We start from the raw sequence: 72,089 nt of genomic DNA on the forward strand, positions 1-72,089 counted from the left end.
CCACTGCCACACCCATACACCGCAACCGCAAGCCTACACGACACCCGCACAACGCCACACCAACCGCCATCGCCACACCCACTGTCATACCCACCGCCACACCCCCCCCCCCCCCCCCCACACACACACACATACCACCAAGACAAACCCATTCTCGCTATATAGCAGCAACGCCATCACCGACACCACAACCAGTGCCACAAACGACCGCCACACCCACACGCACACACACACCACTAAGACGAACCCATTCTCGCTCAAGGTTAGACTCGCCCAAATACTTTACGACGGAGCAATTGTCGAAGTCACCAACTCTGACTAGGCCAAGATCGCCAAATCTGTCGCCACCACAACACCTTAACATCGCTAGATAGCACCACCGTCGCTCGATGCCATCAATTTCGGCGACTGGTTGAGTGAATCAGTCGAACGGTGTTGTGATAACCCAATTTTTTTAGATTTTAATTTATAATTTTATTTTTGAGTTTTTCAGTATGGAGGTGTAGTTGTTGTTGTTTTATATATAGTTTTTTATATATATTGGTGTGTTGTTTGATGAAAGGTGGAGAAGAAAGTTGAAGGATGTAGAAGTTGGGCTATCAACCGAAGTGGGTGAAAGAAGAAAGAAAGAAATGGTATTTGTGGGGTCCATCTAATGATGTTTATGGATTTAGTTTTTTTTTGTTCTATATATATATATATATATATATATATATATATATATATAATGTCAGTTGAGAAAAAGGGAGCAGTGCCAAAATTAAAGGGGAAAGAAAGAGATTTTGATGATGAAGTGGCGGGTCCCATTTCATTGATATTTAAGGAATTTATTTTTTATTATTTATTTATTTTTTAATTTTTTTTTTTTTGGTTTGGTTACAATTATATACTGTATATGACATATATATATATATATATATATATATATATATATATATATATAAGTATGTGCATCTGATGGAGATAAAGGAAGCAGCCGAAATGTTGAAAAATGAAGGGAATTTTAATGATAAGGTAGAACCCACGGCGAAGATTTGTTTGGCCAAAAATCCATTTGGGTTTGGCTGTTCATGTGGCCTTGCTTTTTATTTGTGGCTGATGTAGTTGTTAGGTGATAGGTATGGAAAGTAAAGATGAGATAGAGAAAAGAGAAAAATTAGAGAGAGGAAAGATACAGAGTGAGGAAGAACACACACACACAAAGGGCCGAGCGTTTGAGAAATAGAGAGAGGAGCTGAGTTTTCAGAGAATGGTTCGAGCGGTTGCAGAGGAGGTCGGGAGCTTGAGGCTTTGATGAACTAGTGAGGAAAATTCTTTTTCAGGGTAGGGGGTCTCTAGTCCATAATCTTCTTGTACTTTTGTGAATTATCTTGTATAAATTGTTACCTAGTATGTTTAAATTTGTATAAATTCTTACAAAAAATTGTTTAAATGTTGTGTATGGAATGTTTAATTATGTTTTTAATGATGTGTTGTGATCAAGCATGCTTGTATGGACTAAAATTCATGTGTTATAGCTTACCATTCTAGATTATTGTTAAATGAAAGCATGCATATTTTTTTATTTACTTGTTGTTAGAATGTTATATATATATATATATATATATATATATATATATATATATATATATATATATATATGTTGGGCCATTATGTAATTACATTATGTTAGTAGGGCCCTTATGTTATTAAGGTAAATTGTATCCCTTATATAAGCCTATATAGGCTTATTAGGTTTGTATATGTGTGAGTGTGATATAGAACAATTCCTTTTTCTCCTTCTCTCTGTCTCTTATGATAAATAACATAGTATCAGAGCGCTACGAATTCATGGGTGTGAGGGTCTATAATTGTGTGGTTTAAGATTGGAATCACGATCGGAATCGCGATTGTGGTGTTGGTGTTTCGTTCATCGTCGGCAGCTCCTTGTTCACTGTCATTGGATCTACATCGTCATTCGTCGTCGTCAGATCTACATTGTTCGTTGTCGTCGTTGCCGAAAGCTTCTTGTTTTGGTTATCAGTGAGCTCGTCATCAGATCTGGTATCAGATCTGCCATCTTGATTTACAGAGGAGAGATTCGTCGAATTTTTTGTTTTGGCCAGAAGTTGCAGAGGTAGCTGTCTCTTGATTTGGCGATTGCTTGTGCCTGAGTCGCCATTGTCTCCACTGTTTTGTTCACCGGCGTTTGTGAAGGTGTGAAGAAGAAGACCCTTATTTGGCTACACTGTTATGCTATTCCAATCCTGGTTTACTAAACCTGGAATAGCTATTCCAACCCTCGATAGCCCAGATCCGGCCCGATAGCCCAGATCCGGCCCGTTTGACCAGATCTGGCCCGTTTGACCAGATCCGGCCCGTTTGCCCAGATCCGGTCCGTTTGCCCAGATCCGGCCCAGGTTCGGCCAGAATACCGATTCTGTTTTTTTTTTTTTTTTTTTCTCTCTGTTTTGTTGAGTACAGCATGGCATCCAGTTCAGATTTGTTTTCTCCCACCTCTAGTCTTCACTCTCCTATGACTTCTGTTAAACTCAAAGGAAAGAATTACATACTGTGGGCTAAATCTGTTTAAATTTTTCTCAAATGTAGAGGTCTCGGTACTCATTTGACTAAAGAGAAACTCAAGGAAACTGATGCTTCTTTTTATACATGGGAAAAAGAAGATGCTCAGATCATCTCTGTGATGATAAATAGTATTGAACCCCAAATCAGTACAACTTTACTTTATTTGGATACTGCCAAGGAGATATGGGACAAATTGCAGCAACTGTATTCTGGAAGAGGTAATATCACTCGTGTTTATGAGCTTTGTAAGCAGTATTTCAATCTTGAACAAGGTAATCACAGTATAGAAGAGTATTATTCCACAGTTATGGGAGTTTGTGAGGAGCTAAATGTGTATCAGCCCATTACTGCTGATGTTCGAAGTATGCAACAACAACGTGATGACTTTAATGTTGTCCGTTTTCTTATTGGTTTGTCATCAGCTTATGAGTCTTTTCGTTTACAGATTTTGGGCAATCCCACACTTCCATCTCTTGCTGAAGTATTTTCTAGACTTCAGCGCGCTACACTTATCAGTGATACTTCAACTTTGAATACTGGGCAGAGTGGTGAGCGTTTAGCATTAATCGTTTCAAAGGGTGAAAATACTACTTTCCGTGGCAGTCGTGGGGGACGCTCCACACATAGCAGCCGTGATTCACGGGGAGGACGTGGCCGTGGCAGGGAATTACGAAAATGTACTTATTGTGGCCTTTCTAATCATACTGTGAATATTTGTTGGGATCTTCATGGCAAACCATCTAGTTATGCAAATCAAGTTTCCTCCTCTCTGAATGATGTTGCTTCTGGATCTCATAATGTAGCTGAATCAAATACGGTCCCTGTCCCACGTGATGAGTATACTCAGTTTTTATCTTATAAGCAAGCATCTAATTCATCTACCACAGCTACTTTGGCCCAGTTAGGTACTGCACCCACATGTCTAATGTCTTCCACTCGCAGTCCTTGGATCATAGACACTGGAGCATCTGATCATATGACTGGATGTTCTTTTCTTCTATCTAATTTTACTTCTGTACCTCCTTCTCAAAGAGTTACCCTTGCTAACAGTTCCTCCACTAAGGTTTCAGGTTTGGGGACAACTCAACTTAGTGATTCCTTGTCTTTCTCATCTGTTTTATATGTTCCTTAGTTTCCCTTTAATTTAATGTATGTCAGAAAGCTTACTAAATCTCTTCAGTGCTCTGTTACATTTTATCCTACTTTTTGTGTGTTTCAGGATTTCAAGACGAATAAGATGATTGGTACGGGGTATGAAGCTGGTGGCTTATATTACTTTGATATGGCACCTTATCCTGTGGCTCTTCAGTCTTCTCTGTCTCCATTCCAATGGCAGTGTCGTCTTGGTCACCCGTCATTTCAAGTTTTGCAGCGTCAAGTTCCTAGTCTTAGTAATTTGAAATTCTTGTCATGTGAAGTTTGTCAACTTAGTAAGCACCATCGTGTGTCTTTCAAGTCTAGGGTTAATAATCGTGTCTCTAGTCCATTTCATTTGGTTCATTCAGATGTATGGGGTCCAATAAAACATTTTTCAATCAATAAATTTCATTATTTTGTGACATTTATGGATGATTATTCTCGTCTGACTTGGTTGTTTCTGATGAAAGATCGTTCTGAGTTATTTTTAATTTTTCAAAAGTTTCGAAAAGAAATCAAAACTCAGTTTGGCTGTCGAATTCATAATTTACGTTCTGATAATGCTAAGGAATATTCTTCAACACCCTTTGATACATATCTTAGTGATAAAGGAATTCTTCATCAAAATTCATGTGTTTATACTCCTCAACAAAATGGAGTTGCAGAACGTAAGAATCGACATCTCTTAGAAGTAACCTGTGCTCTTTTGTTTCATATGCGCATACCTAAATGGTTTTGGGGTGATGCTATTCTTACTGCCTGTCATCTAATTAACCATATGCCGTCATCTATATTAGATGGCAAATCTCCACATTCTATTTTATTTCCTGATTCTCCTTTGTTTTCTCTTACTCTTAGAGTTTTTGGATGTGTATGTTATGTCCACAATCTTAGTCTGGGTTTTGATAAACTCAATCCACGTGCCACAAAGTGTGTATTTCTTGGATACTCTCGTTCCCATAAAGGTTATCGCTGCTACAGTCCTATTTCTCAACGGTACTTTATTAGCGCGGATGTGACCTTTTGTGAGTCCGTCCCATATTTTTCAGATAGTGATTCAATTCTTGATATTACTTCTGAGTCGCCTTTTCCTGCAATTCCACTTCCCTCACTTTCTCTTCAACCTAGATCTCCTTTGCCTGCCCCGTTATAGGTGTACACACGAAGACCAAAGCCATTTGCTGTCGTGCCTTCTCCATCGTCTTCAGAGTCTTTGGATCCAACATAGTACACTATGTTTGATTCATTGCCTATTCTACTTCGTAAAGGTACTCGTTCGTGTGTCACTAATCATCCCATTGCTCATTATGTCTCTTATAATTTCCTATCACCATCCTTCTTATGTTTTTCCTCTCAATTTTCTACTACATTTGTTCCTAAGACTGTACAGGATGCTTTGTCTGATTCGGGCTGGAGGAAAGCAATGCAAGATGAAATGGATGTTTTGCATCAAAATGGCACATGGAATCTTGTTCCATTACCTTCAGGTGTCAAACCGGTTGGTTGTCGCTGGGTATACACTATGAAGTATCTTCCAGATGGGTCCGTTGAGCATTTAAAAGCTCGTCTTGTTGCCAAAGGTTATACCCAGACTTATGGTATTGACTATGATGAGACGTTTGCCCCTATTGCTAAGATTTCTTCTATTCGTGTTTTGATTTCTCTTGCTGCTAATAGACATTGGCCTCTGTTTCAGTTAGATGTTAAAAATGCTTTTTTGCATGGTGACTTGGATGAAGAGGTTTATATGGAACAACCACCTGGGTTTGTTGCTCAGGGGGAGTCTCTTCACCCTGTTTGTCGCCTTAAAAAGGTTTATATAGATTGAAACAATCTCCACGGGCTTGGTTTGGAAAATTCTCTAAGGCAGCATTAAAATTTGGTCTTAACAGATGTCAGACTGACCATTCGGTATTTCACCAGCGTACTAAAGCTGGTTTCATCTTTCTTGTGGTATATATAGATGATATTGTGATCACAGGTGATGATTCGGAAGGGATTGCTAAGTTAAAATTGTTTCTGCAATATCGATTCCACACTAAAGACTTGGGTAAACTTAGGTATTTCTTGGATATTAAAGTTGCTAGATCCAAGAAAGGTATAATTTTATCCCAATGAAAATATGTATTGGATTTATTAGAAGAAACAGGTATGTTGGGTGGTCGCCCGGTTGATGCTCCTATGGATTCGAATACAAAACTTGTGTCTGATGAGGGTGCTCTATTTAATGATCCGGGCAAATTTCGTCGTCTTATTGGGAAATTAATTTATCTCACTACCACTCGACCTGATATTTCATATGCAGTTAATGTTGTAAGTCAGTTCATGGGAGCTCATAGAATGCCACAGTGGATAGCTGTTCTTCAGATTATCCGATATCTCAAGCAAGCTCCAAGTGTTGGGTTACTATATAAATCAAATGGTCATCTCAAAGTGGAAGGTTTTATAGATGCCGACTGGGCTAGTTCTCCTTCAGATAGGAGATCTACTACAGGCTACTGCACATTTGTAGGAGGAAATCTTGTTACATGGCGAAGTAAAAAGTAAACAGTGGTAGCTCGATCTAGTGCTGAAGCTGAGTATAGGGTAATGGCCCATACTACTTATGAGTTGACCTGGATACAACATTTTCTAAAAGAACTTGGGTTGACAGTTGAAGCTCCTACTCCATTGTTCTGTGATAATCAAGCAGCAGTTTACATTGCCTCAAATCTTGTGTTTCATGAGAGGACTAAACATATTGAAGTTGATTGTCACTTCATTCGAGAAAAGATATTGCGTGGGAGTATCTCTACTCCATTCGTAAAGTCTGAAGATCAATTAACTGATATGTTTACCAAAGCATTGGGTCATAACTGGTTAAGAACTATCTGTTCCAAGCTGGAATTATTTGATATATATTCTTCAGCTTGAGGGGGAGTGTTAGAATGTTATATATATATATATATATATATATATATATATATATATATATATATATATATGTTGGGCCATTATGTAATTACATTCTGTTAGTAGGGCCCTTGTGTTATTAAGGTAACTTGTAACCCTTATATAAGCCTATATAGGCTTATTAGGTTTGTATATGTGTGAGTGTGATATAGAACAATTCCTCTTTCTCCTTCTCTCTGTCTCTCATGATAAACAACACTTGTAAAGCATGTTATGTGGTTTAAGTTGAATTAATTGTATGAAAATGAGTATTGGCATGGTATGAAAAGACTTGATGCATTTCATGCATAAGCATTGGGTAAGGAAAATGGGAAAGTTATTTTGAAATGGAATAAAAAAAAAAAGGGATTTCTGGAACAGGATTTTGAAATTAAATGGTTTTGTGAAAAACCCGGACGCCAAGGGGGTACCGAGGGTCCGTAGCATTAATGTAGCCTAGAGCGAACTAGGGAGATCGCCTTAGCGTGGTTGAGCTATCTGGGCCCAAATGACGCCGCGGGGCTACCAAGGGTTAGGGATAGTAGCTAATCCTTCTCTCGCGTTGCTGAGGGGCTACCGAGGGACGGGTTACATTAATGGTTTGAAAAGTGGGGAAATGGATGAGATTTTGAAAATGGGGAGAGACGTTGCATGACATTACATCTCATTGCAAAGCATAGTTCATTGCGACTTTGATCCGTGGTTACTGATATCGTTGCTAATGATGAGTGTTTAAATGTGACGCATTTTAGCACCCAAGCTAAGGTATTTTAGTCTATTCATCTATCTTACTTTTATGTTTTAGATACTTATTTGTGTTATTGCCTAATTCAGGTGAATAGTGTTCAAACAGGCTAACAAAAGCCATTTAGACCATTTTTGGAGCTAATGAGCAAAGTTGGAAAGAAGCCAAGAATAATGCATCAGGGGAACTTCGATCGATCGAAGGGAAATCCCGATCGATCGAAGTGGTCTTCAATCGATCAAAAAAAGGCAGTGCCAGTTCAGTCAATTGGATCAAGCCTGGAAGATATTTTCAAGCCACGTCAGCTTCGATTGATTGAAGCCAAGTGTTTGATCGATTGAAAATGCTGCTGGCAGTGAGCTGTCTAATTCCCGAACGCGCCGATTTCTACCTGCCTTGCATAGCTGCGAATTTCCTCCAATCAGAGGCTATTATTCTGACATGGTCCTTACTCAAAAGAGTGTGTAATTGATTTATTGAACATCATTGTAGTAGATAGAAAAATTACCAAATATACAATAGAGAAATTTTTTCTCTAGAACTAGGGTTTTGGAGAAGAAAACAAGGATGAAGATGATATGCCAACCTCCAAGCTAGCCCTTGAGGGTTTCATGACCACTATAATGAGTGGGTAAATCCTTCTCTTGGGGCTAGAGATAGCCCCTAAGCTTGCTTCTCAAACCTAGCTTTTGTGTATTTTTGGGGATTTTAGTTGTAATAAATGTTTTGACATTGAATAAATATATATATTGTGGTTTCTACTTGATGTGTATGGATTAATGCTTTCAATTGATCATTTGGCTCTAGTCATATGTCTATGTATGTTAGAATTGATGTTCATATTTTTATCTCTAGATTTAATAAAGTTGATGCATGTCTATGTGTGTTGATGATGTTGATCTAGTGATGGTCAAGGCATGGTGCTTAATTGAACATTTTTGTGATTTATTTGATGGTTCACACTTGTTTCTTGATGAATTGTATCACATCTCTAGTTTAATTAGTTTAATTTCATGTCTCTAGCCTAGTTGTAGTGTAATTGCTTTAATTTCTCAGGTAGGTAAACAATCCATTCTTGTTTCTTGATGTTCCATACTTTTGAATGCAAATAGTGCATATCTCTAGATATTTGTTTATGCATTAATTGTGGTTTAATTGAATGGATATTGGTCTCATTTGATAGGTTGTGCTATTCATTAAAATTGGCTAGACAATTTATACTTATTTGCCTCTCATGCTTAGTTTCAATTGATGTCACACACATACACAAGTTACAATTTAAATTTCCCCATTAATATACAATTGATAGTATTTGATGAAGTGAAGCTTAGGGTGACTCTAAGCCCCGAGACCTCTCTCCTATATCTTTTCCCTACTTTCTAGATTGCTTTTTACTTGCATTAATCTTTAATTACATTGTAGTCTAATTAATCAATCACCAATCAATCTTTGATCACTCAACCTACTAATCCGACATTAGTTTCCATCACAGTTACGCTTCCAATCCATTGGGACGATCTTTACTCACTCTAGCTATATTTTTAGTTGGAAGTGGTAGTGCCATTTCATAATTTTAAACTTGGCCATACTCCACTTATCTTGTAATTTTCTTGCTTATTACCTCGACACACATCAAGTTTTGGCACCGTTGCCGGGGATTAGGCACCATCGTATTTGGGAATTAATTAGGAATTAGTACTCTATTGATCTTATCTTTATTTTTATTTTTATTTTAGCTTGGTTACTTATTGTGTTTGTTCTTGATTGGCTAAGTGAATTGAGCCAACAGAGTGAAGCAAAGGGAAATTGAAAAGCAAAAGAAGTAAGAAGCCAAGTGAAGCTAAGCAAGAGCATAAAAAGCTCAAAAATAAATAAAAATTGCAAAGCAAAACAAGGCAAAGAAAAAACTTGAAAAATCATTTGAAGTTGCTTAAGGACCTTTTGTGAGCTTTTCTAAACTCAGTCTTAAATCGTGAGCCTGCGTGGAGGCAAGTCTTTACTTTCATAGTTAAATCGTGAGCCCGCATGGAGGCAATTTAATTTTTCTTGCATATTGTTCAAAGCATGGGAGCATGGGACCATTGTATGTGGAGGATTGTTGGTTATTGATTTATTGCGGAGGAGAAGTGATTGCTACTTGCTTGTTGCTTGTTTGTGTTTTGTTTGCGCATGCATGGTCGTAGGTCGTTAAGTCCTACTCTTGTCCCACTTAATTTGAATCTTGAATCCATTGTTCGTAATTCTAAGGGAAGGGGTAATTCTAGTCATTCCATTTCATCAATGGAAGACATCAATGAGGACCGTGTGGAAGACCTTGGTCACATAGATCAACAAGGCATCCTTCACCCTAATGTGCATCATGACAACATTCAAGTATCATTAGGCATGCCAAGGCCTTTATTCCACCACAACAACAAGGCCAAGTTCCATTAGGAATGCCTTGACCAATTTTTGCTTCACAACCTCCCATTATTCAAGGCAATCAAGGTGCTTATGTAGCACCTCCAATTATGAATCCTCCTATTGCTTTGCGTGATCATTATGTGCCAAATGAATATAATGCACCTACATGCATTCAATTGCCCCCATTTAGAGCGCATCACTATAAAATTAAACCATAAACTATTCAAATGCTTCATAACTATCATGGACTTCCAAGTGAAGAACCTTATAAGCATTTGGATGAGTTTCTTGAAGTATGCTCTACCGTGAAATACATAGACATGCCGGAAAATGTTTTAAGATTAAAACTTTTTCCTTTCACCCTTAAAGATAAGGCAAAATATTGGTTCAACAATCTGAGGCCTTTTTCGATAACTTCTTGGGCGGAAATACAACAAGAATTCTTTAAAAAGTACTATCCAGTTTTAAAGACCAATGCTATGAGAACTACCATTATAGAATTTTCTCAAGGGGATGGGGAATTGTTTTATAAGACATGGGAAAGATTTAATGACTTGCTTAGGAAGTGTCCACATCATAACATGCCTAAGTGGCAATTAGTTTAATACTTCTTTGAAAGTTTGTCGGATAATCACAAGGGTATGGTTGATGCATCTATGGGTAGTTCTTATCTTGATAAGCATGAAAATGATGTTTGGCGTCTTTATGAAAGCATGAATGAGAATTCAATACATCGATCCTTGTCTTCCAAAAATGGTAGAAATTTAGGTGGAAGGAAGAATGTCAGCTTGTATCAAGTTGACAATTCCAATGACATAGCTGCCGAAGTCAAGTCTTTATCTCAAAGGTTTAATCAATTTTTGATCAACCAAAATTCATCAAGTGTCTTCCTCCCCTAATCAAGTTCATCATCTATCTAATGAAGCTTGCATGACTTGTTCTAGTGTCTTACATTATACTTCCAATTATCCCCATGGACATATGCAAAGTGAGTCAATACCACATTTGTTAACCAATGGAATAATCTCTATGGCACACATTACAATCCCAAGTGGAGGAACCATCCAAACTTCTCTTGGAAAAGTCAAGGGGAAGGCTCAAACCTTCCCCAAGGTGGTTTTCAAGGAAAGTATGTTCCGCTTCTAATGCAAAGCCAAGGTTCCCAAGGCTATATATCATCTTTTCAATCATCACATGGAAACCAATTCTCAAACTCTCATTTTCCTAATCAATCATCTTACTCTCAAGGAAATTCTAAGAGTCCCGCTTTTGAGGAAAAAGTGTTAACCGCTTTGAGTACTTTAGAGGCAAACACTCAATTACTTCATTCCCATTCCCAATCCATTGCTAAGCTAGAAACCCAAGTTGGGGAAATAATTAGTACTTTGAATGCTAGAGAAAAAGGGAAGATGCCTTTAAATACCCCACCAAAGCAACAATTTGTTGTGCAGACCAATTCCTCATCGGAAGGTCACACAATTGAACATGTTAATGGGGTGACAACCTTAAGAAGTGGAAAAATTGTTGAAAATTAAGTTGGTGTCCAAAATGAAGTGAGTGAACCGGTGCAACCAAAAGTTGACACTCATCCCGTTTCACATTTTATTCCTCCTTCATTGCATGTGCATGATCATCTTGTTTAGAAAATTGTGAAAAATGATTTGAAAAATTCTTCTGTTGAAAATGTTGTGAAACAAGATTTTGAAAAAGCTTTTGAGCCTAAGGCTCCATTTCTGGATGCCTTAAAATGATCAATTTCTCTTGAAAACCAAAAGACCAAAGTGAATGAAATCATTGAAGTGTTTAGGCAAGTGAAGATTAATCTTCTGCTCTTAAAAGTAATTAAACAAATTCTAGCTTATGCCAATTTTTTTAAAGATCTTTGCACCCAAAAGAGGAAGAACAAAAGCCAATCACCAAAGAAAGTGGTCTTAACCGAGCAAGTAAGCTCCATTTTGCAACACAACAATCTCCCAAAATTTAGGGACCCCGGTTCACCTACTTCTTGCATCATTGGTGACCATGTCATTAACCGGGCTCTTCTAGATTTAGGAGCAAGTGTTAACCTTCTTCCATATTCGGTGTATGTTCAATTGGGCTTAAAAGATTTAAAACTGACGTCGGTAGTTTTGCAACTAGCCGATTGATCCATCAAAAAGCCCCGGGGTATTATTGAGGATGTCTTGATTAAAATTGATAAGTTCTTCTTTACGGTTGATTTCGTTGTCACTAACACGGAACCGGTCCCAAATCCCAAAAATCAAATTCCTGTTATCCTTGGCCTTCCATTCTTGGCAACCGCTAATACCAACATAAATTGTAACACAGGGATAATGAAAATTTCATTTGGGCATATGAAGGTGAAGTTGAATATATTTAATCCAACTCCAAGTTCAATGGACAAGCATGAAGAAGTTAGTGTTATGGAAAAATGTCTTGACAATGAATTTGAAAAAGTTAAGTCTTTGCTTGAAAATGGAATTTCCAAAGGTTTATCTTCCAAAATAATTTCAAAGAATGTTGTTTTGAAACCAAATGTTGAAAGGGCATGGAAGCCCAAGAGTTGCATTGACAAAAGACCATCAATCTCCTTTGAATCAAATCCAACAAGTTCTTTAGAGAACCATTTGTTGGGTAGGATTCAAAAGTCCACTCACCCCGTCAAGGAGGGGATGCACAATAAGATTTTTGATCCGGGCTAAAATAGCCCAATGTCTTGCTAGAGACGTTAAAGACTAGTGCATTTCGTAAGGTTTGACAACCCTATTCCTCCCTCATTTCTATTTTTACATGTTTCTGCGTCGTCCAGATATGAGTTGAATTGAAAATCTAGCTTGAGAGCCATTTTCTGCATTTTGAGTACTGCCAGGGACATTTCGATCGATCGAACTCAAGTTCGATTGATCGAAGTCCCACTTCGATCGATCAAATCACCTATAACGAGGACTCTTTAGTTTCCATTTCGATCGATCAAGGTTAAGTTTAATCGATCGAAATCCATTTTAGATCAATCGAAGTTAAGGGTTTGATTGATCGAAGTTATTCGATCGATTGAAAATGCGTTATTTAAAATTTTTCAGAAATCCCTTTTGGCCGTTCAGTTTCCCAATTTTTATTTTTAATTTTATTTTTTTTCCTTTTCTTTTTGTTTTGTTTTTCTTTTTCTTCATTCTTCCTTATTTTTCTTTTATTTTCCTTTTTCCTTTTCTTTTTCCATTTTCTTTTTCCCCCATCCCTATTCATCTTCTCCCTCTCTCGCAAACCTTGTCCCCCATATCTCTCCCTCACCCAAACCACTCCTCCCTTCTCTCAATCTCTCACACTACCTCACTCTTATTCCACCACCACCTCATCTCTTCTCTTCAATCAGCGAGAACCCAAAAGGCCAAAGCCATGGCCGCCGAACCTCTATAGTCGCCGGCGAAGATTTTTAGCCCAAGGCCAAATCCCAGCATCTCTCGATCCATTCATCTCTATTTTTCCATCATACTCTTAATCTCCGGCCAATTTAGGCCAATGAGACGCTGAAACAAGCTCTGGCAAGCATCTACAATTTCCAGCGAACCTCCAGTCATCTTCTCCGACGCCGGCGAGGTTGAAAAACCTCCATTTTCGCTCCAAGTTTCTTCCTCTACTCTCTAAATTGTCGGATATAACATAGAAGAAAGACTCTTGCCAGGAAAAGAATTCCCAGTTCCACAACCTCCACCTCCAGTTGCAGAGTCTTCCTCTTCTTCATCTACGGCATCAGTACAATCTAAGCCTTCTGCCATGGATGCCGAGCGTGCTATTATTAGAAAGGTCCCCACTGAGTCTTATAGTAGTAAGACACGGGAGACTGAGTACAGATTTGATTGAGATCTATTCTCCACCTTGGACCAGACCAAGTGGTCATATGATGAGCTTGTGAGGCAGGGTATTGATGCCATCATGACTCCAGCAGATACAGTTGTCTACCCCCAGTTGGTTGCTCTATTCTATCAGCACCTCCGGATGGATGAGGATGATAGATTTCTATTGCACACTACCATTGATGGCCAGGAGATTGACATTTCTTTTCCAGCCATAGTTGCTGCCAGTCGATGCCCCCACACTTCTCCACTGGCTGATGATACTCAGGAGCTTCTGTACCTGCACATCCACCATTTTCTACTGAGCTGACCATGGTAGCCATATTATCTCCATAGGTGGCATATGAGGGGCACACATTTGCAGACCGAGTTGAGATTGATCCCCGGTACTGGTTCTTCGATTTTGTGTTACACCTCAATACTTTCCCTACCAGTCATGACACTCAGAGGCGAGAGGGGATCTTCCAGGCTTTATACTGCGTAAATCAGGGTTATTGGTTCTCCATTCCTGCACTTATCTGGGAGCTTACCTATAAGTTCTGGAGGAACTTACATCTTTTGCCAACCACCAGAGCAGAGACCAGGCCTTTACCTTTTGGCCATTTGATCACACAACTACTCTTAGACCAGGGGTATCAATTTGACCCCGAGGAGATTGCAGAGCCTAACGCTGATAAGGCAAAGAGAGCTTATGATTTGACCCAGTGGAACAAGACCTTCAATTCATGCCGCAAGAACAGAGCAAATAAGACTTCAAGAGACTGCAAGCACAGCTACAGAGAGATGCAGCACAGGCAGCCGTAATAGGCGATGCTCCAGAGGATGATATAGCTGATAGATCTCCTCCCAGACAAAGACATCGTATCACTACTTCCGGATCTACCTCCCAGCCAGATGTACCGCCTGCATCTCAATAGACTGGCCCGTCACATGCCCATCCTCCTGAGCCTACAGTACATACCAGCACTGTTTCTAGCTACAGATTAGAGATAACTCAGTCGCATACAGATTTCATATCTTTTAGAGCTGATATGACTGGACATGATGACCTGGTGAGGAGACACGACGATCTGGTGGGGGAGACATGATGACTTAGTTCGGAGATCCGATGAGTTGCGAGATGAGGTAGCTGAGGTGAGACATGAGCTTGGAGCTTTGAGGACCGACCTTACCATTTCGCTCACTCGCCAAAGCACCGAGATGTCTGCCATGTTGCAGCATATTACCGACATGCTTACTCCAGATCCTACCATCTGATCCCATTCTCTCTCTCTCATACTCATTATCTACATTGTTATGACTATGATATTTTTACACTATTTGGATATTTGCACTGGTTTCTGGATATTTATTTGGATATTTGTTTTTGGATATTTTGGGATATTTTCTGGATATTTGATCTCGCACTTATTTTCTATATATGGATTTTTGGATCTTTGATATTAGTTTTGGCCATCCTATGCTATATCTTGCTATATGCCATGATTTTTGCCCAGTTCTCAGTATCACTTCTCATTTATATCATTGATGCATATGCTTTGACCATTGTTAGTGTGACCCATTTTCAGACAGGTGTCCAGAATCTAAGTTTGGGGGTGCGCTTTCCAAAGCTAAGCTTCCGTTACTGGGTCCATTTTGCTTCACCTATTTGGTATACTCTTTCCATTATATGTTTCTTCTTTGTACATTGAGGACAATGCACAGATGAAGTTTGGGGGTGTATTAGCATATCTTACATGTCGCACTTGATTTCTATGCATGTTGTATAATTTAAGAGTCTTGGGCTATGATTTTGATCTTTTAAGGACTATGATACTTAGAATTTAAAATTTTCTAGACTTGAGAGTCCAATACTCCTTGTATGCCTTGTGGATGCCATTTAGGAGTAAATTTTTTGAAAGATTGATGTCATGCTTGCATTTGTGGTCCACATCATCCTGATCTTGTGATTGTTTTAAGATTCCCTCTAGGATTCTACACTAGCACAGGCGCACACTAGCATTCATTTGTGGGGTACATGCTTTGTAGATTATTGAATTAGTTATATCCCAATTAGGCTAGTAGTGCATTTAAAGCTTTCATCCTGATAAAAGTGGATAACAATCCTTTTTCATTGAGTAACCGGGATTCTAGCCTCATCAAGCACTGAATTTTTTGCGCTGAAAGGTGGAAGGCCTAAACTCTAGGTTAATAATTGAATGATGAAAAAAAAAAAAAAAAGTTGATGCAAAAGAAAATAAAAAAGTGAGGACTTCTCCCAAAAGGTGAGAAGTGGGAAATGATTAGATGGAAGTTGTCTTGATTTGTAGCCTACTTAATTTGAGCTTGTAAGTCCTTAGGGGTATTTAAACACCTAATGCCCTAAAGCCATCCGATTTGGGAGTCGTTGACCTAACGCTTGACCTCATAGATTGCTAGAAAGCTTAATAGATCAACACATTTAACCATGCTTCCATCTTTGATCCTTAGGATAGTAAAAAAAAAAATAAAAATAAGAATAAAAATAAAAAAATAAATCGAGTGAAAAGAATAAGCGCACCTAGTTGAATAAAGTTTTAATAAAAGGTCCACTCTTTGTTTTGAAAATTGGGACTAGATTTGTGTGCTAGTTTGAGGGTAAGGATGTGATCATTTCTTTAGTTGACTTAGATAGCAACCTATTTAATGCCGGTTTACTCAAAAAGAATTCTAGAGTTGTTTTGATTTGCATGATCATTTTCTTGATGTGTAGAGGACCACACTTGCTTGTTTGATATTGAGATTTTGGGAGATTGCTTGGAAAGGGTTGAAAAATTATATACTTGATGTAGTTTTCTTCCAATGCTTGTTTTGTATATTGGTGCCTCTCTTGTGAGAAAGAGCTCAATGTTTGTGGATATCATTTTTGGAAACCCTCACGAGACTTCACTCGTCCACTAGGGGTAACCTAGGGGTTTAAAAGGCTTGTTGCATACGCTAAATGCAATCATGTTCCCTACGAAAGTGGCGTTATCATTTTATTGATTTCCAGTTCATAGTTGTATAGTTATTTATTTCTTTCCTTTCATTTTAGTTCATTGCTAGGGACTAGCAATATCTAAGTTTGAGGGTGTGATGAGTGCTCAAATGTGATGCATTTTAGCAGCTAAGCTAGGGTATTTTAGTTCATTCATCTATCTTACTTTTATATTTTATATACTTATTTGTGTTATTGCCTATTTTAGGTGAATAATGTTCAAACAGGCTAACAAGAGCCTTTTAGACCATTTTTGGAGCTAAGGAGCAAAGTTGGAAAGAAGCCAAGAAGAATGCATCAGGGGAACTTCAATCAATCAAAGGGAAGTCCCGATCGATCGAAGTGGTCTTCAATCGATCAAAATAAGGTGGTGCTAGTTCAGTCAATTGGATCAAGCCTGGAAGATATTTTCAAGCCACGTCAGCTTCGATTGATTGAAGCCAAGTGTTTGATTGATCGAAAATGCTGCTGGCAGTGAGCTGTCTAATTCCCGAGCGCGCCGATTTCTACCTACCTTGCATAGCTGCGAATTTCCTCCAATCAGAGGCTATTATTCTGACTTGGTCCTTACTCAAAGGAGTGTGTAATTGATTTATTAAACATCATTGTAGTAGATAGAAAAATTAACAAATATACAATAGATAAATTTTCTCTCTAGAACTAGGGTTTTGGAGAAGAAGGCAAGGATGAAGATGATGATGCCAACCTCTAAGCTAGCTCTTGAGGGTTCCATGACCACTACAATGAGTGGCTAAATCCTTCTCTTGGGGCTAGAGATAGCCCCTAGGCTTGCTTCTCAAACCTAGCTTTTGTGTATTTTTGGGGATTTTAGTTGTAATAAATGTTTTGACCTTGAATAAATATATATATATATATATATATATATATTATAGTTTTTACTTGATGTGTATGGATTAATGCTTTCAATTGATCATTTGACTCTAGTCATATGTCTATGTATGCTAGAATTGATGTTAATGTTTTTATCTCTAGATTTAATGAAGCTGATGCGTGTCTATGTGTGCTGATGATGTTGATCTAGTGATGGTCAAGGCTTGGTGCTTAATTGAACACTTTTGTGATTTATTTGATGGTTCACACTTGTTTCTTGATGGATTGTATCACATCTCTAGTTTAATTAGTTTAATTTCATGTCTCTAGCCTAGTTATAGTGTAATTGCTTTAATTTCTTAGGTAGGTGAAGAATCCATTCTTGTTTCTTGATGTTCTATACTTATGAATGCAAAGAGTGCATATCTCTAGATATTTATGTGTGCATTAATTGTGGTTTAATTAAATGAATATTGGTGTCATTTGATAGGTTGTGTTATTCATTAAAATTAGCTAGAAAATTTATACTTATTTGCCTCCCATGCTTAGTTTCAATTGATGTCACACACACACACACAAGTTATAATTTAAATTTCCCTATTAATGTACAATTGCTAGTGCTTGATGAAGTGAAGCTTAGTGGTGACTCTAAACCCCAAGACCTCTCTCCTATATCTTTTCCCTACTTTCTAGATTGTTTTTTACTTGCATTAATCTTTAATTGCATTGTAGTTTAATTAATCAATCACCAATCAATCTTTAATCACTCGACCTACTAATCCGACATTAGTTTCCATCACATATATGCTTCCAATCCCTTGGGACAATCCCTACTGACTCTAGCTATATTTTTAGTTGGAAGTGGTAGTGGCATTTTATAAATTTAAACTTTGCCATACTACACACTTTTTTTTGCATGTGCTTCAACAACACACCAGCTAAGTTCTTCCCGGCATGGCATGACCCCATTTCCCTTGTTCTTATTCATTGTTTAGATTCACTGGGTCATTAGAAGTGTGTCTTAGACACTTCTTACTGAGCTTATACTCACCCCTTTATTATTAACATTTTTCAACATACGGAAGGGAAGTGGTGGACGACGCTCCTCCACAGGGTCCGATAGGTTAGTGGACTGTTTTGACATATTTTGTAGCTATGATCTCATTTTATTATTATTGCTATTACATTTTTTTTTAAAACCTTGGGATGAAACATATATTATGTATTAACGTAGGAAAGAATGGTAGTGTCCTTAGTTGACCTCGGATTCGGATAAGGACCCGGTTAGCGATTAGGATTCTCGGGTTTGAGTCGTTACAAATTTGGTATCGGAGCATCTTTCTTAGAATTTTTGAGATGTGACAAATTGGTATTAGAGCAATGGTTTGAAAACCATTAAGACGATAGGTAGAGACCTACCAAGGGTTGTGTGGCAAGTCATTTGCATTATTTATGTGACTATTTGCTAAAGTGTTTTGTTGGTTAAAAAACACGTTTAACTATCTATTTGTTTACATGCTTATGTGCTTACGGTTTTGAAAGACATGTTTCCTTGTTATGTGTTTGCACGTTTATATGTTTATATGCTAAAGTTTATGTTACATGGGCTTCTAGCTCGTAGATTGAGTTATTTAGCGTGTAGTCATCCTGATCTTCTTAGTTGCATTTTGTGCGGTGCTTAGAGCACGACTTTAAAATAGGTTCATATTTCATGGCAAGGTGTCCTTGTTGTGTGTGAGTTTCATATATTGGTGTATGGGTTCTGGTGACCGTGGAGGTCAAGTGTACGAGTGAGGGTTTCGGTATGACCTTAAGAGGTCAGTGTTTATGACTTAGGTCACGGTTTGGTATGGAGGTTCTTTTCGAACTAGTCATGGTAGGTGTGACATGGGTTGTTTGAGTCATGAATGTAGTTTATGGATTATAAATGTGTATTTCGAGCATTTTGGAATGGCTTAAGGAAGTGTGTTGGTTTTGACTGTCGTGGGAACTTATTGGATTCTGTAGGTCTATGGTGATTTAGGACCGGTTGCTGAATGTAGATCATTTTATAGTCTTGTAGGAATCTGTTTTAGAGACTAGTTTGTCGAAGAGTAATTCTTATTTCGGAGAGTTACAAGAGTGTGCTATGGGTAATCGACTCTCGGTGAGTCGGTTACATGGCTCGGTCGATAAGCAAGATTCTAGGTTAGCGCGGCTGTCTAGAAAGTCTTGAGGTGGTGTACAGTGGTTCATTTTAGCTGTGTAGTGTAGGATTGCACAATAAGGTAGGTAGTATGGGGTCATTGGAATGTTTGGTTGTTTGTGGATGAAGTGATAGCTGGTGAGTACTATGTTATCAAATGAATTGTGTTTTAGAATTTGAAAGCTACGGATTAGGGTTGTATTTCAGATTGCGTCTGGAGTATCAGGAGATAGTGCTTGTTGTGTAGGGATTCGAAGAGATAGACTAATGATTGGAGTGATTGGGATGAGGTTAATCTTGTAGGTTTATTTGGTAAGCCATTTGACTTTTATCGGGGCCAAAGGTATTCTGAGGAATAGTACAGAGGAAGAGGTAATGATGTTTAACCTAAGGTATGAAGTTTTTTTGTTTGGATGAGTAGATCGCTTAGAAAGAGTGGTTTGATGTTGTCAGTTAAGCGTTAATGATTAATGGCATCGTTGATGGTATTAAGGTGACAATTGGGTGTTGAGCATTTTAAGATTTGTGCTTATTTTGTTTTGAGGGTTTGTCGGCATAACATTGCCGTATGGAGGTTCTTTTCAAATGGTAAATAATGGTCGTTTTGAGAAGTATCGAAAGTAATGCTTATTTTTTTGTTACGATGGTGTTGTCCTAAGGATGTTTGAAGAAGAACCACTTGGTAATGGCTCGATGGTCTGGTGAGATGAGAGGTACGAGTTATCCTTCAGGAAGAATGGTAATAGAGGTGTTATAGTGAGATGTTTGATCGGTCTCGTCGACTATCTCAATAATAATCAACCCTTTTCAATAACACAAATCATTATAAAATAGGGCTATTAGACGGGTAAGTCGAACCACTGGGATTGCTAGTTTATGGCAACCAAGATTGTAAAATCACTTTGTTTGATGAAAGAGGTGTAAGGTTTTTGTTTGGTTTGTCACTTGGTACTTTGAATTAAAGATTGCATAAAACACTAAATTGAAGGAAATTAAGAGGAAGGAAATCTAGGTAGAGGGAACTAGGGAAATGAATCCACTACCAACCCTATAAACATGCTAGAAGATGATTTACTTGGGGAAACAACATATATAAGTGGCCATGATATGTAGCAACTCATGGTTGCTACATTATCTTCAAGAAATTCATTAAATCAAAAGGCAAGAATAACCTATCAAAGTTTCGCATGCTTAAAACTACCTAAACTAAAGTGTAGCCTTAGACATGCTCACTAAGCTAGAGATTATCAAGCCCTCAATCAAATGATAAAAGCACATGGAGTTAAAAACTAAGAATAATCCATCAAAGGAAGGCCCTAAGCTATGGACTATCAAACCTCTTAATCAATATGCCATTAAAACTATTTCACAATCTCATTTTCATTGTCACTATAAAAAATGCAAGCCATACAACCATGAGAACATACAATCTAAGATAAGATAATAGATTCAACATGATCATTTATATACATTAAGCTTCATTACATCAAGATGAATGCTCTAGATTATGAAACAACCACATATATACATCATTCCCCAAAATAAAACAAAACTAAGGAATGTTTACAAGGTAGGGCTTCATCACCTCCCTAGAAAGGGAGTTAGTTACCCATAGAAACAATGGAAGAAGGAGTTAAGGTGATCTTCCCTTCTATTTTCGCAGCTAAGAGCCAACACACACACAACCCTCAAGAACCAAAATATTTCCCTCTCTAGAATTATCCTACAATGTGAGATATATCATTCCAACCATACAAGCCTTCCATAAATCCAAGATAGCCTCCCAACCACCTTAATTTCGTGGCTCACCATCCCTAAAAGATTCCAGAACCACACATTGGGTCAAAGGGGACAACTTGAGCAAATTTATGGAGTGGGTGAGCAGCTCTGTGCAGATTGGCAGGCGCCCGCGCAACGTCAGGGGCTATGCTTGGTGGGGACTTGTAGTGCATTGTAAGCCCCTTCAAAATTTAAAGTTCTCTGGAGGATTTGGTGGGTGCCCGCAGCTCCTTGGTGGGCGCCCGTAAGGTGTCAAGGGTGGCCCTTGGCGGGGGCCTGCAGTGCATTGTAGGCCCTTGCATTTTCTAAATGCTACTGCCTCATTTGGACTGCGCCCGCAAGGGCTTGGCGGGGGCCCGTAATGTTGTAGCTTTGATTTTTCCTTTGCTTCTTGAAATGATCTCTGCTCGGCCTGATGGTGCTACCATCATTCTTAGCGTTTTTTGCAGGGATAACCATGAGTTCAATGGGTCACAGGCTTGGCCAAAATGAAGATTCCCGGCAACGGCATGCTTTGATTCTTTAAGAATTCATTAAAACGTCTCTTTTAACTCTCTTTGGGGAACTAACATGAAAACAAACAAAAGCATGCAAATGAAACTAATACATACAATATGATTAACTAATGGACTTAACTAATGCAAATAAGGGCACTTGAATATACAATATTTGGTGCTTATCAATGTTTAGTGTTGATGAGTAGGACGGTTTAAGGTATGACTTGAATGTGGTTTGGGGATTATGAATTGTTTGTTATATGTTGTTAGGTAGGGGATGGGGTTGTATGCCAGTTGAGGCGATTATGGTCGGCTTAGTCTTTAGAGTCAGTGAGGACGATGTTGCTATATAGACACATTTTTCTTGTGGCAAGTAATGGGTTGTTGTGACTAAGGTCACTAGTCTTATGTGCACGGTGTTCGAGGAAGTGTCGCCTTGGAATGTGAAAGTGGAATGGGTGGTAAAGTGTCATTTTACGGCTTAGAGGTTATCGGTTGGGAGTGATTGATTCTAGGTAGAACGGGACGCGGTGTCCAAAGTGCTGTGATTGTTTCTAGTGTGTTAGTGTGCCGTGGGTGTCGGTGTTCTTACCTGATTGGTTTTGGTTAGCAGAGGTATCGCGGTGTGTTGTATGCTAGGTTTCCATGTTGATAGAGTGTAACGGTCCGTTAGTGGCGAGGTAGCCTGGAATCGAGGTCATAGTCCCGTATGTGTTTCTAGTAGGTTCTTCTCCTTGTGTGTAAGGAGTTCATTTTATCTCCGGTGAGATTGGGTGTCCATGGTTGGACGATTAGTGTGTAACGCGTGAGGGGTGTCAGGTGCATTCAGGAACGAATCATCAGTCTCCTGTGGGAGCGGGGTTCGTTACCCTTTTCATTTGTTCTAATTCTGGCAAGGGCATCATTTGTTGTAAGCCTTGTTCTCCCTTTATGAATTGTACAGGTCCGCGGATGGGCTGAACCGTGTGTAATTTGTTATGTTGTTAGAGTTCACTGGTAAGGTTTGGTTGTATGGGTCGACTCACTCCCATGGAGGGAGGTGAAGTCTTTAGTTTTGTGATCTTTGTTTTGAGAGTGTTCTTGACAGGTGATGTGTGAGGCACGAGTAACCGATTAGGGATGGTATGTTTTCGGCATTTAGTACTAGTGGTGGTGGCTAGGGATTGTGTCGTGAATTGTACGTTAGGTGATGTGATGTGAGTCCTGTACTTAGGTGTTTTTATAAATGTTTGATTTGAGCAGTGTCTTGAGGATAAGTATTGGTATAGTTTGAGTGCTAAGCAGCTAGAGAGTGATTGTGTGATTCCATTGAGGAATAATAGGAGTGATTGACTTCAGTTTTAAGGTTTCAGGCATGAGACGGTCGTATTGTGTGTCTTGAAGAAGTAAGAATTGGATTGAATGATGTCATGGAGTTGTTTGCCTAGTGTGGGTGTTATGAGGAGATTGGAGATCTTTCATGCTGGTTGATGATTGTGACGTTTGGTGCCGTATTGTTTCTAGCTGGTTAGGGGTTGTGTGATTAAATTATGATTGAGATTCTTAAAGCTGGTTGTGACTGTATAGTTGTGGAGTTATATAGAATGATGAAGGAATAGTGAGTGGATCTCATGGTTGTTTTGTGGACTATATGAGGTTGTATTTGAGGTTTGGACCTGAGGACAGGAATAACGTCTGTGCAAAGATCTGATCAAGGATGAGGATGTCCTGGCCAACCATTTCTCTTGAATCAATCCATCTTTAGCACGATGTTGGGTCAAAGGTCAATGACCGTTTCAATTTGTCAGGGATAGTGAGAGCACGGTATTGCGCGTTGTGTCGGTGTGACACTGTGGATTTAGATGACTAGTCTCGGGTGACAAGGGGTCTTAGGTAGGACCAAGTGTCCAATAAAAGGTTGTGTTACGACCAATGATTATTGAAGATCATGTTTTGAGGATTTGTGTCCTAGGAATAGGACAGCTTGTTTTATTGTTCTGGTGACTCATGATTATGTAGTTGTTAGAAGATTTGTTGTTTAGTCATCTTGAGGTTATTAAGTGTAATGATAGCTAAATGGTGCAATTGGTGGTCGCTTGTACCGATATGTGATGGTGTAGTTATGCCTTAGATAGCTAGTGCCTTGTCTAACAGAGCTGTATAGCTCTGAGTTTGAGATTAATTGTGAGACGGGCGGGAATTCCTTGTCTGGGTTTTGGTGTATCCTTTAAGGGATAAAATGGGATTGGATGTTTTCGAGTATACGAAGACTGTTGAATTTGAATTTCGGGGACGAAATTCTTTTTAAGTGGTGGAGATTGTGATAACCCAATTTTTTTAGATTTTAATTTATAATTTTATTTTTGAGTTTGTCAGTGTGGAGGTGTAGTTGTTGTTATTATATATATAGTTTTTATATATATTGGTGTGTTGTTTGATGAAAGGTGGAGAAGAAAAGTTGAAGGATGTAGAAGTTGGGCTATCAGCCAAAGTGGGTGAAAGAAGGAAGAAAGAAATGGTATTTGGGGGGTCCACCTAATGATGTTTATGGATTTAGTTTAGTTTTGTTCTATATATATATATGTATAATGTCAGTTGAGAAAAAAGGGAGCAGTGCCAAAATTAAAGGGGAAAGAAAGAGATTTTGATGATGAAGTGGCGAGTCCTATTTCATTAATATTTAAGGAATTTATTTGGTTTTTTTTTTTTTTTTGGTTTGGCTACAATTATATACTGTATATATATATATATATATATATACACACACACACACACACATAAGTGTTAGACACTAATTAACTCTAGAGGGGGGGTGAATAGAGTCAATGGCCAATTTTTCAAGTTTACAAATTCAACTTTCAATCTACTAGTATGCAATAAACAATGATGGTAGATAAATCATACAAAGCATAAATATAAGAGAGATAGGGATAAGAGATTTTAGCGAGGTTCGGAAATTCCTACTCCTCGGCTCAAGATCCCTCTTGAGACTTCCCAATCCAATAAAGCTTCTCCTTAAGGGTGGAGAGCAAACCTTCACATGAAGTAAGTCCTTGCTTCTCTCTTTTGCTAGGAGAACACCCTTCCCCTAGGCTTCTTTGGGTCACACCAACCCTTACAAGTTTGTAAAAAAGTTTGTAGTTGAAATACAAGATTGAATCTCTCTCAAGATAGATATACAGATGTAAGCTCACAAGACTAGAGTAATAAATGAATCAGAATGAAGCTCAAGTCTTAATATGGTTGAATGAAAAGAATTGGAGTAAATGCTATTGAGTGGTTTTTCAAATTGTTCTCACAACCGCGCACCTACCTTCTTCAATGCTTGAGCTTATATAGAGTGAGGAGGAAGATGAAGTGCATTAATTGCTCAAATATGACTGTTGGAGTAGGTTAAGGAGCATTAAATGTGTAAGTAACCGTTAGAGCAATAAATACTCAGATTTCAAATCTGTCTTAGCTTCTTTCAAGAACTCGACTAAATGAGATTGGATCTCATCTAACCGGTTACAAGATTTTATCTAACCGGTTACATCAGCTAGGAGACTATTTAGTTTAAGATCAACTAATAGATTACAAAGGACTTCCTAACCAGTTACATGATTCCCCAATAAAAGTGACATTCTATTTTAGTTAATCTAACAGGTTACATATGTTCTCCTAACCGGTTACATCAATGGCCAAAAACTATTGTTTTGTTCAAGCGAAGATAACCGGTTATATATTTCTTTCTAACCGGTTACATCATTGGCCAAGAAAAAATACGTTTTGTTCGAGCTAAGGTAAACGGTTACATGGATTTTCCTAATCGGTTATGAAGGATTATAAAAAGAAGCATCATTTTGTGTGTGTTGATCTAAACATTTAGACCCAACTTTCTAACCGGTTACAAGATGCATTATGTCAGGTCGAGCTTTCTGCTTTGTTCATTTAACCGGTTACATGGTGTCTCCTAACCGGTTACAAGATCTAAGGAAATTTTGTTTTTTCTTTTAAATGCAAGATTTTGGAAAATGTTTTTGAAGAGAATGCATGAGCTTATAGATATGAGCTTCCAACTGATTCATGAATTACTTTAACAAAGATCCTAATCACTCACCAAACTATCTACCCCTTTTTCTTCAATTTAATCAATAATGCTTTGTGCTTGAGATGAATCTTGTTTTCTCTCGAAATGATATTTTCGTCTTTGTTTGCTTGGTTGTAATTCATTTTATTCCTTTTCTCTGCATGCTCAATGTAAACATTAGTCCGAGAACACTTATTAATGTTTTGTAATCATCAAAATCATTAGACAGTCTTTGAATGAACTTTAAGGTCAACAATCTCCCCCTTTTTGATGATGGCAAAACATTGATCTGTTCATACAAACAGAAAATATTCATATGACATAAATTAAATGCAATTTTTGAGATTTCTCCCCCTGTCATGGTGCATAGGATAAATGTAGCTTTAATGCGCATGATAGATATAATTTTGCAAAGATAAATCAAATTAATTTCATTTCAGTATTTGCAAGAATAAGCACATCATTCACTATGTTTTTGCAAAAATAGGTAACAACACTAACAACACATCATTCACTTTCATTATTCTCCCCCTTTGACATCTCAAAAAGGGGGGGGGGGGGGGGGGGGGGGTCCACAAAATAGCATAAACTAACCAAAAGTCAACCAAATCAATCAATGATCTCTACAGGAGGTTCACGACTCTTACGAGGTGGGGGTGGGGGTGGTGGTGTTGCATCTGTCCTATGGCACTGTTCTGGAAACACAAAGCCGAGAGGAATAATTTGAATACGCTCAGCCACCAATTTTAGGAAATCCTTCATAATTTCAGTATTAGCATTACGAACAGTCAGCCGGCGATCAATAAGATCATAGGTCTCCATAGCTCGCTGAATGACGATATTTAAGTCGAATAACTGATCATAGGAGCGAGAGATAAGTGACATCCCAACACTATCTGCTCGAGTCTTAAGAGCTATGACTCGGTCACCTAGAGCTCGGATAGCTACCATTGTTTCGGCGTGATGGTCATGAAGGAGCTGAGTGATATCGAGAGGAATAGGAGGCTGGTGTTGAGGCTCTATAGGGACCTTAGGAAAGAAGTCATCCAGATGAGCGAAGTCGAATGGATTGTGCTGAAAGGGATCGGCCTTTGGTGCAGGAGCAGTTGTCGGTGCAGGAGCCCTAGGAGCAGGTGCAGGAGCTTCAAGTCCAGGAGCTGTAAGAATTCGTTCCCAGACTCCATTGACTTTGTGACACTGTATATTTTTTAGGATTTTCAATGAAAGTTTGTCTTCCCTAGTTAGATCCTTTTTGTGGAATTCTGAGTCAAGGGGGACATTGAAGTGTCTGAAGACTTGAATGAAGAACATCCCGTAGGGCAAGGTGGCAACTTTAGTAGTTTTGCCAGGAGTGGAAGAGGTGTTGTCCGGGTCAGCAAGAAACTGCAGAATGTGCTGAAAAATAATGTACCCTAAGTTGAGCTTTATGCCCATCGTGATGCAGCATATCAAGAATAAATCAAGATGAGATACATGGGTTCTACCGCTGCCTCGAGGAATGACACAGTAGAAAATGGCATTATGAATGAGACGTGCTTTAACTGTGAAGTCAGTGCTGATGAGGGGAAATGCCTTTGTATGAAAGAAATTCTGAGTGAGATGCATTACTGCCATCATCTCACTGTACCAGTTAACCTCAATCTCAGACCTGTGGGAGTAGATTTTCTTTCCTTTGTTTTCAAGCCCCAAGATTAAATTTAGGGTTTTGTAGTTGAACGTTATGATCACTTCTTTGACATTGGATTGAAGATACCCATTTCGGAGAGTGAGGTAAGTATAGAAGACTTGAATGAGGGTAGGGTAGTAGGTTTCCTCAATCCCAATGAACGAATCCCAACCCATAGCTTGGAATTTCTCATAAAATGATAGGTTTTCTCGAATGCAAAATGCCGCTTCAAAGATTCTACCTTGAGCCACTCCTCTATTGCTAAAACAAGTATTGAATAGTAGTTCCATTTCTTGGGTGAGATAGGATGTGGCAAGGACTGGGGCATCATCCTGTGATGGGCCTTCCTAAGATTCAACCCTTTTTCATTTTCTTTGTTGGGTCGCTGAAGAGGAGGGATTGTATTCTTCTCTTGAAGAGGGTTCCTCAATGAAGAATGAAAAAGAGGATTGAGAAGCGCCTCTGCTGGAGCTACGACCACTGTGACCACCTCGGATTGGGGTGTTTTTAGAATGAAGACCACCACCTTGAATCCTAACCATGGTGATTAGATTGTGACTTGAGGGAAAAGATGATTAAGTGTTCGAGTAGACGAGAGGTTGTGTTCGATTAGAATACTTGAAAGTAACTGATGGTTTTATAGTGGAAAAACAACTAACCGGTTAGGAGGTGAGAAGTACTCGAGTACTTCAGATCCAGATCTAAAGTAACCGGTTAGAAACCTCAATGTAACCGTTTAGATGTGATAGGAGTTTTGATATTTGAAAACATGTAACCGGTTAGATGTTAGGATCTGATCGATTAGTTCAAATCTAGATCTGATGTAACCAGTTAGATTGCTTTATCTAAACGATTAGAAGGGGTTTTTAGGATCATGTAACCGGTTAGACATGGTTTAGTAACCGGTTAGAAGAGGGATGTTAAGCAAATGTACGCCACTGGACTACGTTTGTCTTACCGGTTAGAATGGGTTTTGGTGATCGGTTAGATGAATAGTGAGTTTGAGGGTAAGTTACTGGACTCAACTCATTTAACCGGTTAAGAGGAATTGTGTAACTGGTTAGATGACCTACCATAGAGAGGTCAAATTTTAGAACAATTTGTCATTCCCAGTTCTCTTCGAATTGCAAGAAAACTATCTTCTTGAAGTGGTTTGGTAAATATATCGGCCCATTGTTTGTCAGAACTGACAAAGACAAGTTCAATGTCTCCTTTTGTGACATGATCTCTAAGAAAATGATATCGGATTTCTATATGCTTGGTTCGTGAATGTTGAATGGGATTCTTGGAAATGCAAGTTGCGCTAGTATTGTCGCACTTAATTGGAATATGATCAAAGAAAATACCATAATCTTTAAGTTGCCGCTTGATAGAAAGGGCTTGAGCACAATTGCTTCCAGCAGTGATATATTCGGCTTCTGCCGTAGATAAAGCAACGGAGTTCTGCTTCTTGCAAGACCATAAGACAAGTGAATGACCAAGAAAATGGCAAGTGCCACTGGTGCTTTTGCTGTCAATTTTGCACCCGACAAAGTCGGTATCCGAATAACTAATGAGATCAAAGGAAGTATGACTAGGAAACCATAAACCTAAGTTGATAAAACCACATAAATAACGAAAAATTCGTTTAACGGCACATAGATGTGATTCTTTAGGACAAGATTGGAATCTAGCACATAAGCATACGCTAAATATTATATCCGGTCTACTTGCAGTTAAATATAAAAGGCTACCAATCATGCCTCTAAACTTTTTGATATCCACATTTTTACCTTTCTCATCTTTGTCAAGTTTCAAGGTAGAGCTCATAGGAGTTTTAGCGTGTTTGACTTCCTCCAAGCCAAATTTCTTTAGCAAATCCTTGACATACTTGGATTGACAAATGAAAATGCCATCAAGTGTTTGTTTGATTTGCAATCCTAAAAAGAATGTAAGTTCACCCATCATGCTCATTTCAAACTAATTTTGCATACTAGAGGCAAACTTTTCACAAAACTCTTTGTTGGATGATCCAAAAATAATGTCATCAACATAAATTTGAATAATTAAAAGATTTCCATCAATAGTCTTAGTGAAGAGGGTGTTATCAATTTTTCCCCTAATAAAATCATTTTCAAGTAAAAAGCCACTTAATCTTTCGTACCAAGCTCTTGGAGCTTGTTTTAAACCATATAAAGCTTTTGACAATTTGTAGACATGGTTGGGATGATCATAACTTTCAAAACCCGGTGGTTGTTCCACATACACTTCTTCCTCAATAAAACCATTTAAGAATGCACTTTTTACATCCATTTGATATAACTTGAAGTTTTTATGGGAGGCAAATGCAAAAAGCATTCTAATGGCTTCAAGCCTTGCTACGGGAGCAAAAGTTTCATCGTAGTCAATACCCTCTTCTTGATTATATCCTTAAGCAACAAGTCTAGCTTTGTTTCTGACGATTGTTCCCGATTCATCCTTTTTATTCCTAAATACCCATTTTATGCCACTGATAGTTTTTTTTTTGGGTCTAGGAACCAACTCCCAAACTTTATTTCTTTCAAATTGGTTAAGTTCTTCTTGCATAGCCATGATCAAAGATTCATCATTTTCGGCTTCAAGAATATTTTTTGGTTCAAGTTGGGAAACAAAAGCTATATAATTGCAAATGTTACTCATTTGAGACCTTGTGCTAACACCTTTGGATGGATCACCAATGATTTGATTTATTGGATGATTAGGTACTTACTTCCAATCCTTAGGAAAAGTGACTTTATGAGGATCACATTCTTTTGAATCATTTTTGGCGAGATCATCAAAAGATGGATTGTTTATATCAAGATTCTCAATGCTCTTTTCAATTTCCATTATGTCCTCATTATCATCCAATGAACATTTAGAAGGGGGCAAAGGAGATTCATCAAAAACAACATGTATCGACTCGACAACCACGAGTGTCCTTTTGTTGAACACTCTAAATGCTTTACTACGAGAGGAATATCCTAAAAAAATTCCTTCATCCGATTTAGGCTCAAATTTCCTAAGATTATCTTTATCATTAAGCACAAAGCATTTACACCCGAAAACTTTAAAATAGCCAATATTTGGCTTCTTTTTTGTTCCTAAGTTCGTAAGGAGTTTTGTCGAGAAGCTTTCTAATAACAACTCTATTAATGACATAACATGAGGTGCTAACGGCTTCTGCCCATAGGGATCTAGGAGATTTATGTTCATTTAGCATAGTTCTGGCCATTTCTTGAAGAGACCTATTCTTTCTTTCAACAACACCATTTTGTTGAGGAGTTCTAGGAGCCAAAAGGTTATGGTTGTAACCATTTTCATCATAAAATTTTTCAACATCATGGTTTTCAAATTCTCTACCTCTATCACTTCTAATGGTCTTAATTTTACATTCCTTTTTCATTTTCAACTTTTCTACAAAACTTTGAGAAAATTGTGTGAGTTTCATTTTTATGTGAGAGGAAAAATACCCAAGTAAATCTAGAGAAATCATCAACAATGACAAATACATAGAGTTTGCCACCGAAGCTAGCTATTCTCTCTGGTCCAAATACATATGAATTAGTTCAAGTGGTCTTAATGATGTTATATCCCTTTTTCTTTTGAATGATGACTTAACTTGCTTTCCAATTTGACAAGCAGTATAAGTTTTATCTTTGGCGAAATTAGTCTTTAGAAGGCCTTTGACTAACTCGTTTTTAGAAACTTTGAAATAAGATCCATGCTAGCGTGACCTAATCTTCTATGCCACAATCAACTATTTTCATTTGAAGATACAAGGCACTTAACATCTTGATCATGCAACTCACATAAAAGCAAAGTATAAACATTTCAATTTCTTAAAGCATGAAACACTTCACTTTTATTCTTTTTAACAATGCATTTATCCGACTTGAATAGCACATCATAACCTTTATCACATAGTTGACTAATACTAACCAAGTTATGTTTTAAACCTTTCACAAGTAACATATCATCAATAGATAAGGAAGAAGAAATACCGATGGATCCAATGCCAATAACCTTGCCTTTTGAGTTGTCTCCAAACGTGACGCTTCCTCCTTTGTGAGGCTTGATAGATAGAAATTTTGAACTATCTCCCGTCATGTGTCTTGAGCAACCACTATCAAGGAACCACTTGTCCTTAGATGATGAAGTTTTCAAGGAAACCTACAAAAGGAATTTAAGTAATCTTCTTTTGGTACCCACCTTTTCTTAGGTTCATGGGAGTTAGGAAGAAGCATATATGTTCTCTTAATAACCCAAATTTCTTTTGTCTTGCATGGTCTAGTGGGATAATAATTAATCTTATGTCCTAGCCTTTTACAATAATTGCATTTTGGATTTTGAGAGGAATTTTTGACAATATAGTTGTTCAAGGGTTTTCTCTCCTTTATTAAATAAGAATCTTTGTTGTAAGGATCATATCCTAGCCCATCATTAGCATAAGCATTTCTTTGCAGACCAAGCATAAGATTTAAATTCTCTTTACCTTTTGTAAACTTAGCTAAAGTCTCAATTTGATCCTCAATTATGATTTTCAAGGATTTATTTCGGAGACTAAATTACTAGATGCCAATTCTTTAGCTAACTCACATTCTTTTTCCTTTTTCAAAGCTTCATTTTTAAGAAGAGATTTTTCAAGTTTTTGAACAATAATGTATTTTTTCCTTTTAAGACTAGCACATTTTTGAACCATTTTGCCTAATTCATCATGTAGCTCTTTAAATGCATCAAGTAAGTAATTATGAGCATCAACTAATTCATCATAAGTAGTTTCTAAGTCAAATAAGTCATGGTTACAGTTTAACTCATCTTCATCAGCCATGAGATCAAAGATTGACTAATTCATTAAATTCATCATCACTTCCGGATCCATTTGAATCGTCATCCTCCCATGTAGCACGCATGGCTTGAGCTTTCTTTTTCTGTTCCTTTTCATTTTTGTAAGCAAAGCAATATGATTTGAAGTGTCCTAGTTTTCCATAATGAAAACATGTAGGTGCTTCTCTTTTTCCTTGCTCACTTGACGAGCCACTTCTTTTGAGATTGTTGCTCTTTTGAAATTTCTTCATTTGAAGAACTCTTCTCACAGTTTTGGTAATGAGTGCAATTTCTTCTTCTTCTTTATTGTCAAGAGCTTTCTCAACTTCAACCTCTTTTGTAGTGGCTTGAAGAGCTAGATCTTTCTTGTGAACTTCTTTGTTGTCATCTCCATCATTCATTTCTAGTTCATATGCCATCAAAGAACCAATGAGCTCATCAATAGGAAGTGTGTTGAGATTTTTGGCTTCTTGAATAGCGGTCTTCTTAGCTTCCCAATTCTTAGGCAAAGACCTGAGGATTTTTCTCACATTTTCAGAAGTTGTATATGTCTTCCCAAGAGCCTTCAAAGGATTGACAATGTTAGTAAAGTGAGAATACATTTCACTTATTGTTTCTTTGTTGTTCATGGTAAATAGTTCATATTTATGGACAAGCATGTTCATTTTAGACTCCTTAACATGACTAGTGCCAACATATGTAATTTCAAGTTTATCCCAAATTTCTTTGGCCGTTTCACAATCCGAAACTCTATTGAATTCGTCTTTGCTTAGAGCACAATAGAGATTTGTGATGGCCATGACATTACATTAAACAAGCATACGCTCATTTGGAGTCCACTCATCATCGGTTTTGGGAATTGTTTCACCTTCAACAACTTTGGTTGGAATATGATCACCTTGTTCAGTAGCCTTCCAAGTATCAATATCTAGGCCTCTTAGAAACGCTCTCATTTTAATTTTCCAATAGTTATAGTCATTACCATCAAACCAAAGAGGTCTATTATTAGATTGACCTTCTTGATAGAAGTTGGCCATGATCGTTCTCTAGGATGGTTAGATCTTTAACTAGCGATTAGGCTCTGATACCAATTGTTAGACACTAATTGACTCTAGAGGGGGGGTGAATAGAGTCAATGGCCAATTTTTCAAGTTTACAAATTCAACTTTCAATCTACTAGTATGCAATAAACAATGATGGTAGATAAATCATACAAAGCATAAAATATAAGAAAGATAGGGATAAGAGATTGCAAATAGTGACACGGATATTTTAGCGAGGTTCGGAAATTCCTACTCCTCGGCTCAAGATCCCTCTTGAGACTTCCCAATCTAAAAAAGTTTCTCCTTAAGGGTGGAGAGCAAACCATCACATGAATTAAGTCCTTGCTTCTCTCTTTTGCTAGGAGAACACCCTTCCCCTAGGCTTCTTTGGGTCACACCAACCCTTACAAGTTTGTAAAAAAGTTTGTAGTTGAAATACAAGATTGAATCTCTCTCAAGATAGATATACAGATGTAAGCTCACAAGACTAGAGTAATAAATGAATCAGAATGAAGCTCAAGTCTTAATGTGGTTGAATGAAAAGAATTGGAGTAAATGCTGTTGAGTGGTTTTTCAAATTGCTCTCACAACCGCGCACCTACCTTCTTCAATGCTTGAGCTTATATAGAGTGAGGAGGAAGATGAAGTGCATTAATTACTCAAATATGACTGTTGGAGTAGGTTGAGGAGCATTAAATGTGTAAGTAACCATTAGAGCAATAAATACTCATATTTCAGATCTGTCTTAGCTTCTTTCAAGAACTCGAGTAAATGAGATTGGGTCTCATCTAACCGGTTACAAGATTTTATCTAACCAGTTACATCAGCTAGGAGACTATTTAGTTTAAGATCAACTAATCGATTACAAGGGACTTCCTAACCGGTTACATGTTTCCCCAACAAAAGTGACATTCTATTTTAGTGAATCTAACCGGTTACATATGTTCTCCTAACCGGTTACATCAATGGCCAAAAAATGTTGTTTTGTTTAAGCGAAGATAACCGATTATATATTTCGTTCTAACTGGTTACATCATTGGCCAAGAAAAATTACGTTCTGTTTGAGCTAAGGTAAACGGTTACATGGATTTTCCTAACTGGTTATGAAGGATTATGAAAAGAAGCATCATTCTGTGTGTGTTGATCTAAACGTTTAGACCCATCTTTCTAACCGGTTACAAGATGCATTATGTTAGGTCGAGCTTTCTGCTTTGTTCATCTAACCGGTTACTTGGTGTCTCCTAACCGGTTACAAGATCTAGGGAAATTTTGATTTTTCTTTTAAATGCAAGATTTTGGAAAATGTTTTTGAAGAGAATGCATGAGCTTGTAGATATGAGCTTCCAACTGATTCATGAATTACTTTAACAAAGATCCTAATCACTCACCAAACTATCTACCCCTTTTTCTTCAATTTAATCAACAATGCTTTGTGCTTGAGATGAATCTTGTTTTCTCTCGAAATGATATTTTCGCCTTTGTTTACTTGGTTGTAATTTCTTTGCACATTTGATTCCTTTTCTCTGCATGCTTAATGTAAACGTTAGTCCGAGAATACTTATTAATGTTTTGCAATCATCAAAATCATTAGACGGTCTTTGAATGACCTTTAAGGTCAACAATAAGTATGTGCATCTGATGGAGATAAAGGAAGCAGCCGAAATGGTGGAAAATGAAGGGAATTTTGATGATAAAGTGGGACCCACGGCTAGGATTTGTTTGGCCAAAAATCCATTTGGGTTTAGTTGTTCATGTGGCCTTGCTTTTTATTTATGGCTGATGTAGTTGTTAGGTGATATGAATGGAAAGTAAAGATGAGATAGAAAAAAGAGAAAAATTAGAGAGAGGAAAGATACAGAGTGAGGAAGAGCGCACACACACAAAGGGCCGAGCGTTTGAGAAATAGAGAGAGGAGTTGAGTTTTCAGAGAATGGTCCGAGAGGTTGCAGAGGAGGTCGGGAGCTTGAGGCTTTGATGAGTTAGTGAGGAAAATTCTTTTTCAGGGTAGGGGGTCTCTAATCTATAATCTTCTTGTACTTTTGTGAATTATCTTGTATAAATTGTTACCTAGTATGTTTAAATTTGTATAAATACTTACAAAAAATTGTTTAAATGTTGTGTATGGAATGTTTAATTATGTTTTGAATGATGTGTTGTGATCGAGTATGCTTGTATGGACTAAAATTCATGTGTTATAGCTTACCATGCTAGATTATTGTTAAATGAAAGCATGCATATTTTTTTATTTACTTGTAAAGCATGTTATGTGGTTTAAGTTGAATTAATTATATAAAAATGAGTATTGGCATTGTATGAAAAGGCTTGATGCATTTCATGCAAAAGCATTGGGCAAGGAAAATGGGAAAGTTATTTAAAATGGAATAAAAAAAGGGATTTCTGAAAAAGGATTTTGAAATTAAATAGTTTTGTGAAAAATCCAGACACCAAGGGGGTACCGAGGGTCCGTGGCATTAATGTAGCCTAGAGGGAACTAGGGAGATCGCGCTAGCGTGGATGAGCTATCTGGGCCCCAAATGACGTCGCGGGGCTACCAAGGGTCAGGGACAGTAGCTAATCCTTCTCTCGCGTCGCTGAGGGGCTACCGAGGGACGGGTTACATTAACGGTTTGAAAAGTGAGGAAATGTATGAGATTTTGAAAATGGGGAGAGGCATTGCATGACATTGTATCTCATTGCATAGCATGGTTCATTACGACTTTGATCCGTGGTTGTTGATTTCGTTGCTAAGTTCTCCTCGACTTGGCATGACCCCGTTTCCCTTGTTCCTATTCATTGTTTGGATTCACGGGGTCATAAGAAGTGTGTCTTAGACACTTCCTACTAAGCTTATGCTCACCCCTTTATTATTAACATTTTTCAGGATACGGAAGGGAAGTGGCGGACGACGCTCCTCCACAGGGTCCGATAGGTTAGTGAACTGTTTTGACATATTTTGTAGCTATGATCTCATTTTATTATTATTGCTATTAATTTTTTTTTTAACTCTAGGATGAAATGTATGTTATGTATTGACGTAGGAAAGAACAGTAGCTTCCCTAGTTGACCTCGAGTTCGGATAAGGACCCGGTTAGCGATTCGGACTCTTGGGTCCTAGTCGTTACAAATTTGGTATCGGACCATCTTTCTTAGAATTTTCGAGACGTGACAGGTGTCTCATCCAAGGGTAATAACTTCTTCTCTTCAACGGCGGTGGCGATTGAGACGTCCTCAACGCGTTGACGCTTCAAATTGGGGAGCGAATTGGCAATTCCTTAATACGGCTCATCGTTAGGGATGTTGGCTAGTGCAATTCTTTACTGCAGCTCCATTCCAAAACCCTATTCCAAGAAAACCTCTTCTTCGATGCCGTCGCCTCTAAGCTCTCCTCTAACCTCGCCGTCCTCCACCTCTGCTTCTACGACCTTAACCCCCTCTGCGTCCTCTCCCTCAAGGCCAAACACCAAATCTCCGTTGGAATCAGCTGCATCGAGGAGGGCGAAGAGCAAGTCAACCCTATCCTCGGTTGCGCCTATGTTGCCGAACCTTGGAGGATAGAGGTATTGTGTAGGGTTAGAGAGAGAATGTAAAATGGAGGGTATTTTGGTCCTTCAAAATTTAGTTTACAGGGTTATATTAGTAATTTACACTTTTTATGTATTTGTTGACCAAATCAAAGGTTAAAATAGTCATTTTCTTAGGTAGAGGGGGTGTGCATGAACACTTTTGAAACCTCAGGGAGTGTTGATGTAAACTAGTGAGTTGACCGGCTGCTGAGTGGTGTTGATTCAAACCTCAGGGGGTGGTGTGAGTGCAAATTACCCTTTATTTTTTGATTAATTTCTATAATCTTTTGATAATGTCACACAATAATTTATTTATTTATTTATTTTTCAGAAATCCCTAATTGAAAAAAAAAAAAAAAGAAAAAGAAAAGAAAAGAATGATGTGTAATCATTCTTATTTGTGATTACTGAATCACATCAAACTTACATAACTCACTGAGGAATTTTTCTGCAACTTAAAGTCCCTTCAAATACTATGGTATTGAAAATGTATTAGTTCAAATGCTTCCAACAAAGTGTTGGTAGAACTCCATTGGATTGATCAGTTGCGTGTTTGTTTGCTTGCCCGGACAGCTGAGACATGCTGCATATTCTGACTGGGGATTGTTAATATAATTTGTATTCCATTTTAATCTGAGAACATGTGGGCTGAAATGGATGAGATGGATTTGACGACCTTCCTTTTCTCCTTTTTCTTCCCTTTTAAAACTTCTTGGGACCTGTATATGTGTTATGATAATGGTCTAATCGTAATAACAAAATAGACTTGCTAATTCCTAGTTTCCTTCTGCTTCTTTCAACAACTTGACTTTGTAACCCATGTTTGTAGGAAGAGAGGATTGCACTGTCTCAAATAGCTGCTTCCAAGGGTGATGGTTCAGTTAATGGAATAGCTATTTTCCGCTGGCATGCTTGGCAAGAAGGATGGATATAAACTTGAGTTGGGGTATGGTATGAAGCGCGCCCACACATATAATCATATCTCTAATGATGCCCAAGAGTAGGCTCGAAATGGTGAAAATATACCTTCAGAGGCATTACAAAGAATAAAGGATTTTAACGAAGAATAAGGGAGAAGGGATCAAGGAAGAACAGCCTTTACTCGGTTTCTCTAGCAGGAAGGGTGTATTGACAGCCTTGAGAAGCTTATACTAGGTTTTATTTTTATTTATTTATATATATATATATTTATTTTGTGTGTGTGTGTGTAGACAGCCTTTAAATTTTGGTATAGTTGGTTTACTGGGACCCTAACATCTGTTCTTCTTTTTTTTTCTTTTTTTTTTTTTAAACTGACATTGAGTTGTACATAGTTCAAATGCAATAGATTGTACCTTTATGAATGTTGTTGTAGTGTTTGGGGTATATCAAGAAGCTTAAAGCTAAAAATCATAGATTTGGATTATGTAATCATTACAATTTTTATAATGCTTTTAATTAAAAAATATTTTTTTTGCAACGAAAATTCTGTAACACCCTTAAATTTTAAATTAGGTCCTTTTCATATGTTAGTAACTTTAATTGCTTACGCTTTAATATATTTGTGCTCAACCTGGTTAAACATTATATTTTTGTCATTTAAATCCTTGATTACTTGATATTTAAAATTATATTCCTTGAATTTCATTTCAAGTGCTCGCTTTCTATAATTATTCTGTTATATAGTTTTTACTTGATTTATTTCAAAGAGGTGCTTCACATTTGGGACATTTGTGCTATTATTTAGTTATGTGGTGTTTTTTTCATTAATTGACATGGGTCATACACAAGAGGTTTTGGTGGGGCAAAAGGGAATTTTTTTTGCTACAGGTGGAGAGTTTTAAAATTTTCCAAAGTCCAGCTTTGTGAGACCATGTGGATTTCAGTAGACATTTGTCCCCAGCAAAATAACCCATAGAGACACGTATACCCAAGCCCCTACGCTTCTTGTTGTTTACCTTTTGATATCATACAGCAAAAAAAAAACGAGAGAGAGGAAGAAAGTTTAAAAAATAAAATAAAAAATAGGATAGGATCTTGACTTGTGATGTTGGGTATTTGGTCCCTTCAAGCCAAATACAGGATATATTCGACATATTTTATGATAAATGCTTGTACTGATTGACACTAGAGTTGAGTCACACTCGCTCGGCAAATATTAAATGATTTACATGCATTTACGATGTTTCATTTGACACGTGATAGACCATTGTATCTACAATGGTTCATTTGACACGTGGTTAACCAGTTTAATTCATACTAGCTGTTAAAATTTCTTTGTAATATATTAATACACTCTTGTGGACTAATTTTCTTAATCAGAAAATCTAAATTGAATTGGTTCATCAAGTTTCAATGGACCAGGACCATCTAATAATTTTTCGCGTAAAAAAGTTACACCGTTGATATACGGAAAACTTATTATGCGGTCTTGAAACTATTGATCTCGGCCAATCACGAAGCGACATAAAAAATAAATAAATAAAAAATAAATTAAAAAAAAGCTTATTCAAAGTGACATAAAATTGACACATTTACTTACGTAGTTTCGTGATTGACTTAAAACTGGTCCTCGAACCTATGATCCCGACCATCTAAGAACTTCTAAAGAATATGAGTTACTTTTTTATTTTTTTTTCACCGCCACGACAACCGGACTGATTGTGTGGGTGATCAGGTCATCACCATCTTCCATTCATCGCTAACTGCTATACTGACCAGTTATCAACGGCTGTTTCTAATTGGTAGGAGTAACCGTTCTAGTTGGGGTTTGGGTTCAATGTTTTGGGTTCATAGCCTTGGGCCTTCTAGTTGTTGCATAATCTTAAGGCTGCCTGTTTGACAATTTATTAAACATTTAAATTTCTTTTGAGGTAGATAGTATCATGAGATCCGCAGTCATTTTTAGAAAGAGTTGTCATCAAGAATCACAAGATGAAAGGCCTTGATTAGCAATCAAGTGTCTTAATTTAATAGTTCAGTCATTTCGTTTGAATCAAATCTATAAATGGTACTGTAATTAGTGTGTAGAAAGAAATGGGGACAGTGTATAATAAAAATTTGAAAACGAATAAAAGCATTTGGATACGGTCAATTTACATACTTCTTTTTTGAATGTATAATAACAAATTTTAATATGAATACTGAGGCTGCTTCCCCTATATGTTATTGTAATGATTGTCATTAATTATGGAGGGAGTGAAGTTGGTAAATTTTCGTGATGGAGGAGAAAAGAATGTTTTGATAAATTTACAACAGGGGGTACGAGTTCATAAAAAGACCTGCCTAAATAAGAAGGCTAAGAAGCACAATTTTAGAAAAGTTAACTATTCTATTAAATGTCAATTGTGGACTTTGTATTTCTCTGATAATAATTTTCACCATTGAAAATCATTTACTTTTTGCAGCATAAAATTCAGAATAAAATCATTGATGATTCAGTTTTGATTTGAATCTGAGATGTGGTATATGGCTATCGAAAGACACAGATATGATACCTTTGCAAGTACATTGTGCACTTGCCATTTCTGCATATTTTATTGGTCATATAAGGTGACTGCTTTTTCAATTGCTATCTTTTTAGAAATATAAAGATGCAGAATGGAAATTATCCAATAAAGAAGCATCTAATTTTGCTTGGATGCATAGTTTTAGGCTTTAAATTATTGTCCTTTGAGCATGTTAACATCAATAATATTAGTATTAATGCTCTTGTTTTCTTCGTGTTTATAGATTGATCAGGATGTTCTCCGTGTCGCAAAGGATCTAGTTTGCAATCATTCAGGGATGGAGCTCCAAATGTTGGCCTACTTGGGGCCCTGGGGGCAATAGGAGTGCATCTAGTCATCGCCTTTGTTAACATTGCCTTCGTAAATTTTGCAGCTTAGATGTTATAGCAAGTTAGCATGACATGTTGCAGCTTGTGTGGCATGAGAACATGAGTGGTTTGTGTTTTGTTTTGTAGTTTGTGGATGGTATCCTCTATTCACTTTAAGCAGAAAATTCGTCAATTGTAGCAACATACACTTTTCCTGGTCTCTACTCATTCCCTTCTCTTATTTGATTAGATGTTGTGGTGGAATGTGGACTTATTATTATTATTTTCCTTGGCAAACCAGGGGGAGGGGGACTCAAATATAGGCACATTTATTTGGAAACTGAGTGCTCTACCAATTAGGTCATTGGGTAATGTCCGTGAACGTGGACTTATTTAATTGCTTCTCCTCCTCGACCAAAATTGCTTCCTGCAATCAGAAATTCTTATCTAATCCTTAACACCTAATCCTATTCACTACATACCAACTAAACAGCCAACACTAGTTCGACATTGATCTTGACTCAAATGTTTATCTACCACTTTAAAAAAGAAAAAAAGAATTACACATGCTTTTGCCATGTCATAACTTGGATGGAGATGCAGTTGCAAATGAAAGTTCATGCGAAAAACTAGGTTTGGCATTCATTAATGAAAAAATAAGAGACTCGGAGATATTCTGTGAGGTGAGAAAGGAAATTTAATTATTAAAAGGTAATAGAAAGGAACGTGGACTCTATTGGAATAAGACGAGGATGTTGATAAAGAACAACTTTGGTAGGATATTTACTTGTGATGCATATTTGGTCCCTTTAAGCCAATAACATAATATATTCGACATATTTTATTAATGGATTAGATATCTAATTTTTATAGTTTGCATGTTTATATCCATATATGGTAAATGCTTGTATTGATTGACTCTAGAGTTTAGTCACACTCTCTTGACAAATATTAATTGATTTACGTGTATTTACGATAGTTCATTTGACACGTAGTGGACTAATAATTTCTCGCATAAAAGAGTTACACCGTTGATATATAGAGAACCTATTATATGGTCTTGAGACTATAGATCTTGGCCAATCACGAAGCGAAAAAAAAATAAATAAATAAATAAATAAATCTTATTTACAATGACATAAAATTAACTCATTTGCTTATGTCATTTTGTGATTGACTCAGAACTGGTCATCGGATCAATGATCCCGACCATGTAATAACTTCTAATGAATATAAGTTGTTTTTTTATTTTATTTTTCACTGCCCCTAACCACTGGACCGATTGTGGGGGTGATCAAGGTCATCAGCATCTCCTCTTCGTCACCGGAGTGAGAGAATTGACATTCATCGCTAACTGCTACTGAGCAGTTATCAACGACTGTTTCTAATTGCTAGGAGTAACCGTTCTACTTGGGGTTTGGGTTTGGGTTCAATGTTTTGGGTTCATGGCTTGGGCCTTGCTGTTGTTTGCATAATCTTTAGGCCGTCTGTTGTTGGGCTGCTTGGGCCCAAGGTCATGTACATTCTTATACAAATATAATATTGCTTAAACATTCGCCTTGCTCGTATTGCAAATGGAATCTCACACATTAGATGCTGAAACATGTCAGAATAATAAAAATAGCCAACAACCTGCAGGTGACTTTTTATATATATATATACACAGACATATATGTGTGGGTGACTCTGCGTATATATATATATCTAGAAGAGAGAAAGAGAGGGCTGAAAGATGATTAAAAGAAGTGTTATTGCCTCTTCAAAGTGTAGATACGGTGGTGCTCTCTCTCTTCATAAAGGTATCGGTAAGTCTGCAACTTCTCTTAAGCATTGTGTTAATTTCTTCATTGATTATCAATTTGCTTGCAACAACTTAAGGGCTTCGTTTCATTCCCAAACTGTTAATGATAAAAAAACCTCACTTTACGAAGCCTGTCAGAAATCAACGCAGATTTGAGTTCACTAACCTTAATGATGCACTCGCAATGTTTGATCAAATGTCTCAAGTGCGACCTCTTCCTTCAATTGTGCATTTTAATCAATTTTTAGGGGCCATTGTGGGAATGAAACATTACACCACTGCTATTTCTTTGCTTAAGCAAATGGAATCCTCAATAATGGTAGAGCCGAACGAGTATACTCTGCCATCTCAATGAATTGTTACTGCCATTTGAATCGGGTCGATTTGGGTTTCTCTGTTCTAGGGAAAACTTTGAAGCTTGGTTATGAAGTGAACAGTGTGATGATCAACACTTTGATGAGGGGACTCTGTTTTGAGGAAAAAATAGGTCAGGCAGTAGAGTTGTTTAATGACATGGGGGCAAAAGGATTTCGACATAATACAGTTACTTGCGGCACGATTATAAATGGGTTGTGCAAAACAGGGAACACCAGCGCAGCTATTGAGTTGGTTAAGAAGTTGGAAGAGAGAAATTGGGAAACCAATGTGATTGTCTATATCATGATCATTGACAGTCTTTGTAAGGACAGATTGGTAGCTGAGGCCTTTGACTTCTTTTCAGAAATGATACATAAAGGCATTTCTCCAGATGTTATTACTTACAACTCCTTAATCCTTGGCCTATGCAATTCAAACCAGTGGAAAGAGGCTACAAATTTGTTAAATGAAATGGTGAACCAAAAAATAAAACCGAATGTAAGAACCTTCAATATATTGGTGGATGCAATTTGTAAGGAAGGGAAGGTTGCAGAAGCAGTAGAAATAGTTGAAGTGATGATTGAAAGAGGTGAGGAGCCTAATACAGTCACTTACAATGCACTGATGAACGGTTATTGTTTACAAAGCAAATTTCATGAGGCAAAGAAGATATTTGATTTGATTGTTGGTAGGGGTTGTGCCCCTGATATTCAAAGCTATAACATCTTGATTAATGGATATTGTAAGAAGCAAAGAATGGATGACGCTCTCAGACTTTTTCAGGAAATTTTCCGGATGGGGTTGATTCCTGATGCTGTTACTTACAATACTCTTATAGGTGGTTTTTGCCATGCAGGAAAACCTCTAGTTGCACAATGACTTCTAAATGAGATGCAAGCCCGTGGCCAACATCCTAATGTTATAACATATTGTACTTTGTTAGATGGATTGTGTAAGAACCAATGTCTGGCTGAGGCAATGACCTTGTTTCAAGACAAGGAAGAATGTGGACTGCATCCTGATATTGTGGTTTACAACATCCTCATTGATGGTTTGTGCAGAGCTGGATGCATTAAAGATGCAAGGGAACTCTTTTATAGTTTTCCTTCCAAAAGGTTCCAACCTAATGTTTTCACATATAGTATTATGATCAATGGACTCTGTAAGGAAGGATTGTTAAGCGAAGCAAACATGTTGCTTAAGAAAATGGAAGGGAGTGGTTGCTCACCAGATGGTTGCACCTATAATATAATTGTGCAGGGATTTCTTCGAAAGAATGAGACGCTAATGGCAATGCAACTTCTTCAAGAAATGGTTGAGAAGGGGTTCTCTGCCAATTTAGGTACTGTGAGCCTTTTGTTGGATTTATCAAGTAATAGTGGATTGGATCAGTCAGTTTTGGAGATGCTCAATAAGTTTCTGTGATCACTATTGGGTTCTCTTATGTTAGGTGGAAGATTCATATTTGTTAGCCTTGCAGTGTGCTGTATGTATGGCTTATTGATGCTTGCATCAGTGTGTCTTCTTCATGTTTTAGGGGCGAAATTGTTGTTCCATGAGAAGTACGAAAAAGAGAACCTGAGTTGGGTGATGTTGGGGAACTTAAGAAGAATGCCGGAGGGATTTGTATGAAACTGATTGCTGCTGAAGCATATGGGAATGGTGGTTCAATGGCCCCAAAGAGATACGAGTTTCCAAGCTTTGAAATTTACCAAGAACTGTGTGCTTATCATCTCTGCCTTTGTCTGTCAGGATGTTTCAAGAATGGTACCTCATCAACTTCACTTTCCTTTCTTGTTTACGCATTATATAGTGAGCGTATGCTGTCCTTACTTTCCCTCTTAATTACTTGTTGTTAATAAACTTAATCTTATAACCATCTCATTACGAACCCTTTCGAATCCATCAAATATTTTTGTTGCATCTTCACTTTCCTTCAAATTGTTTTGGTTTACTCATTGCACTGACACAATATCTGATTCCAATCTCTTAGCTTGCAAAGGACCCCATATTAATGCTTTGGGTTGTGGGTTCATTATTGACATAATTGTATGCCAAAACAATTGAATACTATAGGCTCATGGGACCATATCATGCAATAGTGTCAATTGAGATTAGGGTGACTTCATAGATGGACTCTAGGACAGGATTTGGATATTACTTATCTATATGGTCTGATATGTTCTCTGGGGGTTGCATACTTCAGGATTGGCACTCAACTAATTCATCTGCTTTCATTCTTTATCGCCTTAGAATTTTGTGCTAGTGTTCCTCCAGGGTTAAAAATATTCAAGTGTTCTTGGTAAATCTGGCAAATCAAAAGGTTCTGTAGTTCTATTGGTCATGTTATGAGCTTCGGCTTTTGCAACCTATCCCATTGTTGAACCTTATTTCTTTGGTTAAAATAATAACTGAATGACTCATACCCAAGGACTATGATTCATCTATGGCAAGTCAATTTTATAAATTTAGAGGTTCGAACACACACGAGCACACACACACCCACACACACACAGAAAAAAGTACATGTGTAAATTCTCTATTTTGGAGTTGGAAGATGAACTATGTTTACTTGTGGCATCTTCTGAATAGTACATATTTAATGAGAATTCCAGAGAAAATTGTGAAATGAAAAAAGTATTAAGTTTTATGCTAAAAATTTCGATCCTTATAGAAGAAAAAGAAATTTTATTAGAGAGATTCAACTTTATCGTGTGAAAGTATCAAACCCTTACAACAGTGACAATGTTGAAAACATTTCATCTGGTAAGTTTTGTATTCGAATTTTATTTATAATATTTTTAAAATTTTGATTATTTTTTAATATCTATATTAATTGTTTTGTTTTGTTTTCCTAGGCATATGGTAGGACTATTGTGGACATTTTTTTTTTTTTATGGGAAAGCATACTCAGGGATTGACGCTCAACCAATGTTGTGCTACTGTTTTGGATATAGGCTAGTGTTCTAGATAAATCTTGCATAGGTTGAGTAGTTCTATTGGTCATGTTATGAGTTATATCCATGGGCTATGATTCTTCTGTGGCAAGTACATTTTTGTAATATTAGAGGTTTGAACATGTTGACAATTAAGAAATAAATAAATAAATAAATATATATATATATATATATATATATATATATATACACACACACACACATATAAGAATTGGTACATGTGTAAGTTCTCTGTTTTGGAGTTAGAAGATGGACTATGATTATTTGTGGCATCTTCTAAATAGAGGATTGGATTATAATAAAAATGAAATTTGCAAAAAATGTTACTAATGATATTCAAAACACTGAATTTTTAAGTTTTGGGAAAGAAGTGGTTCAAGCTCTTGAGCCCTTGGTTAGAGTTCTTCTTTTAATTGATAGGGATGAAGCAATGGAAAAGGTAAAGGACGCTACAAGACAATGTTGAAACAATGTTGTGACAAGAATACATGGAGCTTTAACATTTCTGAATCCTGCTTATATATGTAGTGATAATTTCATAGAAATCATGAAATGAAAGAGAGTTTAAGTTTTATGCTAGAATATTTGATTCTTACAGGGAAAAAAATTACAAAAAAATAATAAAGAGGTTCAACTTTTCTGTGGCTACGTTGGGGATAATACTAGGGAAGAGGAAAGAACAAAGCTACCGTGGGTAGAGTTAGTAAGAAATGATATGATAACATGTGACTTGACTGTGGTCATGGCCTTGGATAGAGCGGATGGAAACATAGGAGTCATGTAGCTGACCCAAGATGGTTGGAAAAAGCCTTTGGTGGTGGTTGTAGGTTAAACTTTCATTGAAAGCATCAACTCTCTTAACGCCTACAACAATGACAATGTTAAAAACTTCTCATCCCGGAAAGTTTTGTGATTGAATTTCTTTTTAAAAAATTTGATAAATTTTTTTTTTTCCTAGGGAGAATATAGTGGCACTATTGTGGACATTATCTTCTAGTGTTACAAACGCATGCACACAAATGCAAGACAAAATATGGTACCTAAACTTGTCACCATCTTAAGTAATCATCCAAGGCTTGATATTAAACTTACACTTGTCAACCATCCATGCCAACAAGTGCTCCTATCCTAGGCCAACAAATGGGTGAATCTCCACCCTCCATGTGTCATCAAACTAAGCATCCAAGTGGTTCCACCACAATGCCAACAAGTGGCTCCATGGGAGTGTGACACTTGTCACACTTTCCAAAAATTACAAAAGATCCATTTCCAAAATATCTTCCAAATTAAATTGCTAATTGGTCCCTAAGACGAAAAATAATTACTTTACATAATTACACAAAACTCCAAAAGTCAAGAATATGTTTAAGAAGTTATGTATCCATGCCCTTTACAAGAAAAGTAAACATCTAGCATGTTTTTCTACAAAAGTAAAAATGTAGATATCATGAAATTAAATATCATGGATGCATGCAAGGCCGAAATCAAATCCGAGCATAAAAAGTAAGGTTATGCAATGAAAAACGATAAACAAGAAAAAGACGAAATAGGGAAAAAAAATAAAAAAAGGAAGGAAGGAAAATGACCAGATAATTACAACCGACCCTCTTTAAAAGGATTTCGTCCCCGAAATTGAGTTGTACCTGAAAGAGAGAACAAATGGGAATGCTGAGAGCGAACCTCCTGTTCGAGCTCCCAGGTACCCTCCTCAATGCCGTGGTGTCTCCACAAGACCTTAACTAATGGGATGGTCTTGGTCCGCAAGACCTGCTCCCGTGAATCAAGAATCTGGACCGAACCTTCCTCGTAGGTCACGTCCTCATCAATAACCACATTAGTCCACCGCAAAACATGTGATGGATCTGGCTCATACTTCCTTAGCATAGAGACAGAAAAGACGTCGTGAACCCTATCCATGTTTGGCGGTAACGCCAAACGATAAGCAACCTCACCGATGCGCTTCAAAATCTCAAATGGTCCAATGAACCTAGGATACAACTTTCCAGTTTGTCGAAATCTCAGAAGCCCCTTACAAGGAGAAATCTTAAGAAAAACATGGTCCCCTACCTCAAAAGACAATGATCGTCTCCTCTTATCAACGTAACTCTTCTGTTTGCTCTGTGCAGTAGCCAACCGCTGCCGAATCAACTTAATTTTCTCTGTAGTCTCAATGACAATGCCAGGACCAGGGCAACAGTTTCACCGACGTCGGTCCAACAAATTGGAGATCTGCAAGGTCTGCCATACAACGCCTCAAATGGTGCCATGCCAATACTGGTCTGGTAACTGTTGTTGTAGGAAAATTCAACCAAAGGCAAGTAGTCTTCCCAACTGCCCCCGAAATCCAAGATGCAAACCCGTAACATATCCTCCAATATCTGAATGGTACGCTCCGACTGACCATCAGTCTGAGGATGGAATATCGTGCTAAAATGAAGCCCCATATCAAGAGCCTCTTAAAAACTTTGCCAAAAGTGAGACGTGAACCACGGATCCCTATCCGAAACATCGGATACAGGAACTTCATGAAGCCTCACAATCTGCCTCACATACAGTCCATTCAGTCTCTCTACACTATCTATCACTGCCATGGGCAAGAAGTGTGTCGTCTTAGTCAACCTGTCAACTATGACCCAAACGGCATCATTCCCTGCCTGAGACCTCAGAAGTCCCGTTACAAAATCCACAGTGATATGCTCCCATTTCCACTCAGCTACTGGTAATGGTTGCAACAATCCTTCCGGTCGTTGATGCTCTACCTTTACTTGTTGACAAGTAAGACATCAAGCCACAAACTGTGAAACATCCCGTTTCATGCCCCACCACCAAAACTGTCGCTGTATACTGTGATACATCTTTGTACCACAAGGATGAACTGCGAACCGAGAGTGGTGAAAATCCCAAAGAACGTCTTCACGACAAGACAAAGGAACGAACATCATCCCCTTGTACCTGAGACCACCGTCTGAATGTAAGGTCCAACCCTCTACATTCTCGACGCCTGAAATTCGAACATGGATGGCCTTCATCTCTCCATCCTCTAACTGTGCCTCAATAACTCTGCTAACAAGAGCCGGTTGAGCCACAAGGGTAAACAAAATAGCCGGTGAAACATCCTCATAAGACTGTAAACTAAGATCTGCAAGCTTTTATAGCATCTTCCATCTATGAACAGAAATGCTAGCAAGAGTTCCCCGTGACTTCCTACTCAATGCATGGGCCACTACATTGGCCTTACCCGGATGGTACTGTAACTCAAAGTCATAGTCCTCCATGAACTTAACCCATCTGCGCTGTCTTAAGTTCAAATCCTTCCGAGAGAAGAGATACTTGAGACTCTTGTGATTGGAGAAAACCTCAAACTTCTCCCCGTACAAATAGTGTCTCCACCTCTTCAGGGCAAAGATAACTACTGCTGACTCCAAATCATGCGTTGGATAGTTCAACTCATGAGTCTTCAACTGTCGAGACCCATAAGCAACCACTAGCTCTGTCTACATCAAGACGCAACCCAAACCTTCAAGTGAAGCATCACAAAAGATCGCATAACCTAAACCACGTTCAGGAATGATTAAAACTGGAGCCAATGTCAACCTAACCTTCAACTCTTGAAAAGAAAACTCACATGCCTCGTTCCATACGAACTTGACCCCCTTGTGGGTAAGTTGAGTCATAGGTGCCGCTAAATGAGAGAAATCCCGAACACATCTCCGGTAGTAGCCAGCTAAGCCAAGGAAACTCTGAATCTCAAACACTGTCTTCGGACGCTCCCAATCCATCACCGACTCAATTTTCAACGGATCCACTGCAACACCGCCCCTTGACACAACATGTCCAAGGAACTTCACTTTTAGTATCCAAAATTCGTAATTCTCAAACTTAGCGTACAATTAATTATCCCTAAGGATTTGCAATACTGTTCTCAAATGATACTCAAGTTCCTCCATCGAAGCTAAGTATACAAGAATGTCATCAACAAAAACCACAACAAACTGATCAAGATGGTCACTGAATACGAGGTTTATCAAGTCCATGAAAGTTGCTGGAGCATTGGTCAAACCAAATGGCATCACCAGAAACTCATAATGGCCATACCGTGTATGAAAAGCGGTCTTAGATATATCCTCATCCTTAACCCTCAACTGATAGTAACCCGATCTCAAATCAATCTTCGAAAAACAAGTGGCTCCCTTCAACTGATCAAACAAGTCATCAATCATAGGCAAAGGATACCTGTTCTTGATTGTAGCGTGGTTCAGCTTGCGATAATCGATGCAAAGTCTTAAAGACCCATCCTTCTTCTTCGCAAAAAGAACCGGTGCTCCCCAAGGCAAAGCACTAGGACGAATAAAGCCCTTAGCTTTTAAATCATCCAATTGAGCTTTCAGCTCATCAAGCTCTGTCAGTGCCATGCGGTATGGTGCTATAGAGATAGGTACAGTACTGGGAATGACATCAATGGCAAAGATAACTTCCCGAAGAGGAGGAAGCTCTGTCAACTCCTCTGGAAAGACATCCTGAAACTCATCTACAACTGTCAAAAAAATACGGCCCAAGCTGCTATCCTCCTCTGCTAGTAGGCTAGCTAAGTAAGACCTGTGGCTACTCCAGTCACCAATACTAAAAACAATTGCTAGGTGGGAATCGCTCCGATCTCCCACAAAATGAAAACAGGCTCCCTCAGGAGTGCAGACAGTCACCCTCCCATGGAAGCAATCGATCGCAGTATGAAAGAATGATAACCAATCCATCCCAAGAATGACGTCAAAGCCCGTCATATTGAAAACAACAAAATCAAACTCTAAGGTCCGCCCAGCTATCTCGATAGCACAACCCTGACAAACACGGTCCAAAAACACTGGACCCCCTACTGGTGTGTTAACACAAAGGAAACCATCCCGTAATGTGACTTCCAGCCCCAAGGAATGTACAAATGATGCAGATATGAATGAATGTGACGCACCTGTGTCAACAAGAACTCTAGCCTAAGAACCAAAAACTAAAAAGATACCTCGAATCGTAGAAGTCCCTGTAGAGGTATGGGCCTGTGGCAATGCGTAGACTCATCCCTGAGCCCCTGACTGCTAAGAACTGCCCTGGTGACTCAACTGATGTCCTGAAGCAGTAGGCGTAGAGCTTCTGACCGGATATGAACCAACTAGTGGCGCCGCTGATTGCGGTACCTAAGGCACCTTGAAACTTGACTGCACAACTGCTGACTGTGCCGGTGTGGCCTGTGAACCTATGCCACTCTGTGTCCCACCTTGCAATTTCGGACACTCTCTCCTGAAGTGACCTGGTTGCTTACAATAATGACAAGCTCCGCGAACCCCCTCCGTCAAAGCTGTAGGCTTGCTAGCCTGAGACTAACTGGCCTATGGCTGAAGCTGTGGACAGCGAGGCTTGATATGCCCCGACTGCTAACAGTGGTGACAAATCACTACCCGGGCTAACCCCGAAGATACTGGAACTACAGGTACAGACCGAGCCTGCTGTGACTGTCCCTGAGTACGTGAAATGTCCCCGGCCTTAGCCTTCTTCCACTGGCCCCTAACAGATACTGATGAAGCCTCTCCACGAGACTGCTTATATGAACCCTTGATCCTGAGCTGATCTCAGTCCTCTGCCTCAACCAACATAGCTTTCTGCACTACCTCCCCGTAGGTCCTCAAATCCAACACTGAAATTCGTAGCCTAATATCAAGATGCAACCCATCTTGAAACTTCCTTGCCCAGAGCTCATCGGTAGCTACTATCTTTGGTGCATAGCAAGAAAGAGAAGTGAAACGTGTTTCATACTTAATGACACTCATCATGCCCTGATAGAGGCCTGTGAACTGCACTCTCATGTCCTGCCTCATAGCCCTCAGAAAGAAGCGGTTGAAGAACAATGTCCTGAACTCCTCCCAAGTCATCACCTCCACATCGTGGATATTGATCATAGACCTCCACCAGATATCGGCATCTTCCATGAACATAGAAGCTGTCAAGGAGATCCTCAATCGGTCTGTAGGTACTGTCATGCTATCGAGCTTGCGTACCATGAGATCAAACCATACCTCTGAAGCAAGTGGATCCATACTCCCTGCAAAATGGTCGATCTTAACCCATTGTAACTTCATGAAATAGTCCAATGCCTCATTAGCAACTGGTGCCGGTGCTAGTGTCGGTACCAAAATTTGCATCCCTGCAATATGCTGATGAAATATCTGCAGAATGGACTCTAACATCCCCAGAGCCACTCCCTGTGTGATCTGCTCCTCATAAGTCGGCGCTCGTGGTGGATTAGGATCCACGCCACGAGGTCAAGCCCTAGGCCTCCCTGGACCCCGTGTGAGCCCGGTGTCTGAAAACTGCTCAACCTGGTCATCCACTCCGATGTGACGAGAAGACTCTCCCCGAGTCAAAACCATGGTGCTACACACATAAGGGACAAGGTCAACAATAACGCAAGTCGTTAAGACCTAATGCAATTCACGCCATGAATGCACGAAGCGAGTAGCACATAATACAAGCAAGAAATGTATGCAACATACAGTCATGCTAAATATACAAGTATATACAACATGCTAACACCCAACAAGCATACACAAAATGCTAAGGCATACAAGCATATACAACATACTAAAATAGTTAAGGAAAACTCCTAAACATACTACCATATAAGCATGTAAACATGTTATTAAATCAAAACATGTTATCAAGAAAAACGTATACATATCAAAGCAAATCAATAAAAGCATGATATGCACCCAAAACCCGTCGTCCTAAGGTTTTCGAACCTAAGGTCTCTGATACCACCAGTGATGGCCCTAGTTTTTCAAGCCAATGCGTTCTGTAATGAACCGAAGATTAACCCGATAACGGACCCAGATGCGGAAGCAAGAAATAAAACAACGGTCTCCCAAGACACAACACACCTCTAAAACACTTTGATGACCTTCTATGAGGTCGTGGAACTCAATGAGAACTGACACGGAAGCAAAAGATCAGAAATATGACAAATAAGCCCCTAGGGGCAAAATAGTCATTTTGTAAAATATGGATTTGGGTACTACCAAGCACACCACTGAAAATACAATGAAAAATTAGTCATGATAGACTCAAGAATCGCATGATTCGGAGTCCGGATGAATGAGAAACAGCAAAACAAAGAAAAACGGACATATAAAGCAAAAAGGGTAAACTGGTAATTATTCAGAAATATCCGAGCATTATCGAGCACACCATTGAATAGAATATGAAAAATTAGTCAAGTTCAAAAAAAAATTTACTCTATTTGGAGTCCGGACGTGGGAGAAAGGTCAAAAACAAAAATAATGTCGCAGCGGCCCGACGAGGGTCATGACAGCTATAGTGCTGCCGATCCACTGCGGCTGCAACTGAGAGTAAAAACAAGCATCTAAATGGACTTTTTTTGGAAAAACTCAAAGAAGAAACCCCCTCCCCCCTAAAATCAAGTTTTCTACCCGGAAACGTGGACAGAAACAAAAAAAAAAAATGCATTGTGAAATGCCCAGAATGCCCCCAAGAAAATCAGGTCAAGAGGGTAAAAATCCTTCCGAGCTGCTGCCAAAGGAAAGGAAATGGGGCTTCGGGAGGTTTTTAAATTGTCTAAATTGAAAATGCAATATTAAAATACACTCACAAGACTCCCGAAAGTTTCGGATCGGTCGACACGCTTTTTTTTTTAAAAGTTGATGAATAGTACCAAGTACTAAAATTTCAAGTTTTAAAACATATTTGTAAACTTTAGAATTAATGGCCCTTGGCCTCATGTCATACATACCAAATAAGTATCCAAAAAGTGTACTTATGTACACATTACATATTTCTAGGCAAAAATAACATTTTACAACTAAAAGATGCTACATGCTAACACTTGCATGTTTTCCAAAATACATCAAAATACTTCAAGGTATCAAGGTAACTTAGGGTTATGATGCATCCCAAAACAAAGTTTCTTTACCTGCAAAATAACCCAAACAATTAGGGTGAGTAATCAAGTTACTCGTAGGATGTGGTGCATGAGTATACCCTATAGTTTCAAGTATAATGTGAACCAAGCATAGACCATCAGAAGGATGCATTCCACCTAACGTCTATGTTTACATGGTACTCTAAGGGATCATCTCAAGCTATACAAATGTTTGAAATGATAAACACATAACATCCAAGTATACATAAACAAGTACACTAACCGCATTTAAACTACGATTACCAAATCACAAGCTATAAGAAATTCATGATTTATAACTTGGAAAGTAATGCGAAATCAAATAATGGAAAGACTAGGATATGTGGCTACGAGACCATACAAGTTATTTCGGGTAATTACGACCCACAAGGTATGACCTAGTGCGTACTGTGACTTAGGAGAATTCTTACACTCCGTACTAGAGCCAAACCCTAGCCATCAAACATTTCATATCCTTACAAGCTTCCAAAAATCAACAAGTCCATGACATTTATATAATCTCAATGCATGAAACTACCTACCAAGCACAAGTAGGGTGAAACCACACAAACCATGCCCTAAGGTTGCATGTCTAAAGTGGCAACCTAATGATACTACACATTGTGCTATATGAATTTAATATTAATGGAGGCCACAATTACTAGCCATGCAATATAGTAATTTACCTACAAGTAATTACAAGTGCTACATACAAGATTTTCATACTAAACTTTCAATGAAATTTCCATTGCTTAACACATACGTGCAATTTCAAGATATTCATAATAAACCCTCAATGAAATCACAAATATTAGGCAAATCATTAAACAATAACCTACCTATACAATTTAATAGTCATATACATGCTTAAGCCACAAATCCTAAGTCAAGCATATAAAATCTCTATTTACATGCAAGTACAAGAATTTAAAAGGCATGTAATCAATATATATTAAGCTCCAATGTATATGAAACCCAAAGATGATAAACATACAACCACCCCTACCTCAATAGAGAATTGAATCTCTATAATCCAAAGCAACCAAGCTTAAAATGGTAAACCAATCTAGGGTTTTGTAGAGGAGAGTGAGAGGAAGCTAAAGTACTCCAAGCTTTAGGTTCTAAGGTGAGTGGAAAGAGGCCAAAATGAAGCTTAAAGCTCTAAACTAAGCTTTGCTTCAATGGTGGCTAAGTTAGGGTTTGAGAGGAAAGAGATAAAATGAAATAAAAACACAAACCCTAAACTAAATGTGGTGGGATTCTCCACTCACTATGTTCTCTTGCACTACCTCTTACACACATATAAATGCAAGACAAAATATGGTGCCTACACTTGTCACCATCCTAAGTAATCATCCAAGGCTTGATATTAAGCCTACAATTGTCAACCATCCATGCCAACAAGTGCTCCTATCCTAGGCCAACAAATGGGTGAATCTCCACCCTCCATGTGTCATCAAACTGAGCCTCCAAGTGGTTCCACCACAATGCCAACAAGTGGCTCCATGGGAGTGTGACACTTGTCACACTTTCCAAAAATTACAAAAAGTCCCATTTCCAAAATATTTTCCAAATTAAATTGCTTTACATAATTACACTAAAACCCCAAAGTCAAGAATATTTTCAAGAAATTATGCATCCATGCCCTTTACAAGAAAAGTAAACATCTAGCATGCTTTTCTATAAAAGTAAAAAATGTAGATATCATGGAAATTAAATATCATGGATGCATGCAAGGCCGGAATCAAATCCGAGCACAAAAAGTGAGGTTATGAAAGGAAAAACAATAAACGAGAAAAAGACAAAATAGGGAAAAAGACGAAAAAAGAAATTATTAAAAAAAGGAAGGAAGGAAAATAGCCGGGTCATTACAGTGAATGCATGAATTGGCTCACTCTACTGACTTCGAATGCTATATTGGGACGTGTATGAGATAAATAAATTAATCTTCCGATAAGTCTCTAGAATTGTTCTATATTCATGTTGTCTTCGATTTTAGCATGTTACAGCTTCAAGTTGGGCTCGGTTGGTGTTTCAGCTGCTTTACATCCAAACAAACCTATTTCACTGAGCAAGTCAAGTGTGTATTTGCGTTGAGTGACAAAGATACCCTCCTTGGACCTAACGAACTCTATTCCGAGAAAATATTTCAATGCTCCCAGGTCTTTTATCTTGAAATCTTTAGCAATTCCCTTCTTCAATCTTTCCAGTTCGGTACTATCATCACCTGTTAAGATTATGGCATTCACATAAACAATCAAGATAGCTACTTTACCTTCTCTTGAATGTTTATAGAACATAGTATGGTCTGTTTAACTATGATAGTAACCAAGGTTTTTTATAACCTTCCCAAAGCGTTCAAACCACGCTATTGGGGATTGTTTGAGGCCGTATAAGGACTTGTTCAATTTGCAGACTTTATCTTCACCAAACTTCTTCTCAAAACCTAGAGGTAGGCTTATATAGACTTCTTCTTCTAAATCTCCATTTAAGAATGCATTTTTGACATTTAATTGATGTAAGGGCCAGCTGTAATTCACGGCCAAGGATAGTAAAACTCGAATTGAGCTCATCTTGGCAACCAGAGTAAAGGTTTCTTGGTAGTCAATTCCAAGGGTTCGTGTAAACCCTTTTGCCGCGAGTCTCGCCTTATACCTCTCTACGCTACCATCAGCTTTGTATTTCACCATAAATACCTATTTGCACGCTACAGTCTTCTTGTCCTCAGGTAGGGTCACTAACGTCCAAGTACGATTCCTTTCCAGATCATTCATCTCTTCCGTAACTGCTAACTTCCCATTCGGATAACCCAAGGCTTCCTTCATAGTTCTTGGAACAAACAGGTTAGATATTTTAAAAGTAAATGCTCAATAACCATTGGAAAGTTTGTCGTAGGATAAATATTGTGCAATGGGATGTTGGTTACACTTTCAGATTCCTTTCCTAATGGCTATAGAGAGATCACAATCTGTGGGTATAGCATTGGGTAAAACAATTGAAGGAGATGAAGATGGAGTAGAGACAGATGGAAGAATAAGATTAGGATTAGTGTTACCTGAGCTGCTCGAGGGACCTTTCTTTAGAGATTTTGATTGACTTTGTAGCAGAATGGTTGGGAGGTCTTTATTCTTTTGTTAAGTCCTTTTCTGAGCATAAACCAAAAACTCAGGTTCTGGAATAATTTGTTCCTTTTGTAGTATTTCTCCCCCTGTTTGCGAACCATCTATGTTTGAAAAAAATCGGTTCGGATTTCCTTCGTTTTCCATATCTTGAACACTTTATTTTTGTGTTTATTTTTCAAAGACATGGGAAAGAGACAAGAGAATAAGATATGGTAAGGGATCCAAAGTTGTCTCCCAAAAATTTCCTTATTTTCTCTTTGTCTCCCCCTGAAGACAATTTTTAGCAGAATAAGATTAATTTTCTAGAAAGGAGACATCCATACTCAAAAGAATTTTCTTTGTTTGAGGATTATAACACTTGTATCCTCTTTTGTTTAGGGCATATCCTATGAGAACACACTTCTCTACTCTCGAATCAAGTTTAGATCGGAATTTGCTGGGTACATAAACAAAAACAATGCATCCAAAAAACTTTAATGGCAAATTTGAATTAATTCTGCATTTAGGAGAGGTTTTTTTTTAAATAATCTAGAGGTGTGACATATTATAAAACATGTGTAGGCATTCTGTTAATTAAATAGGATGTTGTCAAAATTGCATCTCTCCATAAATATTTTGGAACGTGCATAGAAAACATTATGGCATGGGCCACTTCAAGTAAATGCTTATTTTTCCTTTCAGCAATGTCGTTCTGTTAAGGAGTGTCACGACAGGTGGATTAATGCAAACTACCTTTTTCCTTTAAAAAAATCCCCTAGATATTCATTGAAATACTCTTTTCCATTATCATAATGAGAAAAACTGATTTTTTTTATTGAAATTGATTTTCAGCCATTTTATAAAAATCTTGGAAAACATTTTTTTTACTTCAAATTTGTCATTCATCGAATAAACCCAGCAGAGTTGAGTGTGATCATCTGCCGCTGCCATCGCCTTCCACCACCACCACCTCCAACGCCTTCCACCATTGTCATTGCCACCACCATCGACTTCCACTACTGCCATGGTTATAACGCCCCGAATCCCAGTGACCCAGTGCATGAATGGATACATCCTAAACTCGACCCGAACCCTGGCTCAAATGTGGAGCCTAGAAACCACATGGATAATGTGACCATGAGTGACGTGTCAAATGATGTCAATTAGTGCCATACTAAACATATATAAACATCCTAACTAGACTCAAGATGATTAGTTTCCTCACATAAAGATATTTCTACTTAAGGAAAATTGTGATGCTTCTGATTTTTCCTATTTTCCAATTTCGGGGATTTTTTTATTTTTCTGATTATTTATTTGCCCTCTCTTGTTTTGCATGCTGGATACCGTAGGGTGTGCCGGATGAGTTCCAATAGTTGTTTAGCGCATTTCTTCAAGTTCGGGACTTTTAGAAATGCATTGCTAGCCATTTCGGCATTTTTTAGTTTTTTGGGCCGGGAGGTCCCAGGCGGGACTCGCAACCAAAGTTGTAACGCACGGGAATTATTTTTTAGGATAATTGCATTTCATCCATTATTATTTGATGCATGGTTATGTGGATACATATTTAAATTAGTGTATGTAATGTGTTTAGTGTGTATATGTGTGTGTGTGTGTGTGTGTGTGTGTGTGACAAAAAATGTTTTTACTTGGCTAAGACCCACTAATAACTAAAGCCATTATAATGACCTTATGGTCATTACCTAATCACTTCATTTTCTTCTCTCCACGCCAGTATATCTCTCTCCCTTTATAGCATTTTTTTTTTTTTCTTTTTTCCTCCTTATAAGCTTATATCTACACATTTTCATTAAGAATTTGACTTTGCCACTGAAGGTAAAGTTAACGAGCACGACAAGAGCTTCGATTTGATCGGAGTAAAGTTGGATTTGGGTGAATTTGGTGCATTTCGATTTGGGGCTTTTTCTTCAAATCAAGGTAGAGTTATCTAATTGTTGAATTCCTTAAATTTGGTAGTTAATTGTATGTTTTTACCCCCTTTTTTGCATGTCAATTTGATGCTTAAATTGGATAAATTGATTCTTGGGCTTTAGCTTATGCATGAGTTTTGTCAAATTGATAAATTGATATGATTATATGTTAATTTTGTGTATGAATTGCAAAGACATGCAATTAAATGTGTTAAGTGGTGGATTATATATTTTTCCTATATGGTGGTGTTGATGTTTTTGATTAAATACATGCTAGATTATATTTTAATGTTTGAAGTATGCTATAAATGTGAATTAAATCTCTATTTGGCTATAGGATTGTCTATTATGTTATGGAGCAAAATGATTAGTGATTGATTATTATTGAAACATTTCTATATTGCACAGCATAAGGGTATTCATAGGCAATGAGTTGTGTGGATAAGGGATTTGATGTGTGGATACATGAGGGTGTGGTTATGATGTGTGGATACGAGGGTGTGACGTAAGGTTGCATTGGTTATGCATTGTATTGCATTGGATGGTATGATGATTATTTGGAAGACGGAAATGTTGTTTGTAAATCTCTCGCATGATAGCTTACTCTTTTTCCTAGTCATTATCTGTAAGGCATGTAATTACTAACCTTGTTTGAGGGGATGCCACTTAGGCAATCTCAACTGAGTTGTTTTGCTCACTCCTCTACATTGTTTAGGTTATGGGAAAGAGTTGGTGGAGGTTGATCCTCTGCATGCATGGACGGGACTAGAAATGATTTCCATTTGCCATTTTGTATTAGATGATGCATTTTGCAAAGTTTCGACAAATTTTATATAATGGCTATTAGATGATGCATTTTGTAAAGTTTCAGCAAATTTTATGTAATGGCCTTATAGTTGTAACTTGTTAAATGTAACCATATTCTTTGAGACCTATTTAAATCTATTTTTTTTTTTTTTTTTTTTTTTTGGACATGTATATATATATTGGATTGGACTTCTGCAGTTAAATGTAACTAATTATATTTCTGCATTGGAAATAACTGTAATGCCTTAGATGACCTCGAGTTTGGGTAAGGATGATGAGAAGGGTTGACCCAGGTTGAGTTAGAGGTAAGCTTGATGTAAATGCATGCTTATGTGGTTATTGCTTGTTTAGTTTGAAAGCATGATTTATCACTATGTGTTTACATGTGATTTGATTTCTGAATTCATGAACTAATAAATTAATTAAAGCATATAGTAATGTGTTTATTGTTATTGAGTTTATTGGTTGGTGAATGTTAAAGCATGCCTATTTACTAAATGCTTGCATGTAATCTTTGGTATGGTTAATGGAATGGTTAAATTTGTTTAAAGCATGCTTAATTGCTATATGCGTATATGTTTAAATGATGGCATGTGTAGTTCATGGCCATGATCAGTAGAAGTTATGTGTTCATTACTCATTGAGTTTATCACTATGTGTTTACATATGATTTGATTTCTGAATTCATGAACTAATAAATTAATTAAAGTATACTAAATAGTGATGTGTTTATTGTTATTGAGTTTATTGTTTGGTGAATGTGAAAGCATGCCTATTTACTAAATGCTTGCGTGTAATCTCTTGTATAGTTAATGGAATGGTTAAATTTGTTTAAAGCATGCTTAATTGCTATATGTGTATATGTTTAAATGATGGTATGTGTAGTTCATGACCATGTTCAGCAGATGTTATGTGTTCATTACTCATTGAGTTTATTGTTAAATGAATGTAGAAGCATGACTAACTGTTGGATGTTAAATGTTTATGTGTAATTAATTACATGATTAAGATTGTTTAAAATATATTTGATTTGTTAATCGGTTACTGTTGATGAAAGCATGCTTAATTGACTACGTACCTAATGGTTAAGTGTTTATTATCTATGAGAGCATGCATTATATGATGTGATGACGTCCATTTGAGCATGATAGTTATGATCCTATTTTGGGACATAGTTGCACGTTTAGGTTTACGTTGTGGTCGTTCATCCTCTAAGGAGTGGATGTATGTATGACTAGTTTGTTTCGTTGTTGATGGGTTTGAATGTTTGTGGCAGTATTGTGTGCTGGGTTACGAATGGTTCTAACACATGTATGTAAGGAGCTTGATCATTCATGTGTCTCTAAATGTTTTAGTTCTTATCGACTAGATAGTGTCATTACCATAGCTCCTGGATTGAGCTATTTCATTGTATCCCTGTTTTGATCGTATAGTTGTTTTTGTAGTACTACGCTTAAGGACTACTTAAAGAGATAGATCCGAATAAAGTTGGAGAGCGAGTAGGTGAAGGGCCATCCCAACCAGATAGGTTTTCACTGGGACAGGGCCAAGACAGAGAGGTGGATGATAATCCACAAGTACCGATAGATGATGCCCTATTAGCAAGGCCTGTAGCCTTAGCTTTTCAGAATTTAGTGCGTACCATAACTCCTCAAGTGGTACCACAACCAGCTATTCAGCCACAGGAGACAGAGATGGAATGGAATCTTTGGTTCTTATTCAGTTTGACAAACTCATGAAAGTAGCATTTGAGGGAGGTCCAGACCTGTTGGTAGCAGACGATTGGTTAGAATAAGTTGAAAAGCATTTTAGGGTAATAGCCGTACCCGATGATCGGTTGAAAGTCACTTTAGCCACGTATAAGTTTGTTGGCAATGCAGAAGTATAGTAGAAGACCATGACTAGTGCGCACGATATTGACAGTAGGAGTTAGGATGCATTCAAGAATCTTTTCTTTGATAAGTATTTCCCGTAGACTAAGAGACGGGAATTGAGGATGCAATTTGACGGTCTTGAGTAAGGTGACATGTCAGTGACGAAGTATGAGAATAAGTTCACTTCTCTCTCACGTTTCGCTATGGATATGCTAGTAGGACGAGGGAGAGAAGACATAGTGGTTTGTGTATGTCCTAAATCGTTTAATTAGGCTAGGGGTGACACTTTTGGGATTAAAGAGTTATTCGGAGGCGGTTACGGGAGCTCTTATAGTAGAAGAAAAAGCCAATGACTGGCAAAAAAGGAATGGTATTGTGGGTTCTCTGAACGACGTATGAGTGTGGGTACTTCTTCTGGGAGCTTGGGTAGGAAGAGGCACAGAGGTACTTTATTACTTTCTCAGGAGCAGCAGACGACATATGCTACTCCTATTGTTGGTGCGTCTTCAGAGTCCTTCAGGACGAGTGTGGTATGTTATCATTGTAAGCAGTCAGGACACCGCAAGGCAGAGTGTCCTCTTGATAGACCTAGTTCTGGAGTTCATTTTCGGTATGGTCAACCAGGCCACGTGAAAAGGAACTGTCCACAGAGGAGACGAGACATTACTGTGGTTGATTCTTATTGTTACGAGGGATACCTGTGAGATTGGGCAGATGCCTGTGCACTATTGTTTTGGTTATAACGGGGCTACCTGTGAGTTTTGTAACGGGGGTTACTTGTGATTGTATTATAATGGGGGCTACTTGTGAGTCGTGTCATGTTATAACGGAGGACACCTATGAGTCATTTTGTGTTGTAATGAGGGACACCTATGAGTCGTGTCATATTGTAACGGGTGACACCTATGAGTCTTGTTGTATTGTTGTCTATGGGTTGTCTCATATTATTGGCTGTGAGTCTTGTCATGTTGTTACCAGTGAGTCGTGTGTGTGTTGTGTCGTAACGGGGGATACTTGTAAGTCTAGTGTTGTAACGAAGGATACCCATGAGTTTTGTAACGGGGGATACCTGTGAGTTTTGTAACGGGGGATACCTGTGAGATTGGGCGGATGCCTGTGCACTATCGTTCTGGTCGTAACGGGGGCTACCCGTGAGTTTTGTGCAGTATCTGGTTCATCTGTGCCAGGATGGTGGACATGTCCCGTAGTGTGGTTCCAGATTTGGGTGATACTGATGATGGTTAGTGTGTGAGCCCTTGGGGTAGGATGTAGTTCGAGATGTTTTGGATGGGTTTCATATTGTAATGTTGTACCGGTTGTGACCATTATTAAAGCAATAACGTATTTGTATGACTACATGGGTATTCACAGACTATTTTATTGGATAACGATGTGTATTTCATAAGTAGTTTAGCTCCTATATGTTGGTCTTGTTAGTAGAATTAATGACAGAAGGGTTTTTAGTCATGTTACTTTAAAAGTTATTAATGTGGTAGTTAACATTACGTAGTTGTTTGTATGAATGGAAGGTCTAGATTACCGCTTGTAAGGTTCTTCTTTGGGCAGGATGGGGCGCAATGTCCTAGGATTAGTTGTCTAGCCCTTAGCGCTTCGAGAAGGGGCACTGTTCTACATTACATATGCACACTAGGTGTATGAGTTACTGATCGAGCTGTTTCGCCTCCGTGTAGTTCCTCTTTCTTGGCATCTCGTATATAAGGTATTGATAGGTGCGTGTTCAGTTCTATTGCGGGAGAGGGACTTGTTTTCCCCTTCTTCTTGATTCGGTCCTGGCAAGGACTTTGTTGTTTGTGAGTTTCGTATCTCTATATAAGAGTTGTGTGTGTCAGCGGACAAATAGACTTTCATAGTGTTCCCTCTTTTATTAGGGACCTCGAGTGAGGATTTGATATGGATCGTTCGACTTGTCTCCAAGGTATGAGGTAAAGTCCTTGGTTTTGCAGGACCCGTTCTGAGAGGTTATGATCGATACGGCGTGAGACGCGACTTGTTAACCGTTGTGTATGTTTCTTAGAGTCTTGGTATTAGCAGTGGTATCTAGCAGTCGTCATGTGACTTATGTATTAAGGATGGTTAGACAGTGTGTCTAGAGTTAGACATAGAGATTGATATATGTATGCTTGAGGATTGGACCTGAGGATAAGAACGATGTTGGTGTTGAGGTCGGATTGACGAAGGGAATGACCTGGCCAACAATTTCTCGGAGTCAGTTTTTCCTTAACATAATGTCGGGTTAAAGGTCAATGATCATTACTTTTAGTGTGATTAGTGATAGTCAGAGTATGGTGTTGTGTATTGCGTACGAGTGGTTATACGATGCCATTTTAGAGTGAGTCTCACTTGGGATTGATGGTATTCTTTGTATGTGTTCAGGTGACTTGTCGTGGATAGTGGTGTACTTGGTACGGAACTACGTGTCAAATGAGTTTTAGTTGTTGGATTAGTTGATCCTAGAGCTATGCTAAGGGGTTGTTTTCTCAACTACCTGATGGTACATTTGGTAGGTTGGATGACCTTCTCAGTTTCCGTTGTCGGTGTTCACCTATGATATAGCTATTGAGGACAGTAGTTGTCGGAAATGGTTTTAAGAGTATCCTTGGGATCGTGAGTTGAACTCGCTTGTTGGTTCGTTGAGCGGTTTTGTAACCATTGTTTTTGGGAGCCTAAAGGCATTTAGCGTGGATTGGGTGAGGCACTGCTGGTTGCACCTACCTCGCATGGGATCCAACAATGGTATGTCTCGTGAGGACCACGTTGATGCGATTTTATGCTTCCGATCAGTTTTGACCTGGGATGAGTGTTTTCCCTTGATCTCACATGCGGGAGTAGATGGTTGAGTACTGTGATGATTTGGATTGAATGATTCTTTTCGTGATATGTGTATTCGTGTGGGTTGACTGATGTCATCATTCGCGGATTTAGTATCGACTAGTGGTATGTTCTTGTTAGAAGGATGACAATCCTAATAGTTCTCTGTGGTTAGGACTCAGTGGAGTCACGAAGTTTGGTTGGGGGCTTGTGTCTCGTGTACTTAATATGCGACAATAGAGAGTTTTGTTCGGCACAGGGTGTGCGTTTTTATTTAGTTAGTTATTGTGGGGGATGCGATTGCATGTGATTATGGTCACTATTCGGTCGATGTTGCGTTAGATCACAAGCACGGGGTTGTGAGTGACATGGGATATGAGATTTTTCGTGTTGAGATTTTTGGTATAGCGTGTTGTGTGGGATAATCGGAGACGTACTCCATTTTTGTATCCTTTCATCCTTCGCTTGTGAGGTGGGTAGATTTTGGGGATGAAATCTTTTAAAGTTGGGGAGATTGTGATGTTTATGATTTTTCCTATTTTCCAATTCGGGGATATTTCAATTTTTCTGATTATTTATTTTCTCCATCTCGTTTTGCGTGCAGAACACCGTGAGTTGTTTTGGATGAGTTTTAAAAGTTGATTGGAGCATTTCTTCTAGTTAGGGACTCTTAGAAATGTATCGCTGGCCATATCGGCATTTTTTAATTTTTCGTGGAGGTCCCGGGTAGGACCCGCAACCGGAGTGGTAGTGCACGGGAATTATTTTTTGGGATAGTTGCATTTCAATCATTATTATTTGATGCATGGTTATATGGATACATACTTAAATTAGTGGATGTAATATGTTTAGTGTATATATAAATATATATGTGACAAAAGATGTTTTTATTTGGCTAGGGCCCACTAATGACTAAAGTCATTATAATGACCATAAGGTCATTAGCCTGATTACTTTATTTTCTTCTCTTCATGCCAGTATATCTCTCCCCCTTTATATCATTTTTTCTTTTTCTTTTCTCCTCCTTATAAGCTTAGATCTACATATTTTCATTGAAAATTTGACTTTGCCACTGAAGGCAAAGGTAACGAGCATGACGAGAGTTTTGATTTGATCAGAGCAAAGTTGAATTTGGATGACTTTGGCGCATTTCGAATTTGGGACTTTTTCTTCAAAATTAGGTAGAGTTGTCTAATTGTCGAATTTCTTAAATTTGGTAGTTAATTATATGTTTTTGCCCCCTTTTTTGAATGTCAATTTGTTGCTTAAATTGGATAAATTGATTCTCGGGCTTTGGCTTATGTATGAGTTTTGTCAAATTGATAAATTGATATGAATATATGTTGATTTTGTGTATGAATTGCAAAGACATGCAATTAAATGAGTTAAGTGATGAATTATATATTTTCTTATATGGTGGTGTTGATGTTTTTGATTAAATGCATACTAGATAATATTTTAATGTTTAAAGCATGCTATAAATGTGAATTTAAATCTCTATGTGGCTATAGGATTGTCTATTGTGTTATGAGCAAAATGATTAGTGATTGATTATTATTGAAGCATTTCTATATTGCATAGCATAAGGGTATTCATGGGCATTAAGTTGTGTGGATGAGGGATTTGATGTGTGGATACACGAGGGTGTGATTATGATGTGTGGTTATGAGGGTGTGACGTATGATTGCATTGGGCATATTATGCATTGTATTACATTGAATGGTATAATGATTATTTGAAAGACGAAAATGTGATTTGTGAATCTCTCACATGATCCCTTACTCTTTTTCTTATTCATTGTCTGTAAAGCATGTAATTACTTACCTTGCTTGAGGAGATGCCACTTAGGCAATCTCTACTGAGCTGTTGTGCTCACTCCTATACATATTTTAGGTTATGGGGAAGAATTTGTGGAGCTTGATCCTCCACGTGCATGGACGGGACTAGAAATGATTTCCATTTGCCATTTTGTATTAGATGATACATTTTGTAAAGTTTCGGCAAATTTTATGCAATGGCCTTACAGTTGTAATTTCATAAACATAACCATACCCTTTGGAGACCTATTTAAATTTGTTTATTTTATTATTATTATTATTTTTTTTTTGGACATGTATATATATATTGGACTGGACTTCTACAGTTAAATATAATTAATAATATTTCTACATCGGAAATAACTGTAATGTCTTAGATGACCTCGGGTTAGGGTAAGGACCCGATTAGCGATTTGAACCCCTGGGTTCGGGTCGTTACAAAAATCATGACCAATTTACACTAAAATGAGCATAAGTCTTTTTATGATTGAAATTTTTGAGTGGGACTAGTGCCATTGGAAAGCTAACTTCGAGCTCCTTGGTTTGAGAACAAATTTGATCTAGTTTGAATTTAAAATGGGCAAGTTGTGGTCATTTTAAGTCAAAACATCAAAACAATAGGCTGTGATCGCATAGCTAGTAGCCCATTTGAAAAATGGCCCAGAAATGGTATTTTCAAGGTTTATTCACTTCTTTTTAAAATCTTCTAAAGCATTAGTGATCACGACGTATAATTGTACATGAACATTATGAATTAATAATTTCAACCAATAACAAGAAAAATATTAATGCCTCATAATTTTTTTATTAGGTCTCAGAGATAAGCATAGTGCACAATCTGTCAATGAAAACGGGCTTTCATCTTATTGGTAGGACGCTTTTTTACCATTTAACAAAAGATCTTTTAAAGGCATCTTTCGGTTTATCAGGAAGATCTTTTAGCATTAACATTCTGGTGTTCAAAGCAATAGTTGGTTTACTTGGACTCGTATAATCCAGTATTTTTGTATAGACTGATCTTAAATCGTACAAACATGCTCAAATAATTATTGTTAATATCATTATTTTAATATATGTAAAGTGCAAAAAAAAAAAAACACCCCGCCATACAAAAATGTGCAAGAAACACCCCACTAAAAATTAAGTGCATACAATTCCATGTATTATCAAAGTAATAGATTGAGTGGTTATACAAAAATATTAAAATTAAAGATAATAAAAATTGTCAATAGCCTACATTTTCAAATTTGTTAATTAATATATTCAGTTACATTTCAAAATTCATAGTTTATTCACATCATTTTAAAATCTTCTAAAGTGCTACGGATCACGGCTATATAATATTATAATTACATAGGAGCTGTATGAATTAATAAATTTCAACCAATAACAAGAATAATATTAATGCCTCATAATTTTTCACGTTTCTACAAAAACATGTCATGTTCATTGACTAATATGATAAAGTCAGAAGGAGACTTGGAAGATGAATTCCAACAGCAAAATCCAATTTTTTTCTTCACAGAGTCTGCATGACAAATTACTTGTTAACTTTATTCTAAGAGGGAAAAAATTCTAGAGTTGAGTCACACTCTCTCGACAAATACTAAATGATTTACATGCATTTACAATGGTTCATTTGACACGTGGTGGACTAATTTAATCCAAACCAATTGTTGAAATTTCTTTGTAATATATTAGTGGGTTAAGTGCAAAAAAAAAAAAAAAAAAAAAAAACCCTCACTATATACAAAATGTGCAATTACCCCCCTCATGTTCAATAAACTCCCCTACAATTTTCGATTGGTGCTAATAAGGACTTTTGAAGAAATTAAACCATAAATTGACTAATGTACCCTTATAATTGTTGGCACCAAAACTTGGTAGTGACGTGGACTAATGAGGAGCCGATAAGTGTTCAGTATGGTTCTAAGAAAAGACGGCCAATTGAGAAACAAAAGGAGAAAATCTAGGAATTCAGCCACTTTATCCAAGAAGGTTGTTGCTGAAATTTGGTAACTAATATTTGAATTAATTCAAATATTCTGTTTAAACTCGGACACTAGAGATTTAGCTAAATTAAAATCCCTATGAAATAGGGATTTAATTGGAGAAGGAATTCTAGCAAAGAAAGAGCAGTCGTATGAATTCAAAAGCTACAAAAGGTTATTCACGCCATTTAAGGGAAGTACTTCAGCCCAGCTTAAGGAAAGGGGTTGCTAAAAATTAACAACTTCTTTAGCAACTTTTCAGCAACAATTCAGCAATTTGTATTTAACTAAATCAAGGAGAGTCTTCAGCAAGGATTTTCGACTGAAGTCAAGTGAAGCAAGACGAGGCAAGACGTAGAAGATTACTAGGTTTTGACCTAATTTGACTAACAAAGTGAAGAAAATCAAGGGAAAGAGGATTTTTAGAGCAATTAATTAGGGAATAAGTTGATTTAAACTTCTATAAATAGAAGTATTGTATTGTTTCCAATTTGTCCAGCACCACCCACAAAACATGAATCAAAATTCATTTAATTGACTCTACGTCATCTTATCAATTCTTTATTTCTTTTGTCCAAATGGCAATTTTCATTCAGAGGAATTAAGTTCCAGTAACTTACTCTTCTTTTGTAATGCTTTAATTATGCTATTTACATTATCAGTCATTTGTTTCAGGCAAATGGATTCAATGGCCAATCTTTGATCAGATTCGCGTCATGTTAATTCGGCCAGTTTATTTCCTTCATTTACATTCCATGTAATTTCCATTCAACCATTTCCTTTATTGTCATTTCAATTCAGCCGTTTATTTTTCATGCTATTTCAATTCAGCCTTCTTTTTTTACCGTCAATCTAAACTCAACCCTTTCATTTAAATTACTTTACTTTAGTAATTGCATTTTTATTTCCTTTAAACACCTTAGATAAAAAGTCCTTGCACCAAGGCATAAAAGACCCTTTCTGGGAGTTCTTACTAGTCTCTCTCTCACATATTCGCCAGAAAGTCAGCCATCAAAAAAAGGGATAGGCTGGTGTTCATTTTATAATTTTGAGTGTCTTATACAAATACTCTGGCACGCCCGCAAGAGTCCATCGACCAGTGTAAAAACCGCGCGAACACGTTTTGGCATGCCCGGTGGGACCACTAGTGGGTGTTTAGAAGATGCAAAAATGCCACCACGGCTTACAAAAAATTCCAAGGCCGTGGTTACTGATGAAGATTTGGAGGAAGGACACCAGCCAGTGCAGGCTAAGAACTATACATCGGGCCCTACTGATGAGTTAGCAGTGATGCAAGCACAGGTAGGCTTCTTGGTAGATACAATGGGAAGGATGGGTACACGTTACAATGACATGCATGAAACTATGTCCCAACTATCAGCTGCCATTTTGAATAGGCCAATTCAGGTTAGCAGCTCCAACAATCAGGAATCGGCTCTTCAGCCGAATCCGTCACAATCTACACAGCTAGATAAGGCCGTTGAATCATCACAGCCATGGTTACTAGTAATGATACTCCAACCAGGTACAACATTAAGTCAACCAGCTCATATGCCACCAACCTAGGCAGAGAACCATCTGCGGCCTACTGTTTTAAGTTTCAATCAGTCGCCAATAGTAAATTAGCGACCGTAAGAGATTCCACCAAACCCTCCTCGGGTACCTCTGAACTCGGAGGGTAATCAGATCAAGTGGAGACCCCCCAAACCTACTGCATAATCATATGCAACCACAGGTTTGGCTCGGGGGGGGGGGGGGGGGGCAGAATATGGCTAATCAATCACATGATTAGCCGAATTACTATCAACCGGCGGCTAATTAGCCACCAGTTTATAATCAGGTACCACCAATAGTAAATTAGCCACCACAAGTCATGTTAGACAAAGGGCAATTAGTTGATTTACTCACCCAAGAGTACGGCCTGGAACTTAGAGGTGTCGGCCGACCAATCTATAAAACTCTATATCTAGAAGTGGTAGATCAAGTTGAGTTCCCTAGAGGATATAAAGTCCCTGACTTTGTAACCTTTAGTGGAGAAGGGAATCAATCGACTGTGGAACACATTGGCTGTTTCACAGTTCAATGTGGAGAGGCCAGTGTGAGCCCTTGGTTACAATTAAAACTTTTTCCTAACTCTTTGATAGAGGCAGCTTTTTCATGATATATTCGTTTACCTACTAATTCTATTTTTAATTGGCCACAGATGGAGGAGTTATTTCACAATCAATTTTACAGTAGTGAGACAAAACTGTAATACCCCTAATTTTAAAAGGATAATCTCGGTATTTATTTTTATTGTATTTTTTTTAATTGTTTAATTGATTATTTGACTAATTATTTATGTGTTTAATTGAATTAAGTGTTACTTGATTAATTGGCTACTTATCTATGTGTTATTTGTATTTTGTCTAGGTGTTATTTGTATTATTTGTTTAATTAGATTGTATGCTTAAATGATGTATTTGATTAATTGTAATTAATTGTAAATTAAATGATTAAATATTTTATTTTATTTTATTTTATGGTTATGGTTAGTGGTAATGGGCTAACTAATTAGGTCCCATGGACTACTTGGATAGGAGGTTGGATGGGTATGGATAATTACCCATGGATAGTTGTATATGTATATATATAGATATATATGTATATACATATATATAAAAAGGAAAGTAATTTATTAATATTATAGTAACTTTAGTATTAATAAATAATCTGATGTATATATTTTATATATTTATATTATTAAGGATATACATATATTTTATACGTAACATGTTTTAAGTTACCTTTTTAATATTATGGTAAATTTAGTATAAATAAATAATCTGATGTATATATTTTATTTATTTAATGAGGATACAAATAGATTATATACGTAACATGTTTTAAGTTACTTTTTAATATTATGGTAACTTTAGTATAAATAAATAATCTGATGTATATATTTTATTTATTTAATGATGATATAGATAGATTATATACGTAACATGTTTTAAGTTACCTTTTAATATTATGGTAACTTTAGTATTACTAAATAATCTAATGTATATATTTTATTTAATTAATAAGGATATACATAGATTATATACGTAACATATTTTGAGTTACCTTTTTTATTTTTTATTTTTTATTTTTCTTTATTAAGTTGACTTGGATTGGGAAAAGGAATATGGTTATTATTTAGCCTATAAATACACAACTATAGGTTGAAAAAGGAGTGAAAATATACCACGTAATATATTCTAGAAAGAGAGAGTTAGAGAGAGAAAGAGAAATAGGAAGGAAGGAGGAGAAAACCCTTTAGAGAGAAGATCAAGGAAGAAGAAGTTTAACTTTCAATCCGAAAGTTTAAGGCAAGTTCTTCTTCTATCTCTTTCCCTTTGATTCGTTTTTCTGTACATGCCTAGGAAATTCTAGGATTTATTAAACACATAAAATTAAATAATTATGCATGTTTAATTGGATTAAAACATAGGTTTTTATAAAATTGGTTCATATCTGTTCTTGTGTTATGAATTGATAAAATGCATGATTTTGATTTGATTTCTTATGTGAATTTTTACATGTTTAAATTATGTATTTTTCATATCTATGGAATGATGGAACGTAGAAACATGCTTAAGATTCCTGAACATTAAATAGGGATTAGGTTTGGGTTTTAATAAATTTAAATAGACTCAATCATAATGATGCTTGCTATTTGAATGTTTTAAACAAACGAATGGATTTAATCTTTTAAAATATTTTAGCAATTGAGATTAAATGTGTAGGATGAATTGGATATGGAGAATCCTTATTTAACGGTATA

The 72,089-nt window shown here is 37.5% G+C and overlaps 2 protein-coding genes across 2 annotated transcripts; both read left to right on the plus strand.

Annotated features, from left to right (window-relative positions):
* The first annotated feature begins 42,434 nt into the window (after positions 1-42,434).
* Positions 42,435-45,056, plus strand: LOC132268146 (pentatricopeptide repeat-containing protein At1g12775, mitochondrial-like). The gene has a single exon (XM_059768910.1). The coding sequence runs from the start codon at positions 43,012-43,014 to the stop codon at positions 43,894-43,896; it is 885 nt and encodes a 294-aa protein (XP_059624893.1). The 5' UTR covers positions 42,435-43,011; the 3' UTR covers positions 43,897-45,056.
* On the plus strand, positions 43,996-44,442 carry LOC132270479 (putative pentatricopeptide repeat-containing protein At1g12700, mitochondrial). Its single transcript, XM_059771661.1, has one exon. The coding sequence runs from the start codon at positions 43,996-43,998 to the stop codon at positions 44,440-44,442; it is 447 nt and encodes a 148-aa protein (XP_059627644.1).
* Positions 45,057-72,089: the final 27,033 nt, after the last annotated feature.

Source organism: Cornus florida, unplaced genomic scaffold (genome assembly GCF_030987335.1).
Source record: "Cornus florida cultivar Cherokee Brave unplaced genomic scaffold, ASM3098733v1 CherokeeBrave_3.0.0_Hap2_Chr08, whole genome shotgun sequence".
Classification (NCBI taxonomy): Eukaryota; Viridiplantae; Streptophyta; class Magnoliopsida; order Cornales; family Cornaceae; genus Cornus; species Cornus florida.

Bases quoted from the DNA above. Each gene is read 5' to 3' on its own strand.
- LOC132270479 (XM_059771661.1), top strand. From the start codon at position 43,996: ATGACCTTGTTTCAAGACAAGGAAGAATGTGGACTGCATCCTGATATT.
- LOC132268146 (XM_059768910.1), top strand. From the start codon at position 43,012: ATGAATTGTTACTGCCATTTGAATCGGGTCGATTTGGGTTTCTCTGTT.